The following is a 62098-nucleotide window of genomic DNA, read 5'->3' as shown; positions in this document are numbered from 1 at the left end:
AGCCACAAAGCTACTGGTTTTTATCCAAAATATCTTAAATTGTGTTTCAATGACCAACAAAGCTTTTAAGGTTTTGGAATGACATGGGGGTACTTCAGAGACATTTTCATTTTGGGGTGGAGTATCCCTTTAATAATCAAAATCAGTGTAAAACAGCTGCTTGTAAATATGTCTGTAAATCTTGAGGGGGAAGCACTTTTAAAGAAACTTACATTATGTAATGGAACAACAATTGTTGTCATTTTAAGCAGAAACAGAAGTTTACAGTTAAAATGTAGTGCTTTGTTTAATTAACCTATGGATTACCTTTTATGCTTTCTACATTACATTTTTGGATAATCAAAATGTTGGTATACCCACTCAGCTGTAACAGATCTTGGACCGCTTTCTTAAAAAAACACAACTCAAAGTGATATGCAGAAGAAGTATTTTTCATATTAAGCAAAAATTGTATCAATAAAACACTTCATTAGACAATTGTATTTGTTTAATAACAATGAATGAGTCCTGTTGAACCTCTGCTTTCTCATCCAGAACAACCTCCTGGACCCTAACTAGTCTGGTTTTAAAAGTGGACACTCAACTGAGACTGCCCTGCTTTTGGTCGTTAAAAGTCTGTGAGTGGCAAGATCAGCTTCTAAGTCATCTGTTCTCATTTTGCTGGATCTCTCTGCGGCTTTTGGCACAGTTATCCACCTGATTGTCCTGTCAACCCTTTTGACAAAAGGTGTCTTAGGAACCTCACTCCTGTGGTTCCAGTCTTAACTCTCTCAGGTAGGTCCTTTGGGGTGTCTTGGAGGAGGTTTCTAAGATGCAACATCTAGCTACTGCTTGGAGCACTTCTCTCTCCATGTACATACAGTGGAATGCAACATTTTGGTAATCACTTGCAGAATCTGAAACGTTTGAAAGAGTAAGATATTTTACATAAAAGATGTTTACATATGAATAAGACAAGACAAAAAATAGCTGAAATGATTCAAATAACCCCCTTCAAAAGTTTGGGAATCCTTGGTTCTTAATACTGTATGTTACCTGGGTGATCTATGACTTTTTGTTGTTGTTGTTGTTGTGTGATAATTGTTCATGAGTCCCTTTGTTTGTTCTGAACAGTTAAACTGAGCATGTTCTTTAGAAAAGCCTCCAGCTCCTGCAGATTCTTCAGTTTTTCAGCATCTTTCTATATGTGAACCCTTCCAGCAGTGACTGTGATTTTTATTTTTTTTTGAGATCCATCTTTTCACACTGACTTTCACAATTGAGGGACTCAAACACAACTATTAAAGTTTCAAGCATTCACTTATGCTCCTGAAGGAAACATGATGCATTAAAGCGGCAGTCCGTAACTTTCTGAGTTAAAAATTTACACAAAATACATTTTTGATAATATACATAATCAGCCAGTGTTCAAAACTATCGCTTTTTAGCCCGATCTCACAATGTTTAGCTTATAATAATGTTTTTAAATTGAGTGGTTCGGGTAGGTTTTCACGGGAAATTTAAGCATGCCTCTGTGTCATTACGCCACGCCTATAAACACAAAGAAGGCATCCCGCCATAGCGTTATCTCCTTGTGAGAATGCTGCAGATGCATATTATGCATAATATTTTATAGCCTTTTCTCACAGCGGCTGAAATAATTACACTTATTTTGTTGGTTGCGGATTGTGGTCCAGACAGTTAATGTGTTTATGAAACACAAGTGACTGAAATTAGATTAGCCTACAACAGTTTTAAATGTGCATCTGTTTGCAGATGTACGTGGATTACACCAGTTTTGTATTTTAAAGAACACTGGTCCTAAGGAAGAATGATCCAAAATATCTCAAATATACTGAAGAATCTGCAGGAGCTGGAGGATTTTTCTGAAGAACAGTACTCAGTTTAACTGTTCAGAAAACTAACAAGGGACTCGTGAATAACTATGACAAAACAAAACAAAAAAAAACATTCATAGATCATCCAGGTAGCCATTCACACACAGTATTAAGAACCAACTGTTCCCAAACCTTTGAAAGGTTATTTAAATCATTTCTGCTCATTTTTGTCTTGTGGACTATATGTAAACACATTTTATGTAAAATATCCTACTCAGGACAGTACTCCATTAAAAATAACATGCATTGTATATGATCATAGATTCTGTAAAGGGTTACCAAACGTTTGCATGCCACTGTATCATGACAATGGGTCAATGATTCATAAACATGAGTTTTTAATATTACTGCTATTGTAATGACACACATCTCTTTCTTTGGTTTCAGCTTGGCATCCTAACAGTTGCTCCTCACATCTCTGCTTCCTGGACCCAAATGTCATGCTGAATGTTGAATGACCATCAGTTTTGCCAAGACAGAACCGCTTATGATTTCAGCTGACCCAACTTTGGCGTTCTAGTTGACACACAAACTTTTCTGACCATACGGCACTGACCTGATCCTGCTGATTTGCCCAGTACAACATTAGGAAGATCAGACCCTTTCTTATGGTGCATGCTACAAAACTCCTTGTCCAAGCTCTTGTTCTCTCCAGACTGGACTGTTGTACTACTCTGTTAGCAGACCTTCCAGCATGTACTACCAAGACTCTGCAGCTAATCCAGCTTTGACTCGTACTCAAACCATCCAAGGTGTATATGTCTTTCTTTTATCAGATAAGCACAATCAGACGTATATCAGGGTGAGTAAATCATGGGGCCATTTTAGTTTTTTGGTGAACTATCCCTTTAATACTGACCCTTTTTTTAAAAACTGCTATGTCTACTGTGTTAGACTAACTGGGACTTTGTATTTTAACTTACACTGTATGTTTTATTTGCCGCTGCAAATGTATAAATGAGTATATATCAAATGCATTTAATGTACAAATTTTGCATGTTCTGTATATAACATGCATTTCCTATAATTGTATTATTCTTTTAAATTGACATCCAATGCTTTAGTATAATAACTAATACGTGTGAATGTGCAGGTTCATTTAATTATTATGCATTGAATTGAATTGTTAATTTTACAGAAAATTGCTGAAAATGTAGCTTTTTTTTTACTACTATTTCTAAGTGTTCTGATCATTTCTCTATTGTCCAAACATTTGAAACTCTAATTTCTGGAAAATGAATTATTAAATTGTATATCTACACACATTTGTGTTTATGTTATGAATTTACTACATTTTTATACATTTTTTTGTTGTTTAATGTTTTACAAACTTATTCTAGGTAGACATAAAATAACTTCTAAATGCCTTTTAATTACAGATTTATTCCAAAATTAATCATGTAAATATACAACATTTTTATAAAGAAAAAGTGCTTACTGCATTTTTAAACGTTATTTCTTTGTATTTTCTTTGTAAAAATTGTACTTTAAAAATAAATTACTTTAAATGGACATAGCAACTATATAAAATAACTAATTAAAACCTTAAATTTACAGTGATAAACTTGAAAGTTGGTGGGTTTTATATGTAATTTCACGTAATTTGTCAGTTTTTAATAGTTTAAAAAATATTATCAATGGTAATATACTGTAATTTAATTGACTGTAAATTCAATTCTGTATTTTTACAGTTTTTGCTTGTAATTTTGTGAAATGGTTATTTTCTGTAATTTAACGGAATATCTCTGGAAGCCCTGCTGCCAGTCTTTTTACCGCTTTTTTACAGATTTTTTTACAGTGTACCATTCGGGTGAAGCTTTAATTTAAAAAATATTCTCTGGTCAGAAATGGACAAAATGCATAAGGGTTAAACAATTAACCCCAAAAACCTCTCCTGCATAACATACTTGAGTTTGTTCAGTGAGCAGTTTGGATCCTCCAGTTTTTCAGAGAGCAGCTTCACTCCTGAATCTCCAGGATGATTGTAGCTCAGATCCAGCTCTCTCAGGTGTGAGGGGTTTGAAGTCAGAGCTGAAGACACACATAACCACAGCCTTCCTCTGTCACCATGCAGCCAGACAACCTACAAAAACATACAACAGCAATCCACATTGAATTAGATTGTTTTTTGTCCTTTTTATATTTAACTGATCAATAAAATGGTTGGTCACAAAAATGGTTTTGTGCTCATTTATCATTATCAATAAGAAACAAATATTGGACATATATTTTTAAATGCAAATGTAAAGCATGAAATCTCTCACAAATAATAGTGGCACAATACTGCTAAGTAAATCTTATGTAAACGTGAGTGAAAGAAAGAAACCTAAGATAGGAAAAAGGCCCTAGTGGCTAATGTAATGGCTTCTTTCATGCTTTTGTGTAATAATTGCTACAACCAACACACTTTCACAGCTTTTTAATTCTGTTAAAACATATTCAACTCAATATTACAGGTGAAGAGAGGGGCGGAGATGTCAACTGATCACCTCTCTAAAAACTGGAAGATCCAATCTGCTCAAAGAGTCCCACAAGCCAACAAGGCCTGATAGGACTCCTTCTTCAGCTTGACGCCATTCCTTACTTCCGTGTCCACCACCGGATTCAGGGGTTGCCCAACAGACCTTCACAGTACATTTGGGCCTGTCGTGTCTGTCCGGCTTCTTCCCCGCCAACAGATCCAACTGAACCGCTCTTTGTCTAGCTTGTCAACTAGGACCTGTTTGCTTTAGGATACCCTACCAGGGCCATATAGCTCCTAGGGCTACTGAGGGACTCAAACCCTCCACCACATTGGGTTGTGGTCCTAGTAGAGACATTCTGTCACGAATGAGGGGTCTGAGGCATGCTGATCCATGTGCAGGCTTTTATTAAACGAAGGCATGGTCAAAGCAGGCAGGTGTCAAACAGGGCAAACAGATGTATCAGAGGCAAGGCAATAACAAAATCCAAATACAGGCAGCAAACAATCACAGAATCAGAAGACAGGCAGGGTCAAAACCAGGGAATCTATAACTGAAAACACTCAGAAACTCGGGAACAACAATAGAACAGGCGAACAATCCAGCCTGCAGTTGAGTGGCCTGCTGCAGAATTTATAGTCCTGGAACAGGAAGTTGTCAGAGAGGAGTGAATGCAGATCACCCAGAGGTAAGGGCTCCTCTGCTGGCTTGGTGACACATTCTGTCTTCACTCCATTTGTTTCTACAAATTCTTTGCCATCTTTCTTCATATTTAGTTGTCTATTATTATCTATTCGCAATGCATATTCATTATTGGTTCTACATTTTAATACATTTTTAATTAATAAACATTATTAATATATATTTTTTTCTAAAACATCAATCTTACTGATAAATCACTGGACTGTTTTATTCTAGTTTGTGAATCTAAAATAGTTAAACAGCTTGGGAAAGCACTCCCTATATTGCCAAATTTAAGTGAAGGTGGGAATCTGCTGACTTCGACTGGGGATATTGTCGGATGGTGGAAGGAATACTTCAATACTGGAGAAAGATCTCCTCAATTCCACCAATTTTCTTCTTCAGCATGTTCCACTGAGGAAGCAGAGGCCAGTGGCTCAGATAAGCAAACACACTAAAAACTATGTCTTGAAGATATAAATGCAGACGCGTCATTTGACGCCTCTGAGATGTGCTTTGCTAACAGGAACCTGCTGTCAATGAATCTATCCTGTTCATGCCAAGTCTATTCCAAGTCAAGTCTATTCATTTTTCAGTGAAGTGTGTTTCAAGTCAAGTATTAGTTTGTTTAAATTATGGATTATGTCTCTGTAAATAAAACTGCACATGAGGTTTTACTATGCTCGCCTTCAGTGAACTAAATTGTTACATCATGGTAATTAACTATATGAAATATTCTGCCTGCATGTCTTTAATTTGTGATCATTCTAAATGTATTTTATTAAATAGAATCAAGTAGTAAAGAAAAGCACTCTAAATGTGCACACTCACTAGTCTAGACTTCACACTCTGAGGGTATGTTTTGCAAAACTACTAGATAATTTCAAATCTCACATCATTAAAACAACAATTATGATATCTTCTGTGATATTGCACACTGTGCAGTGAGATTACATGTAGAAAATCTATACAAGATTAACACGATAACTGCATACATGGTTTTTGCATGCATTCTAAACCTTAAGGTTTTTTTAAAGAGTTAATAACAAAGAATTTCAAAGTCAAACCTCAGTATCTTCAGTCTAGAGTTTGGACTCTTCAGTCCTTCAGAAAGAAGCTTCACTCCTGAATCCTGCAGGTCATTGTTACTCAGGTCCAGCTCTTTCAGGACAGAGTTTGAGGATTGTAAAACTGAAGACAAACTCCCACAAGACTGTGCAGTGAGATTACATGTGGAAAATCTGAACAAGATGAACACAGCAGTTGCATACAGAATTGAACTCAACATTGGGATTTTTAATGAATAAATAATGAAGTATTTCAAACTCATGCCTTAGTATCTCCAGTTTAGAGACTGGACTATTGAGTCCATCAGAAAGAAGCTTCACTCCTGAATCCTGCAGATCATTGTTACTCAGGTCCAGCTCTTTCAGGACAGAGTTTGATGATTGTAAAGTTGATGATAAACTTTCACAGGACAGAGCAGTGAGATGACACCCACACAGCCTGTGAAAAGAAGACAATTGACATATTGATGTGAATTTATCAGGCACGTTTGTACTGAATAACACTTAATAACAGGAATACAATAATAATGCACTTCTAAATTATTTAAAACTATTATATTTCATTAGTTATATATAAACTGATCACTGATTATCTCTGTAATTGAACATGCTTAAAGAAATGAAAATTAGATGTTTTACATAACATCAAGCATCCTAGGTGTATGGGATTTTTTCTTTTCAGACAAAAAAATTTAACTGGCATTTTTAATCTCAATCATTTTAGTGGGCGGGTGGTTCAACCCCCAAGAGTCAATTGAGGGAAGTCTTATTACTAATAAGTTATGTGTTCTGACCTGTTAAAAGCTACCAGATGATGAATACAATGAAAAAGACTTGGAGGGACTAGGACAAATTAATTTGAGTGTTGACTCACGGGATAAAAAAACGTCAACTAAAAGTATATACACTTTAAATAATCACACAAACAAAAAGAATAGTCACAAAAACGCTTTGGGCCTTATATTTTAGTACATATAATAGTCTCCGAACGAATTATGAACTGTTCCTGACGCCAGATCGCGAAACACACACTCACACCATGTGCGATAAGTTCTTCCTTATTACGTGACTCACGCCACCACGCAACATTAAGCTCAACAGTCATTGGCTTGCGTTAGCATACCTACATTGAACACACTTTCCTATTGGACAACACGAACACAACTCCGTTGGTTATTTGCTATTTTTTCCCAAATAAAAAAATAAAATACATACATTAATACTTTTGAATAGTATTAAACACAGAATATATGTTTCTTGGGGTCCCTACACATAACATTTTTAAATAAACTATTAAAAGTCATTAAGGTCTTATTTCATCTCATAAGTGGAAAACGGTATTACAAAATTCTCTGTTTTTGTTTTTTTGACTAGATAAAATAACACTGATACAATCATACTGAAATATCTGCTACCTATAACAATGAATCACCTATTTATTAACATGTTTGAACATATTAAGTTTCAAACGTGTGTGATTGTCAAACCTCAGTATGTTTAAACGACAGTGTGAACTCTTCAGTCCATCAGAAAGCAGCTTCACTCCTGAATCCTGCAGATGATTGGTCCTCAGGTTCAGCTCTGTCAGATGGTTTGATGATTGTAGAGCAGAGGACAGAGTTTCACAGCATGTTTCATCAAAACCACAGCTTTCAAATCTGCCAAAATAGAATGTTTTAACCTGATTATCTACTGATGTTCAGTTTTTTCTGCAATAACTTATTTTTCTCTTCATAATCGGAGGACAAATTTCACTTCGCATTTACATTTCATTGTTTAGTGACGTAGAAAAAATAATTTCATTAAACAGCAGTCAGTGAAATACTCACAGAGCTTTTCTGCAGCATCTCACAGCTGGAATGAGTCTCCTGTAGTCTACTAGTTTTGATGTGAACCTCTTTGGGTTGAACTCATCTAGCACCTTCTCTGACATCAGTAGTATGTAGGTCAACACTGTGCACATTGAAGATGAGAGATCTCTTCCTGGATGTTCATTTGAACTGAGGTAACTCTGTATTTCCTCATATAATGAATTATCCTTGAGTTCAAGTAAGCAGTAGAATAAGTTGACTAGAGCTTCATCTGAGATATAGTACGTGTTTTGTTTTTGTTTAATACATTTAGTTACTTCTTTGATGCTCTCTGTGGTGTCTTCAGGTGTGTGATCAGGCCTTTGAGCAGATTTTGACTGGATTCCAGTGAAATTCCCATCAGAAACCGCAGGAACAAATCCAGATGTCCTCTCTTACTCTTCATGGCTTTATCAATGGCTTTCTGCAGTAACTCCTCCAATGTGACATTTTCTTTTGGCTCACAAAAGAAAAACTGAAGCTCCTGCATGTTCTTGTTCAGGTAACAGATGAACACATGCATTGCAGCAAGAAACTCTTGAACACTCAGATGCACAAAGCTGAAGACCTTTGCTTCATGAAGTCTGTATTCCCTTTTGAAGATCTCAGCGATCATTCCTGTGAACTCAGTGTCTTTACTCGTCAATACCACATTCTTTAAAATCTTCCTTATAGAACACAATGTTTTCCTTCTTCAGCTGTTCAAATGCTAACTTGGCTAACTTTAAAATAATCTCTTTATTTAATTGTAAGCGCTCTGAACATTCTCTTTCTTGTTGATCATCATATTTCTGGCTCTTCATGTCCATCTGTATAAGCAGGAAGTGAATGTACATTTCAGTGAGTGTTGTGTTCTCTTCATTGTTCTCAGTGAGAATATCCTGAAGTACTGTGGCTGTGATCCAGCAGAACACAGGAATGTGGCACATGATGTAGAGACTACGAGACGTCTTTATGTGTGAGATGATTCTGGAGGACAGACTCTCATCTGTGAATCTCTTTCTGAAGTACTCCTCCTTCTGTTGGTCAGTGAATCCTCGCACCTCTGTGAACAATCCTACATACTGAGGAGGGATCTGATTGGCTGCTGCGGGTCGTGATGTCACCCAGACAATAGCTGATGGAAGCAGAGTCCCTTTGACCAGACTTGTAAAGAGCACATCCACAGATGCTTTTTTCTCAACAGTGTTCAGTGATCTACTTTTAAAATTTAGAGACAGGCGACTCTCATCAAGTCCATCAAATATAAATGCTATCTTACATCCCTTATATAGCTTTGATTTCTCCAGGTCCTTCAGTTCAGGATAAAATTCCAGCAGAAGCTCATGGAGACTGAAATCTTCATTTGTCATTAAGTTAATCTCTCTGAATGGAAGCAGGAACACACAGTGTATATCTTGATTGGCTTTTCCTTCTGCCCAGTCCAGGATGAACTTGTGCACAGAGACAGTTTTTCCAATGCCAGCGATGCCCTTAGTGAGAACAATTTTTTCTCACTGTTTTTCCTCACTTCGGTAAATATATCATTGCATTTGATTGGTTTGCCCTGTGTTTTTTTGTTTTTGAAAGCATCATCAATCTTCAGAATCTCATGTTCGTGATTGACATCTTTCATATCTCCTCTGTGATGAACAGATCTGTGTAAACAGCCTTAAGTTTTGCTTCATTTTCTATGTTGCCCTCAATGATATATTCTACGTTCTTCTTCATGTTTGCTTTGTGACTTTTAAAAAGTTTTTCAGCTCTGTAAAAACATAAATAAGATAAACGGGGAGAGGGTATTTGAGAAATATTTGCATAACGGCATGATAATTCTTATTAATTACCAATGCAGACAGATTAGAAATCATACTTCTAAAAGTCACACTTCATAGTTTGAATACAGTTTTAAAATGTCTGAATATGTTTGTCTTGTGTTTTGTATCTCTGTTTTAGACTATTGTGAACTAAAACCATAGTGAAACATTTTGTTTCTTCCTTATATTTGTATAAAATCTGTAATTGCTACTTGCGTTATGTTTTCTTGTTTTTGTTTGCAAACAGTGATTGATATTTACTTGAGATATGTTGTGAATTACCTACAGATGTCTTCATATCGCCCTCAGTCTGAGCTGTGAGAGATATAGAGAGAATTACTCACTGGGAAACATATATCTCACAAGCATAACAGTAGAGCAAAGAGGGCAAAAAGTTTTACTTTAAACTTTAAAATATTTAAACATGTTGTTGTCACAGTGATTTAAAATTTTACCTCGCTTGTGTTCATTCTCCAACCATTCAGCCAGATTATTCTGGCTCATCTTTCTTAGGATGTCTATCATGACCTTCACAGCTTCGTCTGGTCCAAAACATTTGACCATTTTGTCCACTGTGTCGAATCTATCTGCCTTTTCCAATTCAGACCTTGAAAGATGCTCAAGACGTAAATTCACTAAGTTCCACTGAAACTCCTTCAGTTCAGCTTCTACCAGATCCTTCAGTGAGTCCACGAGCAGCTTTTCAACAGACGCCATCGTCCTTCACCAACTCACGACTGCAGGTCAAGAATAAGAAAAGATCTGAATACTTCCACTCTTAACATGTGAACCTAAGTCCTCAAATCTTATTATGATTATGAAGCTGTAAATAGACGCATACGAATCTAAAAAACTAAACCTGATGTAAACAGATCTGAATGTTTGTCTAATGCTTTTATGACACTTGGTATGTGAACACAAAAACATTTCAGGGCATGATTCAAAAAAGCTAAATGGTCGTAAAAAATGCTTTTGGTTTTATAGTTTACTGTAGTAATATTTACATTTACATATATGCATTTAGCAGATGCTATTATCTAAAGTCAAACTGCATTCAAGTTACAGTTTTACATTTTATTAACTCTTAATAATGCAGTAATAACAAAAATAATGCCGAAACATATATCTATATGATAACATATAGTAATAATTATACAAAGAAATATATAAAAGAAAGAAAAAATATTGTTAAACAAAATATTAGATGGTGTCCAGGTACTTTTGACCGTGAAGACCATGAGTATGTCTCCCATATGAGGAGCGCACAAGGAGGAAGTGTAGAATCAGTACAGTACATGACATTATTACATTTTGTATTTTAGTGTTATTTACTAACCATGTATAATGATGATGCAGATGTTTATTGCCACACACGGCATATCTGACAAACCATTTGGTGACATAATTACTGATAAAAGACAAAACATCCTTCAAAAACAGCAAAAATTCAAATCATGACTTCTCATGGCTGGTTCTGCTATTTCAAAAGCAATTGGGCCAATTCAGATACTCTTTTTCAATCTTAAGCACACATTAAAGCAATTTGTTTGTTGTTATGGTAAATCTTGCAACATGTGACCCAATTGGACTCACAGCTATTTAACTAATAATGTCATCACCCAATTAAAAGGCTACTAATCGTGCCACTTTCCACTACATGGTACGGTTCGGTATGGATTGATTTTGAGGGGTTTTCCACCGAAAACACAACCTGGTGCCGTTTTAGTCCCACCTTGGCTGAGGTTCTAAGCGGGCGGTCACACCACATGATGTTTTGACACTTTGAATAACAGAATACTTTTAAATATTTTAGGGATTTTTATGCATTTAAACATTTGCCATTTATAAATTGCAATTAGCCAGAAAATGTAGCTGTCACGTCATTGACCTGTTAATGAAACACAGCTCCATTTATTTCATTGTTCAATCATACAATGATGCAATATTACATCAAAACTGTCTGCAGACAGCCTGAAGCTACTGATCGATAGTTTCTCACTTTAAGAGTTAAGAGCACATGATAAGAAATGACACTCATTTATACTCAAAAGCACACCGTGTGAGAACAATATGAGAACCTTTCTGTGATTTCCTTACACAGAAACACCTGAACATCTGTTGATAACGAAATATGTTTAAATAAATAAAATCATCAAAGTTGCTTCACCACAGCATCAAAGTCTCAAAAAACCAAGGAAAGATAAATCACTCACTTCAGATAATGTGTGTAGATCTTTCTTCTCTATATAATGCTCTTTCTACATTTACACAGTATGTGGACGTGATACCAGAGACTGTAGAACTTTGGACTTGTTATATGCAAATGTGAAACATGCTTTTCGCTTCCTCCCTTGGGTCGATCGGCCCATAATCTCATTCGTATTAAATCTGTTTATGTTTTAGCTGTGAGGGAGCAACCTCCAACCCCCAATACAGGGCTGCTTGATCCTGTGATGGCTAGGTCTTCTGTAATGAAGCGTCAGAAGCAGCTAGATCCATTTGCAGTTTTATTAGTACAGAATGGTAGACAAACGGGTCTATTGACAGTGTCTAGAACAGCAGAGACCTAAACGTTTACCAGGCAATTTGCGGGCAGGTAGTAATCAGGAGCAATGAGGTCAGAAACGAGGTCAATGGCGGCAGAATCAAACACGGTGTTTGGACACTGCTAACGAAGCCCACCTGGCTGTAATTAGTCCCAGGTAGGGGATTGTAGGTAATGGAGTCGAATTGGTGTTTTTTTTTTTAGTGATGGTGCCCTCCTTTAATCTTCGTGACTAAAGTTTTAGTGTTTTATGGGTAGACTTTCTTATCAGACTCTTCTGATTACCAATATTGACCAGGACAATTAAATGTAATGACTTTAGCTGGATGCAAAACAAAGGGAAGACTGAGGTGGCTTCATAAGGAGCTTAACCTATCATCTTCTTGTGATGTTGGGTGCCAGAATCAAGTAACACAGCCTCAACTTACAAATACGATCATTATACCCGATGTTACTGCCTGATTTAAAAAATTACGACAGATGTGGTAAAAGAACATAAAACCAGCGGATTGGACAGAAACAATCTTCAAAAATACTTGAGTTTGCACACTTTTTATCAGAAAAATGTCAAAGTATTGTCTTTCGTGGTTATGTATGTGTCTAAAGTTTTATTGCATCTCACAACTATGTTGTTTATAAAATAACGTATGTGTGTAAAACAACAAGTGTTTTTGTATAATTGTTGTGATCAGCTGGACTAGTTACTAATCGTAACGTAACTCCAGTAATTACAACAAGGATGTAACAATTACTTGTTTAATGATAAATCATAATAAGATTCCCCACAGTTAGAATTACAGTTAAAATGTTTTAATTATAATCAAATCCATATTAGATTACAGTGACTTGAACGACTTACTATAAATAAATATTGTCCAGCTTAAAGCACAGTAACAGATCCAGTAATACGTTTACCTTTACTCAAGATTTATTTGAACATTTGCATTAGATTTTTAAACATTAAACTTGAAAAAAGTGAAGTAATCATTTAAAATCCGAACAGCATTGGTAATGTCATTGTTTTAGTGATTTAAACAAACAAAAAGTAATTTTATTTATTGTTTGTTGGTTTTTAAATATGAAACTTAAAGTGATTTATGTGTCAGTGCTTTTAAAAATCTTCAACACATTTTAACAATACATTGTTAATACTGATAACTGTGATCATTTTGGTCACAGTAGTTGTAAAAATGACATTACATTACATTTTCAACATGATTATTCCACTTCTCTGGTTGCATGGCAACCAATCTGATAGCACTAGTTTATTGCTGAAAGGAATGTGGGCAGAGCAACCCTAACTCCATTTCCCCTTTGGAAAGGCATTTAAAAGTAAAAAAAAAAAAGGATGTTTTGTTACAGTTTTTAGACAGATTTTGAGACAGGGTTGATTGTTAGAGCACATACTTGGACAATAGACAAAGATAAATTTGAAAGGACTGTTGAACCCATAATACGACAAAGGGAATGAACACTACCGTAACATGTGGAAGAACTCACAAACCTGCTGGTTCAGAGTAAAAAGCTCTTTGGAAACCATATGTCTTTAACATGTCGTTAATGAATAACTACACAGAAACAAATGACTAATGGACTATTAACACTGTAATAACTACTATTACCTAAAAAGAAACTTAACAATTTAGTAAGTAATAGCACTCAGTTGAAACTACTGTTTTGATATATCCTGGAGAACTCCTAAGAACTACTGTATACAGGTTCATATTTAATGTAGATTATGTATCATAAATAATCAGTTTCAAAAGGGATGATGGTAGAATACTAGTAATGACTCAAGTATTACCAAATCCTTCTAAAGGGTCAATATTCTGAAGTAAAAATCCTCATAACTCCTGACGTATTTGTAAGCTTTTGAGATGTATGTAAGGTATTGGATAGTAATACCTTAAGTGTAGCTGCATATGAAGTGTTTGGTAATACTTAAGACATTATCAGTGGGTTACCATGACCTTCGGTTTAGAATTAATTTTACATCATGTAATCTTATTAATTGTGAACTTGTATACTGTATTTCTTAGTTGTTCTTATGGAGGTTTTTATGGTGCTCAAATCTCCTGCACCTTCTACCTTATTTTGTTTATCCTCAGGTTAGGTAAAGTAAGTCGAGTCTGCTATAAAATAGAAGTAAAAACAAAGTCGTGTAATCTGTCACTGAGGTGCAGCTTTAACTTCTGGCTCACTTCTAAGTGCTATGGACTACAGGTGCAAGTCGACACTTTTGGGAAAGTCCCATACAGCTGGAGACCTCCTTTCAAGAAGCTCACTATAAAAACACAGCCATCTTATCAGTCTGCTCTTCTGTGAAGATCTTTCTAAGATGTCCTCCTCTCTGCGTCGGGAACTCAGCACTCAACGGTAACATTCCTATTCTTCAAAGTTCTTACTAATACATACTTTATCTCTGGTTATACTTTAACTAAATGCTACATATATCATACCTAATGTCTTTTCTCAATAAACTACTTTTACACATGATGCTGTGGTGGTCTTTCTTTCTACTATTCAATAAAGTGAATACAATACCATGTGCACTGTGTATCTTATAAATACTTATCAAATAAAAGAATACAATATTAAATATTAAATCTGTAACACATCACAATGTGTTCACAATAAAAGGTATCACTCAAATAAACAAGGCAAACTTACAAAATTGGGAAAACTTCCTGTTTCCCTCAACAAAATATATATATATATATATATATATATATATATATATATATATATATATATATATATATATATATACACACACACACACACATGTTTCAAAAATGTTTACAGCACATTAGAGTGAATCCTGTTTGTTCATATTTGATCATGTTTCATGAGTGTTTCATGATTAAGACAGTATTTAATCTTTACTTACATGAATAAGGAAGTGTCTTTCTGCTCCACAGCTGAAGACTTGCTTTGATCAAAACGTTCAGTTTCTAGACAACTTCTCAAAATGTCTTTGCTTTCTCATGAAGTTTATGTATCTTCCCACAAGAACAAATAAAAAGATGAATGATCAGTTTTTGAAAATGAAGAAAAGTTCTTACGATCAAGTGTAAACGTCGCATGTAAAACATAATCTGCTTTCACTTTCCCCTCTTTCTATTGGAGGAAATCACACACTTGTCACACCAATGATTCGTCAGTTTCTGTTAGTCACGCCCATAATGTTAAAGGAACAGTTCACCCAAAAATAGAAATATTCCGTCATCATTTGCTCCTCAATATTAATATTATGGTCTTTAGTGTCTCCCTGTGGTCCTGTTTGGTATCACAGCTTGACTTGTGCTAATTAATTATTTAACATAAATTAAAAATAAATAAATAAATTGTATTTGAAACACAGCCAAGAGAAAAAGAGCAAGCCAGTGTGTGTCTGTGTGTGTGTTTATGTGTGTGTGTCTGTGTCTGTGTCAGATAAAATTATGTACAAGGTCAGTACTACAATTGGGAAAGCAAAATACTAATAAACAGGAGTGATATTTAAAGAGACGTAAGGAAAAGTCCGAACACACATTAACCTTCGACCAGGGCCTCTGGAAGGGGGACCCTTACGTGGGTCACGCTTGAGCCGGCGTTGATTCCTTTGTCAAGTGGGCTGCAAATTGCAAACTGTCTGCACATCTTACCTCGTAAACGTCCCTCCAATTGTCAGATTTACTGAGGAATGTAGCTCAAACCAACATAAAGATCCTTCCTAAAGCAGTATTAGCAGAGATTCATGCTTTTCAAAAGGTCATAGGTCAACATCCGGATTCAAATGACAAAGTTGAAGAAACAACACCTTTCCTTCGACTTTGGTGATTCCCCCTTACCCACGAAAGAGCAGATATCAAAACTGTTCAACTACATGCCTGAAGTCTTTTCTCTACATGACCTTGACAATGGACACACTGAGAAAGTCAGACATCAAATAAAGTTGAGTGATGAGACACCATTTAAACATAAAGCCCGACGTATCCATCCCCAAGACACTGACGCGCGTAAGAGGCACCTTTTAAGAATTGTTGGAAGCTGGCATCATTCGTGAGTCTCTGTTCACTTCGCCCATAGTAGTAGTCCACAAGACAGATGGTACGGTACGGCTACGCATCGACTGGGTCTTGAACTACTGAATAGCTTTAAACTCCAATGCTTGTATAGCACCAGGGAGCCCTTGTTATAAAATCATCAAATGTAATATCCTAGTTTGACCTATAAGGGCCAGATTTACTGAGTTTGAATGAACATATACGGCCCCATTTTAATCTAAACACGAAGTCTAAAGTGTGCGAATCCACTTTTTTAATGGCAGGAAAACGGCCCTGGCACGTAGTCTAAATGTGTTGTCCCTATTCTCTTAAATAGATGTTTTTGGTTTATAAAGTGCAATAAACCATCACAGAGAGGATGTATTATGTACTATGTATCTGTTTTATGTTGGCTTGTTCGCCTATAGGTGAATGCTTCACTGACATTGTCATTAGTTTCTTTTACTGGATTTGGTTATACGGCCAATTAATGGCCACTACAGTTGACTGTTACTATTTTAGGAGACCATAAACAGTTCAGTTTTACTAACAGCTCAAACCCTCTTTTGGCATCAAAACTGCTGTTAGAACTACTACAGAAAAACATCAGCACACACAATATAATATAAGTTTAAGTCCTCTGAAGGTAATCTACTTTGTTTGTGGAGTGACACGTATTATCCAACAAAAGCTTGAGATTCAAAAAGCTAATAACAGCCATGTAACTAATAGGAAATTCAAAAAAGTGCTTAGCATGGAGTGAACGTCAAACAGTTGGGAGGTAATGTAATTGAGCTGATTTCATTTTGGTGCAAAAAAAATCATAAAAAGCAAATCCGTGAACCGTCTTTTCAAAAGAATATACATAAAATAACAAAGCATTGCTATTCACTGTGGAATCACTTTAACGCTATTGTATTGTATTTAGCATTGCTCCTGCTGTGCACTTCACTGCCCCACTCCCACAGAGAACAGTACAAAGTATTTGTAATATATGTATTTTTTTTTTTTTATGCATTATACAGACAGTAGGACAAACGGTGGAAGTTAAATGCAGCTCAGGTCTTCAGGAAGGGGTAGTCTTAGAGACAGTGGATGGCTGAGAAGTAACTGTATCAGATCCAATGGCAGTTTAGAGACAGTCTGATGTTCAGGGGCTGCCTCAGAGACAACGGCAGTTTCTGTTTTAATGACAGTCTCTGAGACAATGGCAGTCTGAGAAGCATTGGAGGTGGAGTCAGACTGAGGCAGTGTCGGTCTGAGTTGTAGTGTCAGTCTGAGTTGCAGTGTCCATTTGAGAGGCAGTGCTGGTCTATGAGGCAGCGCCAGTTTTAGAGAGAGTGTCAGTCTCAGAGAAAGAGTTAGCTTCATAGGCAGTTCTGGTCTGAAAGTCTGTGCCGGTCTCAGAGACAGTGACAGTCTGAAAGGCAGTGTTAGTCTGAGAGACAGTGCAGGTCTATCAGGCAGCATCAGTTTCAGGGGCAGTGTCAGTCTGAGAGGCACTGTCAGTCTCAGAGAGGCTTCGGCGGTCTGAGAGACTTCGGTGGTCTGAGAGGCCGGCAGTTTCAGAGACTTGGCGGTCTCAGAGAGACGGCGGTCTCAGAGGGGTTCGCGGTCTCAGAGGGTTCGGCGGTCTCAGAGGGATTCGACGGTCTCAGAGGGTTGGGCGGTCTCAGAGACTTCGGCGGTCTCAGAGGGTTCGGCGGTCTCAGAGGCTTCGGCGGTCTCAGAGGCTTCGGCGGTCTGAAAGACTTCGGCGGTCTCAGAGACTTCGGCGGTCTCAGAGACTTCAGCGGTCTCAGAGACTTCAGCGGTCTCAGATACTGTCGCAAAAAAGAAACAGGCAGGAAATATTATACGGTTAAATCTACTTCAATATTACCAGTATAACAGATAATGGGATTCAAATTTTTAATTGCACATTGAATATAACTGGAATATATATTTTTAATGATGAATTTTGAATAAATTCTGTGACAATGAAAAATTATTGAAGTATCAGTGATATATTATTTTAAAAATTAAACAAAGATGTATTTTATAAATTTGTATCTCCTTAATGTTTCATTTCAGCAAAGGGTAAACAAAAAGTTATTTTAAAAGCAGTTTGATTTTCTGTGTTTCCTGATGTCCAGAAGGCCCTCACCTTCTTTGTTCTCCTCCAAGTTCATTGTATTGGGTGAATCTTTCTTCATTCTGGTGGAGTACCACCACATCAGCAGCAGACTCGTGATCAGCATGATTGGGTTTTTGCTGAGGACCAGATGAAGTCTTCTGATAAATAATCAACAGTTTTTATTATTAAACGAGCAGAGCAAATCAACATTCAACTGAACAGATTGGGTTTTGAGTCAGACTCTGAACATTCTAATGTTTCTTTATGATGTCATGCTTCCATGCTCTCAGAAAAAAGGTACAAAAGCTGTCACTGAACGAACTGTTTCAAAAGATGCACTTTTTGTACCTGAAGGGATCTTATTGTTAGTACGCACTAGAACCTGTTACATGTTACAGTAGCACTGGACGTGTACATACGGTATTAATACCTAAACAATATCAAATTGCATCTTTTAAAAACGTACTTTTCCTGTTGGACCAAATGCCAAAATATAAGAAGTGTTCCTTCTAGTCCTTTATTTGTCTAATAATCTGATTATCATTTATAATCTGTCCTCAGTCCCTTCTGCTTTTAAAACAGTAGAAGTTGCTTTCGATTGCTTCTATTGTCATCATTTGAGGATCTCTTTGGATAAAAGTGTTTCTATCCCAGCAAGCTCAGATGTTTTTGACTCACTAGGTTTATCGGTATCAAGGTGTATGATTCCTGAGAGCTTCAGGCTTCTCTCCAGATTGAGAACAAACCACCATGTTCAACCAAACCTGTTCTGTTTGTGTGCTGTGGATAGGACTTGTGTCTGCTTGTGTACATACAACCAGTAAATGTAAATATATGGACAGTGTTTTGTGTGCGCTTGATCTGATATCTCATATAAAAGTGTTCAGAGCTAATTCAGTTGAGCACCTGGAACTAAAACTGTTCCTAGTTCCGTGAACGTGCTAAAACGTGGGTAGCTCCACCATTAGTTCAGGTCTATGAAAAGGTTCCTGTGGTGTGAAAGGCCCCGCTGTGTTCTGAAGATCAACAAAGACCTTCTGGGTTTTTTGAACGACATGAAGATTTCAGTAATTAATGACAGAATATTCCTTTTGGGTGAACTATCCCTTTAATGTGTATCAGAGCAGGACGATAGCAAATATATATTTACTTATATAATGTATTTATAATATGTAGATTTGATACAGTATGATAGTTTGAAGTGTATACACACAAACACAGCCTAGAAAAATATATATATATATTATAGTGATATATTACAAAGTGATAGAAATGTTTATGAATGTTTTCAGCTATATAAAACAAGGAGAAATTTAGTTTTAAATTTTTAGCTGTTTCTTGTAAAAATGTACTGCAGGTTTGACATATACTTTTAAATTCTCAAATTACATTCATACTTGGTCCATGAATATACTTCAGTATAGTTTCTCATGTATGGAAATGTATTTTTGAACATGTCCTGTACGTTCCCTTATTTTTTTTGAGGGAACACTTATTCATATTTGCTTTCAGTGTATTGTGGAGGAACGTCTGCAGGATGTTGATGAATGAAAGAGCTGCTGGTCACGGGTATCTGCAAGAAAAGAAAAAAATAAGGGGCTATATGATTAGATTTATTGCTTGATTACTTGTTGATCATTTTAAATACATTTTCAATACATCATCATAAATAAATAGAGATTTATACACGTGAAGAAATAAGATTTCCATTGATGTAGGGTTTGGGACAGGACACTTTTTGAAAATATTAAATTTTAAGGGTGCAAAAAATGTTCACTAGAGCCACACGGGAAAAGTTTACCAGTTTCTGTTAATCAAATGTACATAAACTTTCAATAAAACATTCAAGTCTCCCAGTCATTGACTAAAACGGCGTAATAAACAATCCCGCTTGTTAGATCTTCTTTAGATAAAACCAGATCAAAACACAAGGTAATTATAACCTATAAGCTCCACGTGGGATATAATCATGAAATCAAAACAAACTGTATTTATTTGATTTGCTCACGTTGAAATTTTTGCAGTGAGAAATCCTCTGTTACGTCCTCTGACGTAATTGTGTATTGTCACATGATTGTTTGTTTTTCCTTTTTCTCTCTCTCCTGGCTAAGTAGCGCAAAATTGCATGCAGCTGATGCCAATTAACGCCAGCGACTTCACTCTGACCAGACAATAAAGCAGCACAGAGACGCAGTTCGAGAGGAGGAGTCTCTTGTCCGCTATCCCAGACGATATTTGTCCTCTCGTTGTTGTGAGAAATGTAGTGAAACCCTAGGTGTGAATATAATGGTGATATTTCAACTGTCAATGTAAGGAGATGAGTGTCTGTTTATTTGGGATGTGTCCTTTCTGATATTTTCTCATGTTTTCTATAGTCAGGGAGAGAGGTAAGACTATTGTCTTTAATTTAGTTTTTCTTTTGTTTAGGTAAGTTAAATCGTTAAATCAGAAGGTAGATTGTTTTGTTTGTTATGTTGGCATTTACTCTCCCGACGCCTTGGTTACGTTTGTTTTGTTAAGAAAAATAAAATTGTTTAATTATACTATCAAAAATGTTGTTATATTTTTCTGAACTTCAGTGAACCAAGTTTGGAGAGTATTTATATTCTTTTCATCATTATTGAGGGCTGGGATAGAGGATCAGGAGACCTCTCATCGTGTTATTTCATTTATTTTCTTATTTTGTTACCTTCACCTAGTGACCCTAGACTAAAAAAAATAGGAGTTGGTAACAAAATGGGGGCTCGTCCGTCGCTGAGATAAGTAACGGAAATTCGTTCGTTTTTCCAAACAAAATTGTGAATTATCTCCGTAATAACTGTGCACATTATTTCAGGATTTGGCCATTTTACATCGCAGATTGGTGAGTACTGTATTTTTGATTTCTGGCTGATTTCTTTTTGTGTGAGAGAGGAGAATATTGGTAGTAGAAAGTGAAAATGGAATTTGATTTAATTTCGTTTACCCTTGCGCCGACTACGGAGGTTTATAATCGTTGTAGAAAAAAAGATCTCCTTATGATTGCTGACTTTTTTAGGGTAATGTTCCTAGAGAGGCTACTAAACAGGTCATTAAAGAAGAGCTGTATGACAAGTTAGTAAACGAAGGAATCTTACCAAAGCAAACAGCTTGAAGAAAAGAATTGGATAGTATAAATTCAATAGATACTGACGCTATGGCTTTGCGGGACCCTAGGTTAGCGGTGAGATTAAAGGAGTTAGACCTAGAAATTAAAAAGCAGGAGTGCGAGGCTCAGATGATTAAATTGAGGACTGTTGAAGCGGAGGCTGACAGGGATATTACATTAAAAAACTTTCTTTAGAAGCTCAGCGTAGCACGCTAAACCAGTTCCGCTACCTCCTACCAAGGCTCAATCCGCTTCTTCTCCGATATCGATGGTGGCTAGCCCTTTGGCTGCAGGACAGAGTTATGCATCGAATGATGTTCCATTTGATCCTAGTAGATACATTAAACTTGTACCGCTGCTCAGAGAAGCCGGGTGGATTCCTACTTTGTTGCGCTTGAGCGAGTCGCTGGGAAGTTAGGATGGCTGAAGGATATGTGGGCTCTTTTGTTACAATGTAGTCTTACAGGTAAAGCGCAAGAAGTTTGCTCTACTCTTCCAATTGAATCTGCTCTTGATTATGACACCATTAAAGCCGCCGCTTTGGCGTGTGTATGAGCTTGTTCCGGAGGCGTACCGGCAAAAGTTTAGACAATACGAGAAATCAGCCAGACAATCATACGTAGAGTTCGCAAGGGAAAAATAAATCTCTTCGATAAGTGGTGTTTTTTAAACAAGATAACGACCTTAGAAGAATTAAGAGAATTAATTCTGCTAGAAGATTTTAAAATTGTGTTCCTGAAACTTTGGTGGTTCATTTGAATGAACAAAAGTCTCATCATTGTCGAGTGCGGCTGTATTGGCTGATGAGTTTGTGTTGACACATCGCACTGTTTTTACCGCACCGCGACAGTCAAAATTTGTCCCTCCTGGTGCAGTTGAATCACTAAATGTGACGCCTCGTTTCATGCGCCCTGTTAGAGTAGAAAATTTTTTCCAGGGGTACTAGAAAAATTAAACCTGTAAATAAAGAGAAACGAGAATGTTTCTATTGTCTTAGCCCTGAACATCTGATTGCAGAGTGTCAATTGTGGAAGCAGAAAAACTTGAAAACTAAGAGTGTAGCTCTTACTCAGTCTCTACCAAAGTTAAGCACAGCTGATGTAGAAAGTTACCAGCCATTTCTTTTTAGAGGGCATGGTTTCTATTTATCCTGATGCTGAGTTTAAGCCTATTGTTATGCTTAGGGATTACAGGTTCTGCCTCAATCTTTCATTCTGAGCATAGATTACCATTTTCTGCTGACACTTATACAGGTTTTGATGTATTAGTTCGAGGTATTGAGATGAGTTGTGTTAATGTGCCTTTGCATATGGTACATGTGAAGTCAGATCTTGTCAATGGAGCAGCAGTTAAGTTGGGTGTCCGTAAACAATTACCTGTGGAAGGTGTAGATTTAATTATAGGGAATGACTTGGCAGGTGGTGAAGTTTCCCTACTCCAATTGTCTCAAAGTCTCCAGTTGTGAAAAGACCTGACTAATCTTGCTACTGCGTATCCCTCAGCTTTTCCCTGCATGTGCAGTGACTCGTGCACAGGTACAGAACTTTAAGGAAGTGGTGGATCTTGCTGACTCTTTTCTAGTCCCAGAAGCTGTTCCATCGGAGTGCACGTTATCTATGGAGCCTGAGCTTGATTCCAGTTCTGAGATAAAACGGCCATAAAAGTGGGCAGAGATCATTTAATGGCAGCACAGAGAGGAGATGCAACGCTAGTGAAGTGTGTTGAAGCTGCAGATCTTGGGCAAGCACCTAAATCAGGGGTGATGTATTACTGGGATGATGGACTGCTGATGCAGATGGAAACCAGATGCTGACGATGAGAACTGTCAGGAGGTACAACAGATCGCTCTGCCTGGTGGCTATCGTGACAGGTGTTGAGGCTAGCTCATGAACATGTAATGTCTGGTCATCTGGGAGTGACAAAAACATTTTACAGAGTTTCCAGATATTTCTACTGGCCTGGTATTAAGTCTGCTGTGTCTGCTTTTTGCAAAGCGTGTAAAATTTGCCAACTTGCAGGAAAGCTAAACCAGAAGATTCCTGTAGCTCCTCTTACTCCCATCCCTGTTATGAAGGAGCCCTTGAACGGCTGATCATTGATTCCGTTGGTCCATTACCAAGTCTAAGGCTGGACATCAGTATATCTTAACCATCATGTGTTCTGCCTCACGATTTCCTGAAGCAGTTCCATTACGTAGTCTAAAAGCTAAAGCAGTAGTGAGAGAGCTGATCAAGTTTTGTTCTACCTTTGACTGCCAAAGATAATCCAGACAGACCGTGGCACAAATTTTACATCAAAAATGTTTGAGCAGATCTTAAAGGAGCTTGGCATAAGTCACCAATTGTCCAGTGCCTACCATCCTGAGTCCCAGGGTGTACTTGAGAGGTTTCATCACAGACAATGAAGACAATGCTGCGCAGTTACTGTGTCGAGACTGGAAAGGATTGGGACGAGGGTCTTCCATTTCTTCTCTTTTGCAGTGAGAGAGACAGTGCAAGAGTCTCTGGGATTTAGTCCAGCAGAGCTTGTTTTTGGTCATGTTAGTGCGAGGGCCATTAAAATTAAGTGAACAATTGTTGTCTGAATATTCCGTCCCGCTGTGTCTATTCCTGATTATGTTCAATCCATCCAAAAGAGACTACAACAAGCTCGTGAAGTGGCATTACAACACCTGGTGACAGCACAACACACGATGAAAGCCCGCTTCACGATAAGAAGTCTGTTTTTAGGTCCTTCCAGCCTGGAGATTCTGTTCTGGCCTTGTTACCCACCCTGGTTCTGTGTTCCAGGCGAAGTTTACCGTCCCTACATCATTAAAAAGAAAGTGAGTGACACAAACTATATAGTTGACACTCCTGATCGTAAGCGTAAAGTCGTATGTGCCACATCAACATGCTGAAAAGTATGTGACTTCTCAGTGTGTGTGAATGCAACAAAGTGTGACAAAATACTTGGTGAGGAAGAGCGGAAGTCTGGGAGACTGTTAACAGCCACTGTTGCTTTGGTTACAAGCTACACCATGGAAGATGATGGTTTGCATAATAAAGAAGTTCAAATTTCTTCCACACGCTTACAAAAACTCTGCTATCATGAGCGATTTGAGGAATTACCTTGCTCATCTTGAGGAAAGTCAAATTAAAGAACTGACTGAATTGTTGTTTGAATTCCCAGATCTGTTTTCAGATGTGCCTGGCAGAACTACCATTTGTTCCCACGACATTGATGTTGGAGATGCACCCCAATTAAGCAGCATCCCTATCGAGTTAACCCTCAAAAGCGTGACATAATGAAAGCTGAAGTGGAGTATATGCTGAAACATGGATTTGCTGTGCCGAGTCAAAGTCCTTGGAGTTCGCCCTGCTTACTGGTACTAAAGCCTGATTCCACCTATCGCTTTTTGTAATGGATTATCGCAGTTAACCATATAACTAAGGCTGATTCCTTCCCACTTCCTAGGATGGAAGATTGTGTGGATAGGTGGGTAACGCCAGGTATGTAACAAAGCCAGATCTTCTAAAAGGATACTGGCAGGTGCCTCTGACTCGGTGTGCATCAGAAATATCCGCTTTTGTTACACCAGACAGCTTCCTACAGTATTCTGTCCTGGCCTTTGGAATGCGGAATGCTCCTGCTACTTTCCAACGGTTAATGAATACAGTGTTGGCAGATGTGGAGAACTGTGAAGTATACTTGGATGATGTGGTTATTCATTCAGTTACTTGACAGAGCATGTATCCAGCCTCAGGAATGTACTTCAACGTTTGGCTGATGCCTCATTGACCTTGAATCTGGCTAAATGTGAGTTTGCAAGGGAAAATAACTTACCTGGGTAAGCAAGTTGGCCAAGGGATGGTCAAACCGGTTGAAGCCAAAATAACAGCGGTTCTTGAGTATCCTGCTCCCTCTAATAAGCGTGAACTTCGAAGATTTCTAGGAATGTGTGGATATTATCGTGCTTTCTGCCCAAACTTTTCCTCCGTTGTGTCTCCACTAACTGATTTGTTAAGCACTGCTAAAAGTTTTATCTGGACACCCAACTGTGAACATGCTTTTAAGGCTGCAAAATATTTACTCTGTAGTACACCAGTACTCAAAGCCCCTAAATTTGATGTTCCATTCAAATTGCAGATTGATGCCTCAGCTACAGGAGCAGGTGCAGTCCTTTTACAAGAGGATCGATTTGGTGTAGAACACCCTGTCTCAGATTTCTCAAAAAAGTTCTCCAAGTGTCAGCAGAACTATAGTGTTATTGAGAAGGAGGCATTGGCCATGTTGATGGCATTACAACACTTTGAGGTATACATAGGTGGTAGCGTGTCCCCTATAGTTGTGTATACAGACCACAATCCGCTAGTTTTCCTTGAGCGTATGTCTAATTCAAATCAGCGTGCCTTTATGTGGTCTCTGCCATTCAAGAATTCAATCTGGACATTACTTACAAAAGAGGCTCAGACAATATTGTGGCTGATGCATTGTCCAGGTCTTAGCATTTCTGTGTAGTGGAGTTTGATAATGTGTGTGTGTTTGGTTATAAACAACGTATGATGTTTATGATTTTAATGGTGGGGTGTTACGCCCTCTGACGTAATTGTGTATTGTCACATGATTGTTTGTTTTTCCCTTTTTCTCTCTCTCTCCTGGCTAAGTAGCGCAAATTGCATGCAGCTGATGCCACCAACGCCAGCGCGACTTCACTCTGACCAGACAATAAAGCAGCACAGAGACGCAGTTCGAGAGGAGTCTCTTGTCCGCTATCCCAGACGATATTTGTCCTCTCGTTGTTGTGAGAAATGTAGTGAAACCCTAGGTGTGAATATAATGGTGATATTTCAACTGTCTCTTGAGGTCTAAAACAACCATGTAAGGAGATGAGTGTCTGTTTATTTGGGATGTGTCCCTTTCTGATATTTTCTCATGTTTTCTATAGTCAGGGAGAGAGGTAAGACTATTGTCTTTAATTTAGTTTTTCTTTTGTTTAGTAAGTTAAGTCATTAAATCAGAAGGTAGATTGTTTTGTTTGTTATGTTGGCATTTACTTTCTCCCGACGTCTTGGTTACGTTTGTTTTGTTAAGAAAAATAAAATTGTTTAATTATACTATCAAAAATGTTGTTATATTTTTTTCTGAACTTCAGTGAACCAAGTTTGGAGAGTATTTATATTCTTTTCATCATTATTGAGGGCTGGGATAGAGGATCAGGAGACCTCTCATCGTGTTATTTCATTTATTTTCTTATTTTGTTACCTTCCCCTAGTGACCCTAGACTAAAAAAAAATAGGAGTTGGTAACACCTCAAAATATTACTTTGCCTTCGTAAGCTTTCATCCAAATCTGAAAATGCTCCTCTCCTCTGAAACATGATCTTTACTTAATATTGGGCTGATTTTGAGCTGATTTCTGACAATCCTAGGTTATTTCCGATCATCTCGTGGTTGTGAGGATTATCTGGTCAGATTTTCCTGCGTGTGTGTTAAGAGTGACTGAATCTGCTCAGAAGAACATCGGAGGCTCCTCAAAAGTGAATAATGCTTTCTAAAGTTCAAGTCATGCTTTTTGGATTTCAATTAAAAGTCTAATTAAAGCGGTGCTCCAGCGCCTCTTACCTCTGATCTGTTCAGATCCTGGAAACGTAACCACATCAGACGACTGTGGAGGTAAAACCTGAGCAAACTGCACCTTTGGAAGAAATACAGTAGTGTTTTATGCCTTTTACTGTGAGATGCCATACACTGCTTTCAGTAGTTCAGCTTTAGAAAGCTCACTGTAGCAGAAGACTCGCTTTTAGGAGGAATGTAAGAAAGGAAAATCAAAATTGTAAATGCTGTATTGTAACGTAGCGTTTGAGCTGGTGAGGGGAAGTCCTGATTTGACTCACGACTCACCTGAGGAGGACAGCAGCAGGCGGCCGGCTTTACAGGCGAACGCTGACAGACAGATGGAGATGATGAACTCAAGCACGGAGAATATCAGCAACACACCTCTGATTCCCTTTAAGAGAGTCTGAGAGGAAAATCAACATTAAACCCTCTTAAATGTAGCTAAATATGGTAAATTACCATTTTTAACATCCATGATCTTCATAGAACTTTGCATGCTTGTTAACAAATCATCAAATGTGATATCCTAGTAGGACCTATAAGGGCCAGATTTAGAGTTCGAATGAACATATACGCCCTATTTTAATCTAAATGAGATTAATCTAAACCACTTTGCTCTTTGAACGACAGGAAAGCGGCCCTGGCACGTAGTCGAGATGTGTTGTCCCTATTCTCTTAAGTAATAGGGGATTTTGGATATAAAGTGCAATCAGATTATCCTCTCCCATTCCCTTCAAGACTTTATTTTCAGCTCTCAAAATAGCGACGCACTTTAACATTAAATGTAAAACAATTAATGCAAGTTGATGACATACCTCATACTTGATGTTCAAATAACAGTCAAAATCACCGCAGTAATTCAACGCTGCTATAACCAAATCTATTAAAAGTAAAATGATGGCAATGCGTGGTTTATAGCGCTGAAGATGTTCATTCCAAGGAAGCCCTCACCTACAAGCGTAAAAACAACAGAACTTTAAAACAGCGTGATAACCAGGTAATGCACATACAAAAGTATAAGAAGTTTGATTAAATACACACTTAATTATTAGTAGAGGTGGACCGATTTTACAGATTATCATCAATTTGATTACGGAAACCGTCTGCATTTAATAAAAATATAAGTGTTTAATCTCTAAATCCGTTATACACCACCATCACTCCATTCTCTTATTTTATTCTGTATGGTTAAAAACGATATATAAATAAAAGTGATTTCATCCACAGAGCTCAGCTTCTCCAGCAATGGATGCAGCACAGAACACTATTGATAACCGATAGTTTAACGATCAGCTATCTGTGCCGATTAATCGGCAAAACCTTCATGAATGTTTCTCAACACTTCCAGAAGAGTCGTTAAACCTCTTTCTGTACTTCCCCGCACGGTTCTTCGTACCCTTAAAAGTAAAGTTTTGTGCAGCACATACCAAACACAAACCGGAGCGGGAATTCATTTTGTTTTCGGCGGCGATGCAGAGCGAACCCGCGCTGATGTACTGAGAAGAGAAAGGTTCAGAAAGCTCGGGTTGGAACATGTAACTTTATTTCGTGAAAGACAGAACACTTAATGGTGTAGTAGTTTCTTATGATGAGAGATCCCCAGTAACGACAGACCACTGTAGATAAAGATGGGTTCTGCGTGAACTGAAGACACAATGCCAAACAGAAAAGTCATCACGCCGATCATTACCTGGACCGTCTGTGAGGGACACGGACGACAGAAGAGTCTCTCGTGAAGACGAACAATAGAAAACATACAGATTTACCTCAACTGTAGACTTGATCGTGCTGGAAAAACATCTAAAAAACAAAAGAATCACTGCATGAATGTCACTGTGCTTTGCAGATCACCTCGAGGGCTTTGGGTTGTCCTTTCAGAAACGCTTTGAAGGCCCTGAAGAGGAGAAGCAGGAGCGCGGAGCGTCGGGACAGCGGCGGCAGCGGCTGGCTGCAGCTGGATGACGAGGGTTGAAGACGTCACGGGTATGACCGTCTGAGACATCCTCCTACGGACCTGAACAGAACCAAAACATGGAGGCGGTCACCGCGAGGAGATACTGAAGCCTGGTTCATGTGGTAGCGGCCTCAACGCTTGGGTCGCTATTAAAAACATAACAGTTCATATATAAAAAGGAGAAGGAATATCACGACAGTTGGAACTCATGGAATAAATAAATGAGAAAAAAATACACAAATGCATTTTTATTTTTATTTAAGATTTATTTTGACAATATTAATGCGACCTGCTAGGGAAATGGGCAAATGATCCGATTTTTGTCTGATAATGAGGTTTTACTTCTATCATTTCTAGTTTTAATGAATATAATAATAATAATAAATATTTTTCATTTAATCCTGAAAAACGTATATTAAACGCATTTCCTGTAGGACAGTGTAAAGAAGCTTTTCCAAATAATAATTTTGTCTTTATTTTGATCATAAACTCAATGTAAATGCTTCCAAATGTCCTTCGTTTTAAGATGGCAGACTTTTAAAAGCCTACAAACGACGTGAACAGATGTAAGACGCTTTAAACGAGAAGAAATCTCTCAAACTGGTTGTTCATGAATACTTTTAACATAACCTACTTACAAATGTTGTTAAATGATGGTCGATGGACATATGATTCATTTATTAGGCTTTCTGTTCTACTGAAAAACTAAAACTGTTTGGAAAATGCGTCTACTTTTGAAAATGGGCTTCACAGGTCTTTGTGTTTATGATTAAAACCATATATTATTAAAATAATATGACAAACACCAGTGTAAAAGGAAACATTTTGTATAGCGTTACTAGAAGAAGAAGCCGCTGTAAGAGTTCACCACTGACTGTAATACACCTCCTAGTCAGCAGGTGGCGCCTCTCTCCAGGCTTCTGCTGAACAGCACCTTTCGTTTGCCCTGATAGGTGACACCTGTGTTTAGCACTATTTAATGAGTTTGTGCCATGCTTGTTTGTTCAGTCTTGAGCCTTGGTTTCCTGTGTCTACTGTGAGATAAGTCTGTCTTAAGTTTATGTTTTTGACTATCACGTCTACTTTGTTTTTCCCTGTTTATTGGAGTCACTGATTCCTGTTTTGTTGGACTTTTCCTCAAGTAAAGTTTGATTTATTTTGAAGACCTTTTGACTCTGGCTTTTGCTACCTCTGCACCTGAATTCATTTGTTGGGAAGTTAGCTCAGCCTGTCTACACAGAGCACTGAGTCTAGTAGACCTGGGTTCGATCCCCACTCAAAGCAGAACCGTTACAGCCGCCCAGTCTAATGAGAAAAAACAAGACCGGTTCACTTCAGGAAATATCATAATAACGCTAAATGGATTCGAATTTAATATAAATATATTTTATTAAAAACCTGCTACCTATTTATTAGCGAACCCTCGTAATAAACTTGATTAAAGTTGCATATATATCGTGCATTTATGACAGAAAAACATACTGGACCGATAAGACAAAAGCTGTGCTTCAGAAAGTTGTGCTTCGTTTTTTCAGGAGACTAAATCAAAACAGTTTTTTTCTCTCGAGTGTAGACGCTCGAGAACATCATCCGACTGTGATTGGTCCATCCCGACCCTACTCGACTGTGATTGGTCCATCCCGACTTTACTCGACTGTGATTGGTCCATCCCGACCCTACTCGCCTGTGATTGTTCCATCCCGACTCTAATCGACTGTGATTGGTCCATCCCGACCCTACTCGCCTGTGATTGTTCCATCCCGACCCTAATCGACTGTGATTGGTCCATCCCGACCCTACTCGACTGTGATTGGTCCATCCCGACCCTACTTGACTGTGATTGGTCCATCCCGAGCCTAATCGACTGTGATTGGTCCATCCCGACCCTACTGACTGTGATTGGTCCATCCCGACCCTACTCGACTGTGATTGGTCCATCCCGAGCCTAATCGACTGTGATTGTTCCATCCCGACCCTAATCGACTGTGATTGGTCCAACCCGACCCTAATAGACCGGGATTAGATATTTGCATGCACCTTTAGGGAGAAAAACAACAGAAAAACAGATTAAAACATTTGCAAGAACTTGTGTCAAAAAACTTTGTGTTAACATTAATGTAGAAAAGTATGATAAAACTACATTATAAATGCATAAAACATCTCATTAAGCATCATGGGATATTTTCTATCCTTTATGAATTATTATTAATGATGTTTTATTTTTTACAATTATACAAACGTTTTGCATTAATTCACAGTTTATTATGAGCATTATAATCAGCTATGGCATTTAAATACAAAGTAGCAAATATATTTTTAAGCAGTATGGTGTTTGTGCAAGCAATATATTGTTAGTTCAACAGGGAACTGTCAGCTAACGTCCCTTGCCTATGTCTGAGTGCAGAGGAGTGATAAGCAAGCTGCATGCTTGGGAGTTGAGAGGGTCAGGGTCATGTATGTCTCTCTTCAGGTTCTATAGGTCACAGATGGAATGAGGAGGTCAGCTTTCCTGAAAAGAGGATACAACACCGAATGAGGCGATGGAGTCAGATAACTCGAGGGTGTGAACTGAAGAGAGACAACGATAAATATTGAGAACTGCTGAAGTGTGGACACACTCTCTGTGTGTGAATGAACTCAGCAGCTGATGTTTGTATCATATGCATCTGTTGAATAAATGATTAGGAATATAAATTTGTGTCTCTCTTCGATAAAAGAATGCGATGGACTGCAGAAGATAGTTAGTCCAACAGCATCAATCATCAGGGTCCAAGCACCAGTGGCTCGCTTTTAAAAAGGAAACAATTCAAATTTGTCTTTTTTTACAGCAAAGTCCAGTCAATCTTCTCAGATTTCGTTTAGCTTACAGCAAATACACTGGTGTAAAATGTCATTTTAATGGCACTAAACCTAATCAAAAGAGATATTAATCATTTTGCAAAAACATAGTTTTAAGCTTAGATGGGGGAGGATGTAATTGTACCTAAGGAGCTCTTCAGAGAAGTTGAGATGGTGTTTCCTATCTGTCAGTCACTACGAGTTACGTATGTTGTGACGATAGACTGGGGTCTTGCTTTAAGCCCTGATTTGCTCTGAGAGAAGTGTTAACTCATCCTTGGGGGCCAAGCGTCTGCATGTTTCCCACTCAAAGCTTATTTCTGCACAGAAACGAAGAGGAGAAGCTGGAAACTGAAGCTTGTTCTGGATGGCGTCAAGAAACAGCCGGTCGCTTCCTATCCTCCGTTGACAGCCACGTCTGGTCTGGTCTGGGCTGAAGCTGTGTTTGTGGATGGTTTATGCATCTGTTGATGAATGAGCATGTCGCCATAGCAGCGCCTCTCTCTCCTCCTCACGGGGATGGGAGGAGCTCCCTTTGTCACTAACCAGGCTGGCTTTTTCTGCTAGTCCCTGCAGATCTTTGAGTCCTCCTGCAGCTCCTGTTTTGTCTGGCTCATGGTGATTTTGCTGTGTCATCTTTCCACTGCTCTTAGTCCCAGTCCTGAGCCCTTGCAGTGAGATGATTGGTTCCCTCTGCGTGGGCTGTGGTTCGTGACTCATGCCTGCCCTGGTTCTTTCCTGTTCCCGGAGCTGATCAGCTTGACCTGAAGGACTCAGACTTCCATGTCTCCGATTCTTCCTTGACACAGACCTTTCTTCAATTTGCGCTTAAGGGCCGAGCATGGCAGCATGAAGTCCTCCTCTTTGTGCACCCCTGTGTCTTTACAATGGTTGTAGAGGACGCCCTTGCCCTGTTAAAGGAAGTGTAAGTCAACTATCTTGATGCCCAGTCGCTCCAGAACCTAATCACAGATTATAAACTACGTCCTGAACTATATGACCCAATTTTCTCTGGATATTGTCATCTGAACAAGCATATATCGAAAGCTTAGAAAAAACAAAAATCGCTGTATAAATGGCATTGTGTTTTCAGATGTGCAAGATTGGATTTCTTCATGCTTTTGATGGTTTTTAACTCCTACAACATTCTTCTGTGTGACTGATTTACTGTAAAGTTTACTATTTATTCTTTAAATGATAAACCTGATCTCATACCGATGCGTTTCCTGCATCTTCACCGAAACAACAAATTACATTCTTCAAATAAAATTGTTAAAATAAAAATCCATATTTCAAACATTTCTTTTCACTTCTGCTGACTGTGGAATCTGGAAACCGATGTGACGGATGACATACCACGTGATGGGTCAGGCGCATGCTTGAAAACCAGCCTCCTCTTGGCTTATATCAGAATCATTTGACATTTTCCCTTAGAAATGTTTTGTGCTTTTAATTATTGAACAGAGCTGAGCGTCTCTCTCTAAGTCGTGCCATGCGGACGTGGTACATCATCTTCCAGATTCCACAGTCAGTAGTTATTAAATCATCCACAATGCTCATCTTTGACACTTTAATATTTTTAGGGGTTTTTAAAAAAAAACTGATCGAGTTCACACGCTTGTCTAACCTAAAAATGTTAGCTCCAGGAGAAAAGAGAGGCAACGAATCCAAAACAGCAGGCAGGAGAAAGGTCTAGTGAAGAGCAGACAGGGCTGAGTGGAAAAACAAGACAAAGTTCAGATCCAGAGAGAGACCATCCAAGGTGAGCGAGCACTGAAGGTGAACTGGGCGAGCAAAATACGGTTTCTAAGACTAAACAGGAGAAGCTGGAATGAACAAAAGCTGGGATCGCCAGTTCAAAAACACACTGACAACAAAAACAACCAGAAAGACATAGGAGAGGAATGATTGGACAGCAGGATACAGGTGCGCCAAACAAGCAGATGAAGAGAAAGCCAGAAAAAAATTAATTAATAATTAAGAGTGAGAATATAAAAACTAGAAATATAAACTAGCAACTGTGTATAACTCTGACTTTATAACTCACAATTCTGAGAAAACATGTCCAAACAGCAACAGTAATAATTATAATGTGTTTTATTTAAAGGTGCCTTTCATCAGCACCAGAGGGCACTTTTGCCTGAGTATGCTGACTACATTTCCCACGAGTCCTAGGACTAATTACTGCCCAGGTGTCCCTCATCATCTCCCCTATTTAACTGAGATCACAGCTCCACTACAGCATTTATATCTGAAACACAAGATGAGGGATTTGTGACATGAAGAAATGCAGAAACACAGATTCACGTTGTGCAGCGATATTAACCGGATGATTCAGACTCATACTAGTATACTCCTGTATCGTGTTTCTGTGTCTCTGATGGTACATGAAGATCCTGTGATCCCCACACTAAACAATTTCCAGCCCTTTGTCTGTGTGTGCCAAAGGGTGTTTTTATGAAGAGCTACAACGCAATATGTTCTACATATCCTGCCATCAGTTGTGATTCTGTGAACTTTTAAACCATTAAATCTACATCTCACTCTAAACCCGGTTAAGTTGAATTTACTTTAAAAATTTGAGGAAACTGGTTGCCCTAAAAATTTAAGTAATGTTTACTTTAAAACTTAAAGTAATCATTACTTAAATATAAGAGTCATTTGAACAACCATTTTAAGTTTAATTTAATTGATGCTTTTAATTTCTGTCCAATTATCTCTTTAATTGCATTAAATTACAGAAACGGTATTTTTTTTGTTTGTTTTATTTAGAAATTTTCATTTCAAAATACAACAGTACAGTGAAGACAAGTTTTAGTCTATCAGGTTTCATACTTTTCTCTCTAATAAGAGTGCATACCAAACAATAGAGCTAATAACAGCCCTAGTTTTAAATTCTTAACATGCAAAATAAGAGAAACACAAGCATTATTTTCATTAAACATCAAAGCAAGTGAAAATTTGAACTTGAACAGAATTTGAATAACAGAATTGCTGCAGGGTGCAGTATTTTGATCATTTTGGTTGTCCTGTAAATATGCTTTTAGTCTCCTTTTTTAAGAAAAGTTAGAAAAATAAATAAAAAGCACCATATATTTACTATCGTGAATAAAAGCTATCTTTTAAACAAAATCTGACTCTACAGTGAAACAGAAAAATGAATTAAGGAATTTAAAAATTTAAAACTAAAATTAAAATTAAAATTAAAAACAAAATTAAAACAAACATTTAATAAACATCTTAAGGAGTAGACCTTTTACACTGTAACTGTAAGCTGATTTTTCAAAGATTGAATTTTGGGTGCCAGCTCAACCTTTCCAAGGTTAAGAAATACCTGCTGGATAAAATAGAAAGTGTTCATACACTTTATAGTTCAAGTGCAAGGCATATATCAGTCCAACAAGAAGACAGAAGGCCTGAGGAAGGTTGTCTGGTTCCATCACTGAATTGCCGTCAAGATGATGCACACTCTGGAAGGGTTCAGCTGTGGACTTTCTTCATCAGCACAGAGGACTCCTACTGGTATTTGGTTGTATGAGTCCTTGTCAGTGACATCCTAACAAAGAAAAGAAAATTGTGAATAAACAGTTTCAGTCTGTCATATCAATAACTAGTAAGGAAGGTATTCAACACTGAAAATAAAAGTCTGGGAAATATTCATCACATGATTCTGAAAAATAGCAGCAGACAGTCTTCTTTTAAAGAGATAGTTGATCCAAAAATGAAAATAAGACTTATCCGCTTACCTCTATGGTATCCAAGATGTAAGCAGATAAACATCACATTTTCAGTTTGGGATCAACTATCCCTTTGATGGATTAAAGGATACTCCACTCCAAAATGAAAATTTAGGCATTTTCCAATCCGTAAAAGCTTTGTTTGCCCTCAAAAGATCACTACTGGCTTCTTCACTCGCTCTTCTAACTCTTCTATATCATCAGCATGGAACATTTGCTTTTGTGCAGCATTACTGTCTGGGCTAATATAATCATGACCGATGATTTCTGATTTGAATGTCTTCCAGTTCTGTTCCTTGTGTCTTTTACTCTTGTGTGCTTTGAAAGTAGACACTGCTGTCAAAGTTACAGTCTTTGTAAGGGCAGGCGACTTTATGATTTACTTTTAAATGAACAGTACGCAAGTGAATCAAGTAATCAGCCTCAGAGCAATACTCAGCAAACCCACAAGACAGACAGCTAAACTTAACTGCTGCATCTGCACTTGCCTGTTGACCAGGCGGATTGGTGTGAAAGTGAGATAAGTGCACTTTTAAGGCATTAAATGATTTAAAAGTGCATAAACATTCCTGGTGTAAACAAGGAAATGGCTCATTTCTAGCGTAACTTCCATGTTTCAGTCTATAATGTTTAAATAGCTGTGATCTTTTTCACAGTTAAACGAACAATACTTACGTTTCCAATGCATGCCGCCTTGTCACCTGAAACACAAACAAAGTTTATTGTTAGAAAGCATCCATTTGTGTTTGCATTTATACGTTAATTTAACTTATTCTATATTAAACCATGGCAGTATCAAAACCAACTCGCGGGATTCAACGGGACAGTGTCTACAGCAAGTGTGGTGGCCCTGAAGAGTAATGGTCCCCACAAGGCAGCCTGAGCACTTTCAGCACCATGGAGAACCCCACAAGAATGGGGTCACCAGGTGATCAGGACCAAGGATAGCTCCCACACAGGTGTTCATCCTTGCTTCGCCAATAGGGAGCCTCAGCTGCAGGCTATTGGGTGCGATCAGGAACCACCATATAAGAGGATGGGGAAGCCTCAGTAGAAAAAGACCAAGGCAGACAGGCAGAGGCTGAATGCTGGAACCCCTGAACCACAAAAGTGCAGTGTGGCCGTGAGTAGTCTGGACACCCCTCACTAACTCTCTTTTCTTCTGCATTCCCCTCAGGGAATTGATGGGCTGCCAGGAGACCAGCCAGCAAAGAAGGAACAGCTTTTAGTTATAGTTTTCTCCCAACCCCTCTCCTCACCCTGTTACAAAATAAAGAAATTTGAGTTCTGTTCCACACCTAAACCTGCCTGCCGTATTTCCTGAGTGGACCATCTGAGCTAATCTCACCAATTTGGTAGTCAGGGGCTTACATATGGTGGAGAATGCCGCATAGAGAAGCCCAGCTTGTAAAAAAAAAAAAAAAAAAAAAAAAAAAAATGGAAGAGGCCCTGACTGCCATTCTGCAGGCCCAAACCACCCTCAATGCAGCCGTCACAGAGCTCTGTCGAAGGACTGAGGCCCAGGGCAGGAGGCCTCAAGATTATCTAACCAAGATGACTAAGGATGATGATGTTGAAACCTACTTTGACCTCTTTGAGAGAACCGCCCAGCGAGAGAGATGGCCAAAGGATGGAGTGGGCTAACTTAATTCTGCCTTTTCTGACCGGAGAGGCACAGAAGGCCTGTCGGGATCTCACTGTCCATGAGGCCACCAGTTATGAAATGGTCAAGAGAGCAGTTCTCGCTCAATATGGACTAAGCCTACCTGCCAAAGCACAGCGAGTTCATAGCTGGGAATACCAGCTTACTCTCCCAGCAAGGGCTCAGGTAACCACATTAACTCGAATGGTGAGAAGCTGGCTGGAGGAAGGAGACGGGCCATCCTCCATAGAGAGGGTAGTGATTGACCGCTGCGCGCAGCCTGCCAGCAGATGCCAAGAAGCATGTGGCTCAACAGGGACCGCAAAGCGTAGAGGCGCTAATCGCTCTCCTGGAGAACCACCAGGTGACTATGAGTTTGCTGAAGCCTGAGGAGAATAAAGCTACCTCCTGGAGACCACAACAAGACAGAGAGCCTCGTAAGAAATCCCTTGAGATAACTCAAGCAAAAGCCCTGAAGACCCAAGGCAGTTGGAAGCAGGAGAGGCCTCTGCAAAATGTGGTTGCATACCGGTGTTTTAAATGTGGAAGGGAGGGGCACTTGGCCCGGGATTGCCCAGGCAGAGAAGAGCTCATGCCCACAGCAAGCACCACCGACTCTTCAAGACGCCCATGCCATTTTCTCACCACCTGCTGGGCCCACGAAGAGGCAGCTGCCCCTAAGTTCCCTGTCAAGATTGGAGGCCAAGACACGGAAGCCCTTGTTGACTCTGGAAGCATGGTGACCTTAGTCCGGCCAGAGTTTGCAGGGTCACTCGTGGGAGGAGAAATCTCTGTATCCTGTATTCATGGGGACACTAGAAACTACCCCACTGCAGAAATAATCATGGTGACGCCTCAGGGCCAGTTCCAAGTACGAGCAGGGGTTGTGGAGCACTTGCCCGTCCCAGTCCTAGTTGGCAGAGACTGTCAGGCATTTGCCGCCTACTGGACAGCCCGAGCTGCAGAGGAGAGGAGACCTCCCGACTCAAGAAGGGGCCGTGCGTCTAGGACGCACCCCTACTCAAACCCCTGAAGAGACTACGGATGCAGAAGCAACCAGCCCAGAGGACTATAGAGGTGAGCAAGTTAATTCCAGTTCCACTGCCACGGCCTCAGAAGGCCCAGGAAGAGTGCAGGTACGCCAAGAGCTAGAATCCCACGAAGTGTTTTCTGAATTTCCCCCATCAGAGACCTTGGGGGAAGCTTGGGACGGTTTGGCACTGCCCAGCTGCAAGATCCCGTACTGACCCAGGCCTGGAAGAATGCGCAACTAGTTGAGGGCCAACTACAAGAGGGGTGAGTAGGTTGGCGTATCCACATTTTATGATAAAAATGGGTTGTTATATAGAGTGGATCAGCGAAGAGGGGAAACATGTGAACAACTGTTGGTACCCAAAGCATATATTTCTAAGGTGTTGTATTTGGCACACACTCACCTGTTGGGAGGCCACCTGGGCTCAGAGAAGACCTATGAGCGCATCCTCACACGGTTCTATTGGCCAGGCATCAAGAAGGCAGTAGAGGATTATTGTCGCGCTGTTCCGTCTGTCAACTTCATAGTCCCAAGGTAACCTACCGCAATCCACTTATTCCTCTGCCTATAATTGAAACCCCTTTCAGCAGGATTGCACTTGATATTGTGGGACCCCTGCCAAAGTCCAACAGAGGTCACCGATATCTTCTGGTCATTCTGGATTATGCCACCCGCTTCCCAGAGGCGATACCACTCCGATCGGCCAACTCAAAGGCGGTAGCAAGAGAACTGGTACAGCTCTTTAGCTGGGTGGGGATAGCCGAGGAAATCCTTACGGACCAAGGTTCGTGCTTCATGTCTACTGTGATGAAAGAGACCTGCCGACAATTTAAGGTGAAACAACTGAAAACATCCATTTTCCACCCCCAGACAGGCGGGCTCGTAGGCGATTTAACAAAACTCTGAAACAAATGCTAAGAAAAGTCATTGACATTGATGGGAAGAATTGGGATCAGTTGTTACCATATGTCTTGTTTTCTATTCGAGAGGTTCCACAAAGCTCCACCGGGTTCTCACCCTTCGAACTACTTTATGGACGCCACCACGAGGATGTTAGACCTTGCCAAGGAAAGCTGGGAACGGCAGCCATCACGACATCACTCCGTCATCGAATATGTAGAACAGATGCATGATCGAATGACAAAGGTTTGGCGGGTTGTACGAGAACACATGCAACAAGCCCAACTACAGCAGGCCCAGGTATACAACCGAGGGGCACAAGTCCGAGAATTTCTCCCAGGTGAAAAGGTACTGGTTTTAATCCCGTCCAGTGAGTGCAAATTCCTGGCCCGGTGGCTAGGTCCCTATGAGGTGGTAGAACGGACAGGCCCAGTCAACTATAAGGTCGCCAACCCGGTCGGAGAAAGAGCCAGCAAATCTACCATGTAAACCTCCTAAAGCCATGGCAGGAGCCGGTTCCCTCTCCCAGTGATGTCTTTGCAGCAGAGATCCAGACCCCACCACTCCCGGTCAAAATGGGCGACCAGTTATCCCCCAGGCAGAGGCAAGAGCTGCGAGAACTTCTGTGGCGACACCGTGAGGTATTCTCTGAGCTTCCAGGGCAGACTGCTCTGATATCCCATGATATAGTGACAGAACCAGGGACGATTGTCCGGCTCCGACCGTATAGGATCCCCGGCGAGGAGGAGGCCATACGGGAAGAGGTGAAGAGAATGTTGGACCTAGGAGTTATCGAGGAGTCCCAAAGTGCTTGGTCAAGCCCCATTGTCTTAGTGCCAAAGCCCGATGGAAGTACACGGTTCTGTAATGACTACAGAAAGCTGAATGAGGTTTCCAGGTTTGACACTTACCCAATGCCAAGAATAGATGAGCTGATTGAACGATTGGGTCCTGCACGCTTTATCTCAACCCTTGACTTGACCAAAGGCTATTGGCAAGTACCTCTAACTCCTCAAGCCAAACCAAAGACAGCCTTTTCCCACTCCGGATGGGGCTTTCCAATACCGGGTTCTTCACTTCGTGGTCTATGGGGTTTCCGCAACCTTTCAAAGGCTCATGAGTCCTTCGACCCCACCAACACTATTCGGCAGCATACTTGGATGACATTGTGGTCTACAGCAGAGGCTGGGAGGAACATCTTCACCATCTGGAGGCAGTCCTACAGGCGTTGCGGGCAGCCGCCCTAACCGCAAAATGCCTCCAAGTGTTCACTAGCCCAGGAGGAGACCAACTACCTGGGGTATACCGTCGGAAGAGGAAATGTGAAACCACAATCCAAGAAGGTTGACTCTATACTTTCCTGGCCCCAGCCCCGAACTAAGAAGCAAGTAAGGACCTTCCTTGGGCTTGTCAGCTACTACCGACCCTTTATTCCTAGTTTTGCCACAAAAGCGCCCCATTAACTGAACTGACCATAAGTGCCACCCAAACCAGGTAAACTGGACGAAGGAAGCAGAGCAGGCTTTCATCGACCTAAAGCAGGCTCTCTGTGGTGAACCCATCCTGCAAGCCCCAGATTTTAGTAAACCCCTTTACCCTACAAACAGATGCCTCTGAAGTTGGAGTGGGAGCAGTGCTGTCCCAGCTACAAAATGGTATGGAACACCCGGTCATGTATATTAGCCGTAAGCTACTTCCAAATGAGAGAAACTATGCAACTATAGAAAAAGAGTGTCTTGCCATAAAGTGGGCTGTTGACAAATTGAGATATTACTTGTTGGGGCGAAAGTTTATATTAGTAACCGATCATGCCCCGCTTAAATGGATGTCTCAAAACAAGGGGAAAAATGCACGAATCACTCGTTGGTTTCTTCAGTTGCAGGACTTCCAATTCAAGGTAGAACACCGGGCCGGGAATTCTCATGCAAATGCAGATGCAATGTCTAGGAGACATGACGGCTATGGTACGTGCGCTCCAGGTGAGGGCCTGGAGCTGGAAAGAGGGGTATGTGGTGGCCCTGAAGAGTAATGGTCCCCCACAAGGCAGCCTGAGCACTTTCAGCACCATGGAGAACCCCACAAGAATGGGGTCACCAGGTGATCAGGACCAAGGATAGCTCCCACACAGGTGTTCATCCTTGCTTCGCCAATAGGGAGCCTCAGCTGCAGGCTATTGGGTGCGATCAGGAACCACCATATAAGAGGATGGGGAAGCCTCAGTAGAAAAGACCAAGGCAGACGAGCAGAGGCTGAATGCTGGAACCCTGAACCACAAAAAGTGCAGTGTGGCCGTGAGTAGTCTGGACACCCTCACTAACTCTCTTTTCTTCTGCATTCCCTCAGGAATTTGATGGGCTGCCAGGAGACCAGCCAGCAAAGAAGGAACAGCTTTTAGTTATAGTTTTCTCCCAACCCCTCTCCCTCACCCTGTTACAAAATAAAGAAATTTGAGTTCTGTTCCACCTAAACCTGCCTGCCGTATTTCCTGAGTGGACCATCTGAGCTAATCTCACCAATTTGGTAGTCAGGGGCTTACACAAGCCAGTAACAAAAATCAGCGACCTGTTATTATGTTTCGTATGATCGCAAACAATCCCTCAACGGAAAAGCAAGAACAATATATCGATGACAAAGGGCCGTGGAAACGTTAAGGCTTTACACCGTTAGTTCCCAGGTGAAAGTACTTCACGACAGTGCTGGCAAACAACCCTCCATCCGCGAAAAACTTCACACACACAGGATCGTTTTCACCACAAAATGCCCTGAATTATTTTAAAATAATTTTACTCACAAACACCCCTTTGATGAGAAGGAAAAAAACTAACAGCCGATGTCACGACTATGCTCGCCGTAATTCTCCTTCCAGAAAATAGTCAATCCAACAGTGTTCAAAGGTTTACGCTCTAACTGCTGACCAACAACTCTATGAAATCACATGCAGATGCAACCACGCAAAAAAATGGCGTCTTCTAAACTTTGCATTGCAACGGCTGAATCAATCACTGGGGTAGAGGGGCGTGGTCAATCAAAAACTTTAGAAATGTAATCAATTCAACTTAAACTTAACACATTTCACTATGTCTACAAACGTAGTAGAATTGACTTGCATTTTTATATTAATGAACTAAATCTTAAATAATTTAAGTATGTTGCAATTAAACTGTTTAATTAGATACAAAATCTGGGCTAACAGTGCTAATGCAATAAAAGAGTTCAGGCATACAATTAAAGAAGAATATGCAAGGATGGATATGAATAAACGAGAGCAGAAGTACAGCTCGTATCTCTCGCCACGAGCTGCGCATGAAATCAAATCAAATATATTTATATATTTACTTTGCATGCCTGAATCTTACTATACATTAGAAAAAAATACATATTCAATAATATATATATGAAGAAATTATGGTAACACTTTTCTATGAAGCCTGCATTTATAAGACATCATAAGAGTATTCTTAATGCATTATTATGCATGCATAATGTCTTATAAATAACATTATAATGTGTCGTATCATCTAATAAATAATCATAAAAACAGTTACAATGCATCATAATACTTACCTATTTGTGCCTATAAATATTTAGTGTAACGTAAGAGTGTGATGACTTATAACACACAATGAACATATTATGAGTGGTCTTTAACTGCTTAAAGTAAAGGGATGAAAACAAAGTCTTCTTTTAAACATCTAAAAAGCTTTATAACGTGGTATTAATATTTATAAGAGGTCCTTGTCTGCTTTAAGTAAAGTGAGAAATGTTTTTCTGACTCTCTGATTTGTCTTATGAGAATATGCAAAGTCACAAAATGCTTAGCTAAGCAAAAGACATGAGTGAAGCCAAACAAATGAACAGGCCACTCTAAGGACATAACCCAGGCAGCCCTGTTCACATCTCCTAAAGGAACAGGACAGTTTAAGTTTACAAATATCTCCATCTGCTTTCATTTGAGTCCTTTTTCTTTCATTTGAGTGGTCAGTGCAGAATGACATTTCCCAATAAATGTGCTCAGTGTCTCTGTTTTGTCGCTCCACTGGCCCATGGTCTTCAAAACATCAGGTGCAGCCAGATGCAGTTCTTGCAATTGTGTTTCTGTCCACTCCAATAGCATCAAATGCAGCTTTCATGGATTTCACCTTCTTGAAGGCTTCTAGAGTGTCAAGGTATCTGCACGAATGATGCCTCTGGTGTTCCTCACTGAATAAAGAGAAATATTATTATATATTGTTACGCTACCAGTTACTTGTCAAAGGCAATTTCCTATCATTCTCAAATTCTCTGCAATATTGGTTAATCTTTATCACAAAACCTAATCTTTTAGGTATAAGTTTAATCTTCAACAGCTCTTTCAAGCTGCATTTTATTTATTACTTGATTATATGGTACTGTATCCATATAATATATATATATAAAAGTCCCAAAATGTGCACACAAACACACACACACACACACACACACACACACAAAAACCATCATATAATGTAAATAAGTTGTCACAGAATAAGTTTATATGAATAATGTAATTTTGACGAAAATGTCAGATAGAACCTTATAATTGCAAATGATTGGTTAATTAATGGTCATTTATCCACAATGTAACTTACTGCGTGCACGGTTGTGTCCAATAGCATCAGCTAGAGGTAGTGCTATTTTTTTGTGCTTGTGTTTTCTCTTCTTCACCTTGACCTCTTCAAGGGAGGAGTCTGAAAGGCTTGAAGACTCATCAGAATCAATGACCTCCTCTGAACTAGAAATGGCAATCCGTGAGATTTCTTTGATGCTTTTAGGCCTGTGTAAAATAAGTTACGTGTTACATTACATTTGCATCCATGCATGTATATTTTCCCTGCTTAGCCAGCTACTATTCAAATTTTAAGTCATTTCAACTCAAATAATTTTGTCTGATTCACTAATAATTGAGAACTTCTCATGAAAATCTCACAACATGTCACAACAACAACAACAAAAACGTATGTATATCCATGCCTAAATCTATATGGATAAAAACCTTTTCGCTTTTTACAAACATTATTTGGATTAGCCCACTTTATATGGCCTAGTGAGCGATTTCTACAAATACTAACATTTAACATTTACTTGTATTATGGTGCTTATCTATTGTGTTTAAAGAAACTCACTTAATCAGTCACGATGTTCGATGATTGTCCAGATTTGTCTCGTAGAGTATGACGGGTAATGCCGCTGTGTGCGTAGATTGTGACGTGCCTGCGTCATTCTTCCCGGGTTTTGGAGTCTTCAATTTCCAATCGACTCTGATTCTTTCATGTTTTCAAGCCGATTCAGGTTTAATTTTCTCAATTCTTCAGAAACAACGAGACGCAAGTTAATAGTGTAACTACTGGAAGTGTCAATTATTGAAAGTATGCATGAAAACACATCATTGTCATGCATGCCAATGGAATGAATTGCCATCATCTTTTGAGTGGTCTTGTGATTCCAGAACGGAAAGCCGATTCTTTTTGAACGGATTTGGAGTGAGCCTGCACCCATGAGTTTCTGGTTGAATTCAAATGTCCAGATTAGTGCAGGAACTTTTGTGTTTAATTCGAAAACCTAACACCCTTTCGCACAAACGAAAGATTGTGTTGTGGATGCAGAAGAAGGGCCTTTTGCACCGGAGAATGCGATCTGCGAATGCAAAGAAAAATGAAACTTGAAAAACAGCCACGTCGAGATGGATATCATTGGTAAGTTACATGTTTTTCAAATTGCTAAAATATGTATGCAGACTAGTACTTTTTGGGATTTGTTAGTATGATTCTGATTTTCACCAGGGTTTGCAGAAGATGCCGAGGAGTTACGACAGTTCGTAAGAATACAATTTTCTACCAGTCCCGCAGATCATTGCAGAACCATCTAGAATTCATCTACAGGTATGTAACTTTCTGCAGTGTGAACTTGCTTTTAAATTGTAACGTATTTCGATATCACGTTAGCATGTGCAGGGTTACGATGCATTAGCCAACATGTTAATACCGAATGAATAGAAATATTTGATCATTTAGTTGTTATAGCATAAAATGACAAATATTGGGGTAAGATGGCCCTTATTGGGGTATGTTAGCCCCCTACTTGGGACAAGAAACCCCCTGGATAAACTTTACAGAATGGCTAAATGACTTTTGATTTGATTTTAATTATTATTAATATTTATGTATTTTAAAGGTGTCTTTACTGTTAAAAAAACAGTCATCGGAAAGGTAAAATTATTATGCACTATGCTAGGTTTCTTTTCATTTCTTTTTAACAGATAGTAGTACAAATGACTTTTTCCACCTAGAGGTAAACATACTATACATACTATATGTAATTAAAATGTCTAAAATCTAAAATCTGTAGTACATACATACTCAGAATATATCTGATTTAGTTGACAGATAAACAAGAGGAAAAAAAGTAACATAAGTAGCCTATATATGCTGAGTTTCAGTTAAAGGGTCATATGATGCAGTTTACAATTTTTCTTTTCCAATCAGAGGACACCTCGCATTTTTAGAAAGATGAGCTTCAGAAAATCGACCTGTTTCTGAAAGGTGGGGCTTAGAAAGTAGCAATAATGTACAGTATGAGGAAACTAATTTATTTGTTTTTAACCTTAAACCACATAAGCACATTGCATTACACCAAATACACAAAATAATGTTCTATTTAGCAATGTCATATGACACCTCTACATTTTTGTGACATACTTAATTTGTTCACAGAAAGGACACTCAAATGTCCCTCAGGTTTTCCCAAGGTCTAAGAATGAGACAGATGGACCTGATGGAGGATGGTGTGGCTTCAAGCAGCAGAACTTTATCTCCAATGACTGCAGTAGTAAGAAAGGTACTGTATAAAGGAATAATGAATTTGTCTTGAATTATGATGGTAACAATTAAAATGAAATGCTAGTTTGCCACAAATACCTAGGTTTGTGAAGGCTTTAAATAGAAAGTATGGTCTATCCCAAAACCTAGTGAGCTGCACTGCTTCCACCTACCAACATGCTTTATGACACCGTGTCTACACCAGACGCCATCGTTGTCTCATAGGATCACACTGCACCGCAACAGATAAAATAGATAAACAGTCCAGTGTAGACAATATTACAGATTAGAATGGGTCCTGTTGTCTTTTGAAGTGTTATTAAAGGTCCAGAGGACCTCTTTTTTTAAATGAAAGGTTTAAATCATAAAGGAATAACACTTAAGAAAAATATAGTATACCAGATAAAAATATCACTTTATTTACTCATTTATTTACTTATATACTGAACTGAAAATAGCAAAACTAATATGGAAATATGCTTTTGCAAACATAACTTTGTATCTCAGTAACTACCCTTATTTGATTCTCTACATACTGTGTGCATGTTGCTAGATGTCAGTTTATGTCCAGCTCAAAATCACTGACTATAAAGTTATATAAAGTTTTGTTCACAGTGCATTCTGGGATTGCCTACCTTTTACTACTAAGGTCTGCATACGGGCAGTAAAGAAACTTGGGCACCTAGGACAAATGAAAGTTGGAGGTCATCACTGCTTTGTCCTCATAGATGAGAGCAAATTTTCACATAAGAGAAAGGTGCTGCAAATTCATCAGCAATCAATAAGTCTGTTGTAGTGGCGATTTGCAAGAATATTTAGAGGATTTAGGTTGCGGCAATTTCACAGTTGTACATTTGGACAATGTGTTAAACAATTAGTGTGATCTGACTCAATGAAGAGTAGATGTATTGTGATAAAACTGTGTAGTACTGATTTCTACCATTTGTTTTACAGTACAACCACGTGGCAGATTTGGTTCTGCTTGGCTACGATTACAACAAAAATGGGTTTTTAGGCATACTAGAAGTTGAGCAGACAAGAAGAAAACCCATTCTCAAAGTGGTAAGAAGACGGTCAAAAATGAACTCTTGCCAAATATTTTGAAGCATGTCCGGAGAGGCTCCAGTATAATTCCTGATGAATGGCGAGCTTATCGCAGGGCTTTGACACAGGCAGGCTATGACCATCACACAGTGTGCCACAAGAGGAATTTTGTTGATCCAGTAACAAGAGCACATACACAACATTTGGAGCGTGCCTGGAAGACGTACAAAATGGATATATGGCGCCACCGTGGCAACAGGACAACTAAACTTTTGAAAGAGCACCAAGGTCATTGAATGGGAATACTGGCTTGCCAGAACCATCCTCACACATTCTTGGCCGCCTTATACATGACATTAGAAAATACAACTTACATGAATGTAGTTAACCAGCCTGTAAAGAAACAGAATTTTGTGCACCGCCAACTGTTTATAACTCTTTATATTGGTTAATTAAATGTATGTGGTAAAACCTTGTAATTTTACAGTTTTAATGAATGAAACATGATTTGCATTGGAAATATATTGTTTCTTTGTACTTTTCCACTTTGATGTTACCTTCTTTATATGATACGACACATTATAATGTTGTTTATGAGACATTATGTATGTATTATAATGCATTAAGAATACCCTTATAATGCATTATAAATACAGGCTTCATAGAAAAGTGTTACCAAAACTATTAATGTTAAGCCTTTAAATTTCAAATCGTATTATCTCTGTCATTAAACTAGTTGTGTCCCCATAAATCACAACTGTCAACCCACACACACACACACACACACACACATATATATATTTAGTTGTTATATTACAAATAATTATTACTATATCAGATCTAATTTAGACTACATAAGTAATTAATTGTTTTATGACAAGCGGGACTTATTACTTAGTTTTAATTTTATGATCCTATTCAGGGTTATTAACGTTAACTTAATTGTTTTCATCATAATTTATATAAAACTAAAATTATTTTTCAGTGAGCATCTTTAACAAAAACTGAAGATTTAAAATTTCATATGTATTAAAATAAAGCTTGTGAATTGTTGTAAATGCAGTACAACACGCACACCTTTCATTTTTATATTACAAATGATTATTACCATACAGCTATCATGCAAGTAATTAATTATTTTATGACAACTTAATATTTTAAGTATTAATATTTTTATGACATCCTTCAGAGTTAATACTGTTACCCAAAATGTACATTTTTAAAATCTTAATTCATATTAAGCTAAAGTAAAATAGTTTCTATACATTTATTTAAAATTCAGTTTTAGTTATTTTTAAGTGATCTGAAAATTAGAAATGTAGCCTTCATAATTAAAAAGAAATAAACAATTAAATAATTTAAATATTTTCTTACTTCAGTTAATGTTTATTTTATTGAATTAAGGTTTAATAAATTTGTAAATAATAATATATATATTATATATATTTGTTTTAGCTAACTATATGGTGTCTAATGGCAAGCAAGTTTATGTAGAAACACAAAAATTACTAACGAAAAAAAAATAGGGAAAAAATCAAATAAACAAAAACTAAAATATATATATATATATATATATATATATATATATATATAAACCAAAACGCATAAATAGCAAAAAAAACTAAAATAAATAAATAAAATGAAAGCTAATTCACACACACACACATATGTGTACTGTATATATATATGTATAAATATATTTACACACACACACACACACATATATATATATATACACACATACAATAATTATTGTTAAATTGTGAAAAATCAATGCATCCTGACGAGTACATATTGAATAAATGTGCAGTCTGAATACACACCATGTTTCACCCATTACTCTTTGGCTGAGGAAAATCACTTATGACGGTAATGAGATTTTCAGTTTTTGTCCGAAAGCGGGTGAGAGAACAGAAGAAATGGAGGATGCCGTGAACCATCAGATTCTCCTGACAATGAAAAACATTCCCTCCTCCGGCGGTGAGCCCGTCCTGACGACTGAAGTGTGAGGGGGATATCAGCATCAATAATCTTTCAGCAAGTCAAAAGCACTCAATAGATAACTGTGAGCCATCGCTGCACGCTGAGAGAGAGAGAGAGAAAAAGAAGAGAGACGGAGAGCTGAAGCACCAGGAGATGGAAAGGCTCATCTTCCTTCACACGCTATCTGCTGCACGCACTCTTTAGGCCACTTCTTACATCTTTGTTCCAATCCTGACAATGACTTGCATGCTACTGCTACACACAGATATTACAGCAGCTAAACTGAGTGCACAATATCTGTATTAGTGTATTAGTATCCGCACATGACCCTGTGTGACCCTGGAGAACCAAACACGTCTTGGGCCAGCTGGGGCATATTTGTAGCAATAGCCAAAAATACATTGCATGGGTAAAAAAAGATTCATTTGTTATACCTTTATGGCGAACATCTGTAGGATATTAAGCAAAGAGCTTGTTCCATATAGATATTTTGTTCATTTCCTACTGTAAGTATGTTCAAATCTCATTTTGCGATTAGTAATATTCATTGCTAAGAACCTCATTTGGACAACTTTAAAGGAGATTTTCTTTTTTTTGCACTCTCAGATAAAATAGCTGCATCTCGTACAAATATCGTCAGATCTAACAAACCGTACATCAATGCAAGGCTTATGTATTCAGTTTTAGGTGTTGTATATAACTCAATTTACAAATTATACTCAAATTTACTCCATTTTTACTTAAAACAAAAAAATACATTTTAAAATTTTAGTACAATAAAGTACTTAAAATAACAATTATTATAGCAATACATAACATACATGACACTTTAAAATAATGTGATTTTTTTATTTTAGTGTTATTTAAATACTATTATATTTCTGTTATACGTTGAATTATTTTTGCTCAGTTTTAGATTCTTTTTATTCTGAGTTCTTCTCCAAACAGCACTAATGGAGCGATGATTGGCTCAAGACTCTCCAGTGATTGATCGTGGATCTGACGCTACATCCCGAACAGAGTATAGTCTTCCTTTCTTAAATGTTTGATGTGTGACGATGCAAAACAAAGCACGCTTTGAGATGTTAATACTTTATAGAGCCTCATTAAGAAAGCCAGGCATTATTCAAGTTGACCACAAACTTGTATTTAGGCAAACGTTCAGAGTTTCAATTCAAGTTATACCTGTTTAAAGATTATCATTTTAAAATTGAATAAACTCAGGTGACAAAACGTTAAGAACAACACCACCAAAACGCTTTTTATGGTTTTCGCATATTTTACACTTGCACAATTTAGCCAAATTATGCTATATTATTACTGATATTTATTATTGCTATAGAAATAAAAAATAATAGAAATAATAAAATATTTTCAAGTTAATATTAATATTATGTATGAATATATGAATGTTTGTAATTATTTGTTTTATTCTTGTAGAAATATTCAGGAAGCTTTTAAAGCTTCTATTTTGTAAAAGATACTGGTTTGTTTGTTGTTTTAGAGCGGCAAAATAGCCAAAATAGTCAAAACAAACAAGCAATCAAAGCAAGAGATTCATATTTTAATACTTCACTGTAAAAATAAAAAAATGTACACTAATAGTAATATTTCTGTCAATTTTTACTGCATGTCAAAAAAGTTTTTTACTATTAAATAAAAACAAAAGAGATTTGAATTCTTATTAAATGTTACTAAAACATAGTATTTAAGTAATAATTGGTTATTATTCATGTGGAGAAGCATTTACTGTAAACTGAAACACTGAAAACACCGGATCACGAGCTGCTCGTGTGTAAAACTTTTACTATATGGCATCCTTTGCCGCTTGACGAAAAGCACCAAGCACAATAGAAATATTATTTCTTCCCAATATCTTACATATATCTCTCACTGAGAGGTCGTAAGCGCTTGTCTGAGTGGGTCAGCATGCCAGTCTGAAATCATTGTTTTTATTATTTTCAACCGTGTGAATCTAGCCCAAAAATTGTATTTATTTATTTTTAAAAATGTTATTTTTAATCTAAAATGTCTGGAAATGTCTGTATTATTTACATTATTTGTTATCATTTTATTGTGGGTGAAACTACCCCAAAACACACAAAAAATTAAGTGTTCATTTGTTTATTAAATACATTTTCATTGTTTGTTTTATTTTATTTTTGATTATTTTAATATAGGTGAATTAATTATTCTATATATTATTTCTACTATTTTAAAGTTGAACAAAAACAAACATGTTTTATTATTATTTAACTATTTTTTTACTTTATTTTATATTATTACTTGTTAGTATTTTATCACATGATACACAACAATGGAATCGATGGCGGCGTCACAGTCTGCACAGAAGCTGTTTCCCCTCACGTTCCTGATGGACTGGATGGTCGCTGCTTCCTAATCCAGACTACGTGACATAACAGTTCAGATATCACAGCCTGAAAGGACCTAAATGAACACATCTTACCTTGTTCTTGCTGCTCTCACAGGACTGTAGACTGGCAAATATCTGGCTCTCAATGGCCTGAACCCAGAGCTCTCTTTCCTCAAACGTTGACGCCTCGGAAATGCCACATCTGACCCGTCAGGGACACGATGATGAACTCAAACGACTCCTCTTGCTCTGAAACACACCAAATGGGAGATGAGGGTCCACAATGGAAGCAGAAATGTTGTGCTCCGTGACACAATTACATCCGATGAAATTATCAGAACATATTTGATGTTTATTCAAAATACACATTGATATATATATATATATATATATATTTATTGATGTCCACTGCAAATGATAATTAGCACAATTACGAGGCCTCACAGAAATTGCCATGAAAGTTTTTCGCTTCACGTTCAGTGCGTACATTTACTTTCAGTGATCAGTAGATCTTGCACATATTTCATCTTTTAGGAATGCGTTTGACTGCGGTGATACGGTTTCTCTCTTGCTATTACGAAAGCAACACAATTATCTTGCACTGCACTGTCCAACGATTACACACCCTCTGCATCTCAACACAGACCATTATTCTGTTGGCTGGCCATCTGATAAGTTAGCCATCACAACAGGTCATTTCAATACGGAAATGATTAACAAAACTCCTTCTGGTGTCAGCAGCTTGAAACCGTAGAGGATAGAGGATACTCGGCGTTCGTTTTTGTGCTTTATTTGTTAGGCGGCGCACAAGTAACAGTAATTGTTAGTTCTGTAATATTTCTTGGAATAAAAGGAGTGTAAACGTTTATATATATATATATATATAATACAAGTAAAAAAGGACCATTAATTGTAGCATTTCTTGTTTACAGGCATTTAAAAATAATTACAAGGCAATCTAATAAAATAAAATAAATTATTTAAATTGTTTTATTTATATGAATTTCTATTATTTTTGACATATTATATTTTAATTTAATTATTATATTTAATTTATCTGGAGGAAAAGCATGTCAACAACTGCAACAAAGCTACTTTTATAACACAAAAACAAACAAACAAAAAGCCTACTTCAAATGTTAAATATGTGAAATAAATGTCAATTCAAAATGTCAAATATAATATTTTAGATACACTATTTATACACAGGTTACAGTTTATAGTATTCATTTGTTGTATATTTAATTTTACCATATTTGTTTTATTTGGAGGAAAAACACATCATCAAAACTATTTCAAATGATGAGTAATTGTCCAAAATATTCAGACTAAGAATCTATGCAAAGGTGAAACTCATAAGAAAAATAAGCGCTGTTTAAATTGTTTAACATTTGCTGGTTGTTTCCATACTTCCATACGCATTCATTTACAGAACCAATGACTTTCCTCTTATTCTGAAACAAGGAAAATGTCCCAAATATGTGACTTTGGTGAACGTCTGAGATAATAAAAAAGTGAAAATGCGCGCATTAAAGGCAAAACTAAAGCAAAATGAGTTGTGTTGCTATAAAATGTGTAATAACACAAGCTCCCAATCAGCCACTGGTGCTCAGAAATGATCAGTAATGAGATACATCCAGGTAAAATCCAATCAAAGAGGGCAGAATAAAAGAAAGATAAGAACATCTAAAAGCCCAGTGTTTCTTGCGATCTTTCATTCATGTTTCTCTTCACATTCACTCTCCTCCACAGAGTACATCTCTGCCTTTGAAACTATTAAAAGTCTTACTGTATGCTAACTTTACTCTCAAAAGCATTTCTTCTTATTATTAATGTTCAAAACGGCAATCTTTTGAGAAGTAAAAATGTCTTTAAAATCCTTGCTTAAAAACTGTATTGATTTCTGAGACTTTTCTTTTGAATAATATACAGTATATATATATATATATATATAAATATCCATCCAAAATAAATGTTTTTATGTAATGTATGTGTTCTATGTATGTTCATTATGTTTATATCAATGAAGCCATATACTTAACACAAAAATGTAAAATATTTACATGTACATGCATTTGTATATTTATACTCTTATATTATATAGAAATATATTTAAATATTTCTTAAATATATACATGCATTTGTTTGTGTTTATATATAAATAACAAATATACACAATATGCACACATATATTATATAACTAAAAGTTCTACTTTGGATGTGATTCATCATGATTAAATGTTTGACAGCACTACTATATACATTTCAGAAAATATATTATATATATTTATATATTCATATATATATATTTATTAGTACTGTCAAATAATGAATTATTATCCAAAATAAAAGTTTTTGTTTACTATTATATATGTGTGTGTACTGTGTTTATTTATTATATATATGTATAGACACATACATATAGTATATATTTAAAATATTTATAAAAACATACATTTATAAATGTGTCACGTTCATTTTGCGGGACGGCTAGCACACGAGGCTAGGAATGAACTTAAATGGGTTTAATCCAAAACGGCAAAAATAAATATATACAAAAAGGCAGGCAGGTGGGTAGGTAGGTAGAACAGACAGGCAGGACAAAACTCACGTAGGGACATTGACGATCGGACAAACGGAACTGAAAACACAGGACTTAAATACACAGGGTTAAATGACTAAATTAACTACATACAGCTGATGACAATGACATAACACAGAGTCCAGAGACGTGACATTACACCCTCTCCCGGAAGGTGCGTCCTCGAACCTAAAGAGGAACAAAAACAAAACGACTGGGAACTGGGGATACAGGATCTTGGGAGGAGGTTCCAGTGGAGGACGGCCCCCAGCAGGGAGTCCAGGGAGGAACAGACGGAGGGAGGAGCCAGGAGGAGAGACAGGAGGAGTCCGGAGCAGGAGGAGATCCAGAGCCCAGCTATGGTGGTCCACGGTGGAGCCGACGGAGGGAGGAGCCATGGAGGAGGAACAGCCATCGACTCCATGGTGCCCGACCGACGGCGGCGGAGCAGGTGGTGGAGGAGACTGAGGTGGAGACGGAGAGCCGAAGAGCCAGGGTGACGCCGAGGCGCTGGAGGTCCAAGCGCGACGCCGCAGGCTTCGGTGACTGACACGGAGACGGGGACGGGAAGGGACGCGTGGAGCCAGAGCGACTGAGGACTGAGGTGAAGCTGGAGGGAAGGAGGAGCCTGACAGAGCCGGTGGGATGGAGTGACGAGGCGACGCGCGGAGGAGAGGAATCCCGAGGCGCACGGATGGTCGACGACAGACCAAGGCGGAGCCGGAGGGACGATGGAGCCTGGTGGAGCTGGTGGACTGACGGACCACGGTGTAGAGGAGGGAGCTAGGAGCCCAGGGGAGCCGACGGGTCTCACGAGCCGAGGAGGAGTCTGGGTCTCGGAGGCAGGACGGCGAGGCGAGGGATCCTTCACCTCAACGGTGATGGAGACCGGCAGACCTGCGGGCGAGCTCCAGTTGGAGAGCTGAGGATGAGCGCAGGGGCTGCTGGGATCCATCGATGTGCTGGGCGACCAGGGTGGGAGGGAGGGAAAACTGGAAGCGCCGTGGCGCGGCACTGGAGGGAGCGCACATGGCGCGGGCACTGGAGGGGCGCGCGTGGCGCGCGGGCACTGGAGGAGCGCACGTGGCGCGGGCACTGGAACGGGACGGAGCGCACGTGGCGCCGGGCACTGGAACGGGACGGAGCGCACGTGGCGCGGGCACTGGAAACGGGGCGGAGCGCACGTGGCGCGGGCACTGGAACGGGGCGGCTGGGCGGAACCAGTGGGCTAATGGGACGGCTGGGCGGAACCAGCGGGCTAGCAGGACGGCTGGGGCGGAACCAGCGGGCTAACGGGGTAGCTGAACGGGAACAGGAACTCAGGATACAGGAGGTGCCCAGTCTATGTCCAAGTCCATATCGTCCCAGCTCCTTTTTGCAGATCCAGCAGCCCCAGGTGGATGATCAGCTCATCCTCAGCCGATGTGCAGTGGGCAGAGCTCCACTCCGCGCTCTCCTTCAGACGGGCTGACTCCACGCGGTGAACCTCGGTTGCTGGCTCGCGCACCTGGTCGACGTGCTACGGCTCGGGTCCTGTGACGCTCCACGGCTCTGTCACTTTCTCTGGCGATGGGTCCGTGGTCGCGACTCGACTCCGCCCCGTGTCAGCGGTGGGCTCAGGCTGGGGCCTCAACCTTGCGGTGAAGGGATGGGCTAGGCTCTGGATCTGGAGTGGGGCTGGTGTCGTTATCCTCCAGCGCAACCGTCATTGGCGAATTGCAGGACACCAGCACCCACTCGATGTAGGCGGCGATGCTCTCTCGAGGGCCGTCTCCGGACAGCTTCGCTCGTGGGGAGTAGTCGAGTCCTCGGAAATAAAGCGAGCAGAGGAAGCTGTCCGAATAGCGCGAGTCATTCGCGAGGGGCGAGAAGTCCATTGTGTAACCCTCGAGAGCGATCCTCCTGCTCCAGCAGGAGGATGAGGAAGTTGGGAGTCGTCGTGGGAATCCATGACAAACAAAAACAAAAAAGAGAGGAGAAAATACGCGCTATTTACTTTTTTTTTTAGGTCCGATCAGATTGTCACATTCAAGGCTTTGGGACGGCTAAGCACACGAGGCTAGGAATGAACTTAAATGGGTTTAATCCAAAATGGCAAAATAAATATATACAAAAGGCAGGCAGGTGGGTAGGTAGGTAGAACAGACAGGCAGGACAAAACTCACGTAGGGACATTGACGATCGGACAAACGGAACTGAAAACACAGGACTTAAATACACAGGGTTAAATGACTAAATTAACTACATACAGCTGATGACAATGACATAATTAACATGGAGGGAAGGCAGGGCACAGGGAGCACATGGCACAGGACAAAAACAAACAAAGAGTCCAGAGACGTGACAAAATGTATACACATATAAATATTTTCAAAATATGTACTGTATGTGTGAATGTGTATATATATATATATATGTGTGTGAAATATTAACAAAATGTTTATGCAAGATTATAGAAAGAATGAATAATTCAGCTGTCTACTTAAGCCGTAACGTTGCCAAAACTTGCATTATTTATATGCTTATTATTTCGGTAGGGAGACGTTTCAAAACCTCTGTACAGAATGTTACAATTTCTCAGTCCTAATGACACACACATAAGGCTGCGAGGTGTTTCTGTGCCGATTTACCGCATGGACCTGGCAACCCGGGAGACCGAAGCGCGTGCCTGCGGCCGTTTAACAAGTGACTCGACGTTATTCACTTTTACATTTACAGAACACAGACAATTAATAAATCTGTCTTTTATAAGGATAGTGTCTTTATTAGGAACAAATTCAGTATTTTATAATAATAACAAATAATAATAATGGTATCAATAAGTCAAATCAAAGACAAATTTATATTTTATTTTATATTTTATTAAATGATACATTTTATTTTATTTTAACTACACACACACACATATTACACACACATTACACACACACACACACACACACACACACACACACACACACACACACACACACACACACTCACACACACACACACACACACAGACACACTCACACACACAGAGAGATCTTTCTATTTCTGACACATTTCTTCTTTTATATCTATTTTTAGATGAATTATTAATTCTTATCCTTCTGTTTCTATAGAAGTTGAGCTGCAGTATTAATGTCTTGAAGAGACTCATAACATCTCACTGTTACTGATTCATCATGCAGCTCAAAGCATTCTGGGTAGAATCTCATCAGTCTCTTCTGATTCATCAACACAGTTTCACTGAGGATTTAAAACCAACATAAAACCCAGGACAGAGTGTCTGAGTGAATGTGGTCTGGACTGTGTGGATGAGTCTCATTGAGTCAGAGACGCTGAAGAAGGACAGAGTTCCTGCGCTCTCATCCACATACACTCCTACTCTGTAGATATCTCCATACTCTACTGTTCTTCTTCTTCTGATGATGATGGGCTTCTACAGAGAGATCAGTCTCTATCTTATTGTGTTTGAATGAGTATCTGTCAGAGAGCAGAACAAACTCCAGGACTGATCATTAGATCCAAACACACACTCTTCACCCGGTCCTTCCTGCTGATGTTCTTATATGACACTGATATCTCCACACCTCTACTCCACTCAGTCTCCCAGTAACAGCGCGTCCACACACTCTCTCTCTACACAACACCTGAGGATACACACCATCAAATCTGTCTGGATGATCAGGATACGACTGAGACTGAGACACACACTTCACCTTTCTGTTCTCCTCAGACAGAATGAGATCAGTGTCTGCTGTGTTTGGATCCAGTGTGAAAAAACACTCATCTGAACAGAAGAACAGAGACATTAATAACACAACAATCACTACAGTGTGTGTGTGTGTGTGTGTGTGTGTGTGTGTGTGTGTGTGTGTGTGTGTGTGTGTGTGTGTGTGTGTGTGTGTGTGTGTGTGTGTGTGTGTGTGTGTGTGTGTGTGTGTGTGTGTGTGTGTGTGTGTGTGTGTGTGTGTGTGTGTGTGTGTGTGTGTGTGTGTGTGTGTGTGTGTGTGTGTGTGTGTGTGTGTGTGTGTGTGTGTGTGTGTGTGTGTCTGTGTGTGTGTGTGTGTGTGTGTGTGTGTGTGTGTGTGTCTCTGTGTGTGTGTGTGTGTCTGTGTGTGTGTGTGTGTCTGTGTGTGTGTGTGTGTGTGTGTGTGTGTGTGTGTGTGTGTGAGTGTGTGTGAGTGTGTGTGTGTGTGTGTGTGTGTGTGTGTGTGTGTGTGTGTGTGTGTGTGTGTGTGTGTGTGTGTCTCTGTGTGTGTGTGTGTGTGTGTGTGTGTGTGTGTGTGTGTGTGTGTGTGTGTGTGTGTGTGTGTGTGTGTGTGTGTGTGTGAGTGTGTGTGTGTGTGTGTGTGTGTGTGTGTGTGTGTGTGTGTGTGTGTGTGTGTGTGTGTGTGTGTGTGTGTGTGTGTGTGTGTGTGTGTGTCTGTGTGTGTGTGTGTGTGTGTGTGTGTGTGTGTGTGTGTGTGTGTGTGTGTGTGTGTGTGTGTGTGTGTGTGTGTGTGTGTGTGTGTGTGTGTGTGTGTGTTAGAAGTTTGTTCATATTTATAATAAGGTTTTTGTTCAGAAATAATAACAAATCAACTCGAGATCAAATTGAATTGAAGTTTGTATCATGAATAGAATCGATTCCTCACGAGACTGAAATTAGCTTCGGACATAAAATATGTCATCACAGCATTTAATAAAATATATTGTAATGACAGTAAAGTTGTATAAAAGAATCTCTTTCAGTAAGTGAGAGAAGCTGTCAGAATATATTTTAAATGTGTCACAGTACATTTATACACAAAATCCTACAATTGTTTCAATTTATTTGTCTTGATGTAAACAAGTTATTAATTTAGACATAATGCAAACATTACTTCAGCTGGCATATTTGCATCTGCTTTTTATTTCAATAATTGAAATACTAAAAGAAATAATACATCGATATTAAAATGTAGTATAATAACAATAATGTTAATATTTATGATAATAATAATAAATGATTATGTATTTTAATGTAAAAATAATATATATAAAAATATGTTTGTTTTGCTGGTTTATCTGAACGTTATACCAAATAAAAATAAAAATAATAATATTACAATAATCATATAGCTTTTTAAAAAGTCAGTATTTACTATTAATGTAAAATGATTATTTTGGCTATTAGCATAATGTCAACTTTATAATGTAAACAAATACATGGTTGCAGTAATCATTTATTATTTCAATTACAAAACTAAAACATATTGCAGTAGTATTGTTACAATATTTACTTAATAAAATGTAATAATAAATAAAAATGATAATGAAACAAAGCTTATATTATTATTTTTAATTAATTTTAATTGTCATAATATTGAAGAAAAACAATTGTTATTTTAAATATTATTACAATCATACTAATTACTACAATAATAAAAATAATGACAAATTAAATAAAACTACTAAATAATTGACAATATTTAATAATAAAATAACAATAATAATAATAATAATAATAATAATAATGATAATAATAATAATCTAAATAAAAAAGTATATATAAATTATTATTAATATTAATATATTAATATTATACAATATTATTCCATAAAAACTAATATTTATCTTATTTAATCAAATCAAAAATATGAATGATTATAATTTGATCTTAATACAATCATAAAAGTATTGTATAATTGTCCTACATTTCTTGGGTCCTGCTGTAATCCTGGATTCTCCTCCATGCTCAACACTAAAAACACACACATAGTCAGTCAGTCAGTAGAAGACTATGCAGTTGATAACATTGAAAAAAATTATTAGAATTATATAGATATTGTTTTTGTCTTGTTTCCAGACAAACAACTTCCTTGCTGTCCACTTTTTATGCCACACAAGTTCATAGAGGTGTGTGTGTGTGTGTGTGTGTGTGTGTGTGTGTGTGTATCTGTGTGTGTGTGTGTGTGAGTGTGTGTGTGTGTGTGTGTGTGTGTGTGAGTGTGTGTGTGTCTGTGTGTGTGAGTGTGTGTGTGTGTGTGTGTGTGTGTGTGTGTGTGTGTGTGTGTGAGTGTGTCTGTGTGTGTGAGTGTGTGTGTGTCTGTGTGTGAGAGTGTGTGTGTGTGTGTGTGTGTGTGTGTGTGTTGATTTTGCTCTTTAGATGTTTTAGAGCAGACATGTCAAACTCACTACAATTATATTTGTCCTCGAGATGATTTCAAATATGTATTACATCTGTCCTGCCTGCACATTTAACGCATCATTCATTGTGTATGTGCGTCGTCAGCGACAGAGCGGAAGTCCTTTAAAAATTAAAACATTTTTAATTCGAGCGTCAAAACGCTGTGACGACATCTACGCGCGGCCAATAGGAGAGCAGCCGGTGCCGGGGGCGGGAGTTCCCGATGTGGAGCAGGAAGCTAAGCTTAGCTGCTGCTAAGAGATAGAAGAGGCACTTCCGTCCGAGACACTTTTCGTTCGTGTCTTAAAAACACGAACGGAAGGGAAATGGAGCAGGCTCGATGTGTCTCAATCGTCCTGCAATTGCGGCAGCATTTTTCTCTGAGTGCCGGATCTGTCTGTTTTGATTGTTGAAAATGCCGCGCATTGGATACTCGGGGCTCAAGTGTCGGCATTTTGTGGCCCTTTTTAATTTTTTATTATTTAAAATGGATAAATATTATTTTATTTACTGATGGCATGGTCTGTTCAAAGTTGAAAGAGATATTTTTTAGGTGTTGGCCTTGATGGTCTGTGATGAAAAGATTTAGGTTACAATTAAAATGAATAAAGTTAAAGATATAGAAGCCTGATATTTTTTTCAGTTTTTGTTTTTATTATTTTCTTAAACCTGTTCTGGTTTCAGTATTTAAGCAAAAAATCAATTGTAATATATGAGGATGGTTAATACAGCAGTTTAGTGTATCTTAAAGATAATAAAAACAAATAAATTAATAAAAAAATTGGTCTGGCCTCGACAATGTTCTTTTTTTTTAATTTTGGCCTCTGTGAATTTGAGTTTGACACCCTCTGTTTTAGAGGTTCACCCTTCATTATTATTATTATTATTATTATTATTATTATTAGTTAAATCTGTAACCAGCATAAACTTCTCACGTCTTCTCAAGTCATATAATAACACAACAAATTTCTTTTTTTTTTCATGCAGCTATTTTTTTCTTTCTTTCTTTCATTCTCTTTTTTTTTTTAATTGTTCTTTGTGTGTAATTTTAAGTTGCTATGTAGTATGAGATGAATAAAACCAAGGCCTTTTTATAGGGTTACTCCACCCCAAAATAAAAATGTTGTTGTTAGCAGCTTACCCCCATGTCTTTCCAAACCCGTAAAAGCTTCAGTCAAATCGTCTTGAACACAATTTAAAATATTTTGGATGAAAACCGGTAGCTTTTTTGACTCTCCTATTAACTGCCAAGTAAATAAGTCAAGGCCCAGAAATGTTTGAAAGTCATTAAGTCATTCTTTTGTTTTCTTTACATTCAAAAAGTATTCTTGTAGCTTCGGAAAACTATGGTTGAACCACTGATGGCAGACTACTCTGACAACGTCTTTCATACGCTTTCTTGGCCTTGATAGTGTTATTTACTTTGGTCAGTCAATGGACAGCCACAAAGCTACTGGTTTTTATCCAAAATATCTTAAATTGTGTTTCAATGACCAACAAAGCTTTTAAGGTTTTGGAATGACATGAAGTACTCGAGACATTTTCATTTTGGGGTGGAGTATCCTTTAATAATCAAAATCAGTGTAAAACAGCTGCTTGTAAATATGTCTGTAAATCTTGAGGGGGAAGCACTTTTAAAGAAACTTACATTATGTAATGGAACAACAATTGTTGTCATTTTAAGCAGAAACAGAAGTTTACAGTTAAAATGTAGTGCTTTGTTTAATTAACCTATGGATTACCTTTATGCTTTCTACATTACATTTTGGATAATCAAAATGTTGGTATACCCACTCAGCTGTAACAGATCTTGGACCGCTTTCTTAAAAAAACACAACTCAAAGTGATATGCAGAAGAAGTATTTTTCATATTAAGCAAAAATTGTATCAATAAAAC

At 38.4% G+C, this 62098-nt stretch overlaps 1 long non-coding RNA gene and 1 pseudogene across 1 annotated transcript; both read right to left on the bottom strand.

The window, feature by feature from the left end:
- Window positions 1-1499: 1499 nt before the first annotated feature.
- LOC122342382 lies at window positions 1500-15386 on the bottom strand (annotated as a pseudogene).
- Window positions 15387-44018: 28632 nt separating this feature from the next.
- Window positions 44019-46403, bottom strand: LOC122343449. The gene is made up of 3 exons (XR_006250780.1): window positions 45964-46403; window positions 44392-44574; window positions 44019-44042 (listed from the first exon to the last, which is right to left on the bottom strand). It is a non-coding gene; the product is annotated as an uncharacterized LOC122343449 (long non-coding RNA).
- Between the last annotated feature and the right edge of the window lie 15695 nt (window positions 46404-62098).

This window comes from Puntigrus tetrazona, chromosome 4 (genome assembly GCF_018831695.1).
Source record: "Puntigrus tetrazona isolate hp1 chromosome 4, ASM1883169v1, whole genome shotgun sequence".
Taxonomy (NCBI): Eukaryota; Metazoa; Chordata; class Actinopteri; order Cypriniformes; family Cyprinidae; genus Puntigrus; species Puntigrus tetrazona.
The sequence above is the reverse complement of the archived record's forward strand: the minus strand, read 5'-3'. Positions and strand labels throughout refer to the sequence as shown.